Source organism: Ciconia boyciana, chromosome 1 (assembly GCF_034638445.1).
Source record: "Ciconia boyciana chromosome 1, ASM3463844v1, whole genome shotgun sequence".
Taxonomy (NCBI): Eukaryota; Metazoa; Chordata; class Aves; order Ciconiiformes; family Ciconiidae; genus Ciconia; species Ciconia boyciana.
Window position 1 is genome coordinate 111,055,261 of NC_132934.1, and position 72,089 is coordinate 111,127,349.

The window sequence follows — 72,089 nt, forward strand, 5'->3', positions numbered from 1 at the left end:
AGCAGCTGGCTGGGCTTCTGGCTGCTGGCCAAGGCTAACCCACTGCACCTCTGTGTGTTACTAGTCTCCCCTTCCATCTCCTAATGTATGTGTTTTTGCTAGATTCAGAAGCAGTGTGACTCACAGGTGTCCCTCGACATGTCCATGTGCCTTTATTGGGGATGTTGACAGGAAGTCATCCTTGAACCTTTACAAAGCTCTATTTCTAATAAGCACACAGAACTTTTATGCAAAGCAGCTTAACTAATGTATGTTTCCACATAGCTATGCATCCCACTCATTAAACCACAAATAATTACTTGGAGATATCAGTCAAATACATTCTTCAGTTGGATAAGAGACTTCTTTTCTCACAGTGTTTTTTAGGATTTATAAATGAAGATGTTTCATCAAAAAGGGACACCAAAATACAGATTTTAACAGTTTGAATCTCTCCATTCACATTTACTAAGATTTCATTTGATTAGTATTTCTAATATGTAATCCTACCTGTTGCCTATCTGGTCGCAAAGTTTTCAGGTATGATTTGTCTCCATTTCCTGATCTCAGTTCTTCTCTTCTATTAAATTGAACTGTATGTTCTGCTCTCCAAATCTCCTTTATATTATCATGAGAAAAAAGAAGCACGTGCTCAATTTTCTCTCTTCCCTTTGCTGATCTCTGCAGTTACATAGCATTTTCCTATGCTGCTTTGAATGTCAGAAGGGAGTTAAGAATAAAAAAAATGCAGCTGAGAAAACAGGTTCAATTTAACAGAATGAAACAGCCAATAAACTTTCAAAACAGACAGTCAAATAATTAGATTCTAGCAGAAAATCACAGAATTGCCACTGCTAGAAATATTCAGAGGCTACGCAGAATGGATATGAACATCCATCATAGATGATTTAGAAAAAATGAAATGAAACAGCTATGGACAGAAGATAGCCTAGGTAACAGAACAGAGGATTCTCTAGTTCAATAGTCATTTTTGTGACATTCTCTGGAAAATAAGCAACCCATTGTAGCTGGCAAAAAGTATGGCCTACGAAGTTTTCCTACAAACACTAAATTTAATTCTGTGTCACAAGTAGCGTGGATATTATCTCTTTTAGTTTTGTCAGCAACTCCCTTTTAGACTGAATGCATTAACTCAGATTCGCTCTTTCTTCTGTTAGATTGGGAACAGATGAGCCTGTGTCAACTACTGCCATCATGATACTAATCTCAGAACAGTGCCTCTAAATTCCATATGGAATTTTATAGCCACATGAAAACTACATTTACAGTAGATGCACAATTTTTAGATTAACCTTCTTTCTCAATTCGTATTCCACAGTATACTCTTTTCAGCTGAGGAGAATTCAAAAATAATGTAAAACTTAATAGCATACACATTCAACCGTCATTGATTAACGCTAGGATTTTAACAAGGAAGAAATATAATCTTTTGCAAAACAAGACATCAGGATACTTCTGCAAACATAATTTAATTTTAAATTTGATCATCATTCACTCTTGATTGCAATTAGAGTTTAACTTATTAAATACCATCTGTTTTCTAAACATCAAGGAGTAGTCTGAAAAGATCTCTCTGAAGAAAAAAAAAAAACCACAAAAAAACAACAAAACCTTGTACCAGCTTGTTTATCATTGCTTTGTATATGGGATTTTTAACCTTGTAACAAAGCAAAAAAAAAATTGACCAATAAGATAATAAATAAATATGTTAAAAGGATGAGAATGCAACAAATAATAAACTTTTTCAGAAACACCTGAGCTTACACATAATTCCCCTTTACCTACATTTAGCTCTAAGTAGACTGGGGAAATCTAGAGAAAAATACAGTTTAAAATAAATTTTTTTTTCAATCTCATTTCCTTTTTTTTTTTTTTTAATAAATCAATGGTATTATAAAATTTTTCTTACAAGAATACAATCTGTGGATCAAAGCCCACAGCTTTATGGTGCCATCAAGTCCCAGTATAGTCAGTGGAACTCCAGCAGTCACAGGTGTTACTCAAGCTGAACTGATTGCATTACAGGAGCCCAGGAGAGTACAGGAGTTCACGGAAGAAGCAGATGGAGTTCCCATTACAGAAACACATACCATTTCCATATAAAATTCATAGAATTTAAGGTTAGATGAGACCAGTAGATCATACAGTCTGATATCCTGTTTATTATTGCTACATTTTGTGGAATCACCCAATACTCAATCAACCCAATAACTTATGTTTAATTAATTTATACATTACATTTGATGAAAGTATATCTTCTGGAAAGGCACACTGTTGTGATCTGAAAACACTGAAGAGGTGGAAAACCTAATATGTGTCTTGGAAATTTGTTTCCAAAGTAACTATTTCCATTAATTTGTGTCTAGGAAACTGATAACATTCCATCTTTTATGCTGAAAATCTTATAGGCAAAAATGAGACATCTTAAACATAAAGCCAAGGATTTGTTGTTAGTGTAATTGCAATCTTAACAATCTAATCACAGAATTAGTTCAGATTTTCTGTCTAATTAGTATTACACAGAAAAAGAGGTAAGAAACAAAATATCACAATAATATAGTCAAAAGTACTGTACAAGAACTTCCTGGCACCTGCCCCTTCCTCAGATTTTACACTTACTCTTCCACTGCCCCCCTGGGTCCCAAAGTCAATGACTTCAGTCTATGGGTGTGGTGAGATGTCAGTGTCTTGAGTCTTCCCCTGGGAGGAATATGATGTTGAAGTTAATGCTTTCATATTCCAGAGTGAGGAAGAAGCTTTGGGTCATTTTTATGTTTGGTAACATGCTTTTCACTGTGATCTTTCTTCTGCGGTCTGCAATTCCATGTAACATCTGAACTTACTACATATGGAGTGTTTTTACTTATGTTAAACACTTTATTTTTGTTCTCTTTGTTCCCTAAAACTAGCTTTTCCCAGCTGCAGGTCTGTTCTTCTTTAACTGGTTATTGGAGGGCCGTTTATAGCCACGTGTCCTCCAGTGTCAGTCTCTGCCCCATCTCTTACCATCCCATGCCTATACTCCTTTACACTGCATCCTGTGTCTCCACTATTGAGGCCTGTCGTACCAAGCCTGTACTCCTCTACCCTATACCATTGTTAGAGATTTGCATGGCTTCGTTAAATGCATAATTCTTCAAAGAATAACTATATTCACTTGGCTTCTTGAATCAAGAGTTTTTGTTGGTGGTAAACATGCATATCTCCGTTAATTCTACTGCAGTTGTGAAGATTCACACAGCCTGTGGGTCTGTCTTGGGAGAAAGAGAAGTCTTTGCATGCATGTTAGAAACCTTTGTTTTGTACAGTTCTTTTCTCATTTTTCCTCTTCCTTTCCCTATGTTTGCTTTTCTTTATATGAACAGCAAGAGTTAATATCCATTTTGCATCTAAAACAAGTAAGTTATCTTTTCTCCGTTATTTGTGACCCTTAATCTACCTGATAATATTTTTAGTTTAGTGTGGAAACAGTTAGAATAGGCTGAAGCAGCACCTTTCTACCCTGTTCTACAACTTACTGGAAAAAAGCAATTTGTATGATTCTTCTCAAATATCTATCCAGTCAGAAGCTGGATAAGTGAGTTCTTACAAGTGTTTGAGTTATAGCAGAGATTTGATCAAGAAAAAAAAAAAAGGGCAATCCTGTGTATGTGTGGAACTAGGAAAATCCAAGTTTCCAAAATGATTGCATTTACTAGGCAGTAAACTTGAATCCCTAGTATTTCTGGCCATTGCATTCTAATCATGCTACCCTTACCCATTGTTCTTCCAGAGACTTGATGTTACACTATGGCATATATAACCAGGTTGTGTTCACCACCCCATCAGTGGGGCAAATGATGTGATATCTCTGCTGATGCACAAAGAATATGCATGTCTTTTACATTATTTGCTGTAGTTTAGTGAAAGAACCTATTATTTGCAATTCAGATAAATTAATATTTTGCCATTAACAATGCTGATGTTTATACATCAATCTGGCACTTCACAACATAAAATTATCAAAACTTGGTGAGGAGGTATATTTGGTAAACTAACAACAGAAAAGAAGTAATCACTTTAGTATTTTAATTAATTTATTTTAATTATTTAAGTATTTCAATTGTCTGATATATTAATTGCTTCAAAAATTCAACTAGACTGGAGCTTTCTGAAACTGTAATCCAAGGGGGAATATGCAAAGACAAAGGAAAAGAAGAATGAGGGCAGCATCTAAAGAAAAAGATAATGAAGGATGGTCAAGTTCCTACTGATTAGGAGACTCAGGCAGGATTTGGAAAAGAGACAGACAGTCAGGTGAAAGCAGAGAGTTATTTAAAACCCTAGTCACTTCAGGAAGCATGAAAAAAAATCATTGGTAGGTGATTTCTACAGAATGAAGAAAGCCACATGTTGAATTACTTTAAGAGACAAACCCATCTTTTTATTCCTTATTTGTACAGTACCTGACACAATGATGTCCTTGTCCTCTGGTAGGACTCAATGACATGGGTAACAAATCAAAAATATGGGACATGAAACCAGGAACTACGTTGCTTGTCGATCTTGTTTCATAGGCATAGAAATGTTAGGCTACAGTTTGACAACAGATCTGGCTCCAAGGCTCTTTCTTTAAAAAGCTGGCAGAGCACTTCCTTTCTATACAATCACCTCGCAGCTCAAAGATGTCAAGGGTATTTTGATGCCACTCTTTTACCATCAAGCACCATAAAAAACCAAAGTCATTTGGTCTTCTGCAAGAGGTGTACAACTGGGAAAAAAAACAACTGGAAATAAGCATAAACTCTGAAGTACACTCTGATGTCTTGAGGTTAACTGATAAAAATGGACTTGCACGTCTATGTCCAATTCCAATCGGATCTTTGGTACTGGGAGATCCTATGGCACACAGACGTGGTACTAATGATGGTGGGACCTATAGCCTGATTATGGGACAGAAACTGAATTCTGTTTCCAATTAAGTCTCTCCCTTTAAACCTCAAAGAACAATTCAAACTTTAGAAATCTGAATGCAACCCTGACAATGAGAGAACATCTGCTGATTAAAAAAAATAATTAAAAACCCCCACATTAACAAAACACCTCTTCTCAACATCTGAAAGAAATATAACCATTCCACCTGTGTTTCAGGTAAAGAACATTTTCAAAGAATATTTGCTCTTTGATTGTAAAGTAGTGCAATGTATATGTGAGTGTGCATGACTGTGTGAGTAGGTGAGTGTGATAGCACGTGTGTGAGAGGAAGAGAAGGGGATTATGAAACTTAAATTCGAATACAAAGTGTCAGAATATTGGACTATGAATTTTTTGGATTCTGGGGCTTGACATGAGACATTTGTGAGGCCATTATGCAGGAAAATTATACATGCAGTTAGCAGGACTTTTCTGGTGATAAGATTCTTTTATTTGAAGTTTATTTCTAAAAGGTCTTATTGTAGTATTTTTTCACAATGTTACTAATGACACTCCTTGCTTGAATCCTGATGATTAGGAGTTGAGAACTGACTGACAGCAAGCAAAGCAACTATGAAATATGTTTCAGTAAAAGGATATTGTGTAATTTTGATCCCAAATGCAAATTCTAAATGCAGCTAAGATACCTCTGTGAAATCAACATCTATGATTTCAGGCCAAGCTCTGCTCCCAGTTTCATCCATGAGTCCTCTCTTGTGATGAATGAGAAAATACATTAAAAATATGTAAGAGAGATGTACTTTAAAAGTGAGAGCAAAAAGAGATAACAGGAGGTTTCTATGCTTGCTCTTTATTTTTACAGTGCAACCTCCTTATTAAATGCATATGGTCATGCTAAATCAGGGAAGTTAAATGAGGAACATATGAGGATTCATTTTTGCGGGAATTAAAAAATACGTATAATCGTTTAGAATAACTTAGGTCACTTTTCTTAGTAGTCACCTGTTTTTCTTTCAGGTTCTGAATATTTACTTCCAAGATGAAGTTTTAGCGAAGCATAACCTCATGTCCTGAAATATACAGCAACATTTCAGTCTCCAGAATTTCACAACCAGAAGTGGCCTTTTGATCCTGTGAACAATGTCCAAGGCACCAGAAATGGCTTATGCTTTTCATTGGTCACCTGTGAGTGAGTGAGGGTGAGAAACAGTTTTAGAATTTTTCTTAAGAGGTGTCAGAAATATCCCCACTGGACTGACCCTGAGATATAAAAATTCATATCAAGTGCTGAGTGTTCCCAGTAGAACAAGAATCAGCTGGCTTCTTCAGCTTGGCCAAGAGGAAGAAAATCCTTTTAGGTATTGTGGTTTTTTATTATAAACTAGTGCCTAATAATTTAGTTAACACAGCTCTAAATTGGAGCAAAGGTATTACACGAGCACTTGGTCTACAAAATGCTCTTCAGTCCTTCTTCCATTCAGCATTGTAAAATGCATTAGTAGCAAATTTTTGTACCATACTGAAACAGATATCTGTGAACTAGCTAATGAATTAAAATGTGTCTAAAACTTCATGGAAGAAAGGTACTCTAGGCTTTGTATGTAGCCTGTCTCTTCAACATGACTAAGCTTAATTATTAGATACCATGACTAATAGCAGCATGGCTTGCTAAAACTATACTGAAGTTTTTCGCTGAGTGTGTATACTGACATTAGATGAAACTTTTAAACTGAAACACTGATATATTTTCAAAGCTAATTTAACTGGAGAGCCACATTTTCTCCACCCATCTTAAAAGCCTTGGAAGTCATATCTGGACATCTGTTTTCTCCGCTGTCCTTCTGTATACAACAGCAAGGCACTCTGGGAACAGTCTGGTTTGCACCCAGATTCACCGCTTCTTTGTTGTCATGTTACAGTTTTTCCCCCCTGTTTTCACAGTGCATCAGGTGGGGAACATGTCCTTTTTCTTTTTAGTGATTTAGGAGAGAAGAAAAAAAAAAAAGAATGAACAATGTCTTAAGGCCATCTGATATCAAGTAAAGAAAGAAAAAAGAAAATCCATAGGCATTGGAAACACTTGATTTCATTCATATCAAATGTAGGTTTTTACAATGACACTGATAAAATAAGAGGTATAAGAAAACCCTGTAAAAAACAGCAGTAATGCAATAATACAACAAAATTTTAAAACAGGTAAATAATTGTAATTTCTTAAAATATTTATTGTAATTTGCATAATATTAAAGTTATAAGCAATGCTGGCTTTAAAGAGTTGAGTCTGAATCATTAAATACAAATTTTTTTTTAATTAAACACCAGCCATATAATTTATTTATTATCTTGTCCTATTCCCTCTTCCCTTCATTAGCTGGTTTTGGCATGGAGTTCAGCTATTCTACTGAAAAAATTTTGTAAATATTTTCCATTGATGTGCTAGTGTATACTAGCCAAAAACCAAAGCTGTCAACCTGTTCTGTGCCTCCAGCATTAAAACTAGCTGTAAAGTACTTGTGATAAGAGGCAAATTTCCTAATTTTACAACTGTTTTGGAATAGTACTGATCTTATTAACAGAAAAATAATCGATGTTATATAAGAAGCAGTAGAATTGTCCTCTATTTATTTTCACACACAATTATTTGGACATTTGTCCAACACATCCAATAAAAAGCTACTATATATCTTTTATTCACACAAACAATGTGTATATTATATATGGAAACTCAGCATCCATATTTTGTTTGTTTTCTACAGCTCTCCTCAGATGATATTTTATTGTCCTATTTTATAATTTCATTCGAAGGGCAGTTAATAATTGCTGCGCCTGACAGATACTGATTAGATATTGGAGTCTTACCATTAACAATGGCAGATTAGCAGAAAGTCATCATATAACCCAATCATACATATGAAATGGATCAGCACTGAGAACCTGAAAATAAATGATCTGTTTTTATCATATGACAATGGCTAATGTTAGCTGTATATGATGTATTATACAGCTATACGTATATCACATTTTAATTTTATTTATAGTGTTTATATATATTTTTCCACTAATATGCAATTTGGAAATCTTATATGGGTTTAGTTATAAATTCCATTTTAAACTGCTTTCTCTTTATAGTAGATAGTAGGATATTTGGGGTTTTTTTCAGGCAAAGTTATTCTTTTCAAGAGCCTTCTCAAATTTCTTTCATGAAAACAAAAGCTAAAAAATTGAAGTTATATCAGTTTGTGTTGAAAAATATATGGAGACGACAGGAAATTTATTTTTTTTCCCTTCACTTTTTGAAGCTGTTTTTTCCCCCTGCTTTCTTCTAACAGTGTACAAAGACTGAAATAGCTTTTACCATTTCTTTTAGTACCTGCAGCTAGCCCTCAGGACACATGGCACCATCCCAGATCCAGTTCTTCACACTGGAATCAAACAAGTAGTGGAAGATTTGCTTAACAATTATGCAACATAGAAGTAAAAGCACTTCCCCCCCTCACCCCAGTTCTTCAGGATCTTGCTTGTTTTAAGTATATAAGAAAAGAATGGATTTGTTTTTTAAAATGAGTATCACCATTCTTCATTTTTTCATGGGAGGAGACGTGACACCAATTAGACTATACATTTAAATTAATCTTAAAAAAGTACCATACTGAGACCTTTAAATGGCTGAAACATTTAGGAAATGCAAAGATAAAACTTTTTACCTTTATTTTGGCAGCAGCTGTAAAATCTTTGCAGTTAAAAGTCTATAATGATTTATACTTCTGACATGTGCTGCAAAGATGACCAAAAGATGAACCATAGGAGAAAAATACAAAAGACATGAAAAAATATCATTTTTAGAGTATCTACATTATTACATCACTTAGAAACATTGAAGTGTTTTGTTAGATATGTATTTTTGTTGATATTTATTAAATCAATAGCACAAATATGAACTACTTTCTGAGATGAAGGAAAAAACCTAACAAATTTCAATGTCTTGTGGTATTTGGGGGTAAATTTTATTTCAATTTTTCTTTATGGCTTTCAATTATAACCAACTTGCAACATGACATTAGAAAGCATATTTTGTTGAGTTTGTAAGAAATTATTCAATGACTAACAGAACTGTACCTTTCTTTGCGGTGATGTAGATAAAGTTAACACAGGCCTTAGATTGGATGAATCCTGAATAGATAGGTTTTATTACTTATATCATAGTGAGACTATTACTGAAATGCAGCATCTTTTTCTGATGGACACAATACAAAACACATCAGTAGGGTGCTCAGACTTTAAAAGTAATTGTATAAGAGTGACTTGATTTTTTTAAAACCTGCCTGCAGTTAGAAACCTTAGCTCAGTCTATATTTAAAATATGCAAGAAAAGGTAATACGACTTGATCTTAGCCTACAACTATTTATACGTGAAAGAATATTAATAAGTGGATTTTTTACTTCAGCAGGTAAAGGCGTGCTAATGCTAGAAACTAGATGCACTAATAACAAGAACAATTCAGCTATTCCGCTAGCTACCAAGGAATAGACCCTTTCCCTGTTAAGTGTTGAAAGCAAGATTAGATGACTTCTGTAAGGCTCCGTAGCACAAGTTCCTGAAGCAGAGCAGAAGTTCAGGGTGGGCAGGTAGCATCTGTGCCACACAGGACAGCCCAGCTCTGTCCTTAAGCGCCACGTAATGTAAAAATAAAAAGTGAATGCTACAGAGAGCAAGAGAAAATGGTTTGACGCCAATAATTTTCCCCCGAGGCTGATGCCTGTCTTTCTGTCTGTTAGCCACCTCTCCCATGGGCGGGTGGGGGTGAAATCCCACCCCTGGAAACCGTGCAGACCAGCAGTGCCTGCCTCACCCTGTGCCTATCCTTCCCCACTCCTCCTCACACACTCTGCCACTGCTGGTTCTTCCCTGTGGACCACCTGCGGCAGCCTTTCCCCTTGGAGGCTGGCATCCCTGAAGCTGCAAGCTGCTATCCCCGCCCCGCCACCACTGGCAAGGGATATGGAAAGGCACCTGAGAGACAACACGGGTCCCTTAGCAGTGGCAGCCACTAGCAGGACTGTGACTGCTGCAGGAAAAGCAGGCTGGTGCCTGCAGCCAGAACAGCAAAACAGGACTGGTAAGTGGGAACGTGTCCGGTATCCAGCCCCTTCCCTGAGCACCAGCAGGAGAGGCAGGTACCTGGGAGCAGGATGCCAGACAGCATCCCGGGGACTTGGTGTGGCAGGAAGCCACGGAGGAAATAGGAGGAGCACAGACTCAAGGGCCAACTCCTTCAACCTTCTCTGAGGAGCACAGACTTAAGGGCCAACTCCTTCAACCCTTTCGCTAAGGTATCTTCTTACACTTCTTTGAAAAAGAATAAAGGGGTGTCAGAACCTTTATGCAAGTGAGGTAGCCCTAATTCCACATCCACAATATAAATTTAACCTTGATTAACCCTATTTAATCTTTACTTCTTTTTTGTGGTCTGTTTTTCCTTTTCATTTTACTCAGTTCCAAAAAGCTGCCTATTTCCCTTATTCTCCCATAAGATAAACAATAAAATGGACAAAAGATAAACAACAAAAAAGAACAAGTTGTGCAGTGCTGGCAAAATGTTCTCCTTAGGAAAAATTCCCACTGATTGCAAGAGACAAGAGTTTTCAATTAGAGCTTTGCCTGAAGAAATAACAGAGAATTAAACCCAAATAAAATAATCACATAATACAAGTTCTCACAAGTGGAGAAATTAAATTCTATTTCAATTCTCACATGGACAGCAAAGTCTTTGTACCACTGATGGGCAATAGAAGTTTTGCCATTGATTTTCAATGAAGCCATGATTTCACCTCGTGGCATTTTCTCTCATATCCTATTTATTATCTCTTTACTATAACACATCACATAAGTATCAGCTAATACTTATGGCCTAATGAATAATCAGGTACTCCAAGACCAGATATTACCATCCATTGTAGGCTTCTATATATAATGCAGTTTTTATTTCTAGAGGGATTATGATATTTTGAAGAAGGAAAAAAAAAACCCACAACCCAAGCTGAATTCTGGCATTGAAATTAAAGGTAACAAATATTGACTGTCAAATCCTTTCCAGGAAAAGAAATCACTGTATATGGTCATCTGCTGACTCTGTCATTTCCTAAGTTTTCCATTGTACTGCCTCTTGAGAGAGAATAAATATGCATCTAGTTGACAAATTAAGAGCTAAATTCATCCAAATAGTTTAATGCAGTATGGTATCCATCTCATGCAAGTGAAAATTACAGAGCTTTAGAAACATGTCACAATTGATGAACTGCAGTTTTAAAAGAAAGCATCATAGACTTCAGGGCTTATTATGGTAGTAACAAGTCACTACTTCCTTGCTGCATTTAAGAATACTGGTCAAAAAGCTATGCTTCTATTCAGCAACAATGTCTTGAAGAAGTTAGTAAAACTGAACATTTTGGAAAAAATACTGCTGGCTTCTCAGAGGAAAGCAATTTCTGAATAATTTGCAGTGTATTTTGCTGTACCACAGATGGCTGAAAAGCTGTTAGTAAGTTCTTATACTGTAAGTAGAGAGCAGCTGCAAACTTCTAGCTACAAGCTAAGATGAAATATTTTAAGATCTGCAGATGTATCCTGGGAAACTCAGTTTCCATAACAACAATTTTTGGTGCCATGATTATGAGGCTGTCTGCACCTCTTGATTTCTGTAGCCATTCATTTGTGGTTGCCAGTATAATACTCTTATTTTGGCGGGCACTAAATGCTTTACTTATACATTTGCGCAGCCAGAGTATTATTGGTGATTTTAGAAGACAAAAAGCATAGTCACTAATGTACCATAAAGCTTTAGTATAGTTATACGAGAAGGAGGATCCTGCTTTAATGTTTCACTGGTTAATGAAGTTGGAACACTTCTGTGCCACAGATATTATAGTAGAATAAATATTTATGTGCTTAAAATATCAAGCAACCAGGAACTAAATATGGAATTCAGAAGACAAAGGTTTTCTTCTAGGGTTATTACTCAAACCAAGCCTTAGAACTCAGCTATTGGAGGAACAGACTTAAAATACAGAAGTGAAATATATAATACAAAATTCTAAATTCTTCTGAGGACAAAGGAAAAAGCAACTCAGACTCAAAGCTTTCTCTTAGTGAGACAGATCCCAGGCAGTGCCTGTGAGCATTTTCCATTTGAATGCCAACTCCAGCAAGCACAGACCTGGTAATGTTTTAAGTGGAAAAAATAAGGTATTTATAGCTGCTTTTTTATAGCAATACATGATCCCATATGAGAGTATAATACCAGTCTCTCTACTAGAACACAGTGATTCCCTTGCACTGCTTCTCAGGGCAAAGTATGCCCTGCCCAAAGTGCAACTGTTAACTGATGATGTTATTTCACTTTGAGGGATTTAACCTAGTCTGGCTGCTTTCTTTGCCAGGCTTGCTGTTAAATGTGTTCCAGTGCAGCTACCTGACTAAATCTCCAACTGGTTTCTTCAACACCTGTTTTTTTACATGGATGTCATGTATTACTCCTTTTTTTCTTTCTTATTTTCTCCTTGTTGGTCCATCTTCTGCTGTTATCTTCTTCTTCTCCTAGTATGAGGTCATTTTGCATATGTTTATTTCTCCCCCATTACTTCTTTTCCACTTTCATCTTTAGTCGTTAATCAGTTTGCCATCTTGTCTTCTTATATATCACTCTCTTTTTCTAGTTCCTTATTCTGTTTAATGCCTCTCTCCCTTACCAGGATAAATAAATGAATAAACAGCACATTTTTTGGCAAGGTAGGTACTCAAGACTACATCAGGAGAATATTATTTGGGAGTTACTTCCTGCAACAGGTCTGTATGTCTGTGACTGAGCTAAAAGAGAGAACTGACCTTCAACAGCAAAAACTGGAGAACTAGTTGGCCAGAGCTCACGTTTAAAGAACCTCATCTTAGAGGTGAAGGAAATATAGCCAGCTTGCAGGGTAGTTGAATTTCTTGACAAACTTATTTGTTAGTCTTAAAGACTAAGTTTTTTAAAAAAGAAGGAGCTCCCTGGGGTATCCCCCACCTATGCAATATTAGATGAACTTCAGACTAGAAAAGCATACAGTTATCTGAGTATAATGCTTGTATACTCTATAAAATTGCTAGCAAGCTAAATGTATTTGTGGGAAAGATCTATTAAAATCAACCAATCAGAATGACGAAAGAAAACAAGAACTGGATTTTAATAGAAAATGGCCTTCAGGAATGTTAGTCACATCATTTAATTCACTCTTGGGGGCCCAGAGAGACTAACGTTGTGTATTTGATGCAAGACTTAAAAACAAAGTATGACAAAACTGAACAGAGAAAATGCAATTTTGCCAGCCTCAAACTGAGGGTAATGGAAAAGAAACATGCAATGGAACGGGGAGCAGTGATGGGTGTGAGATAAAGGTTAACCATTTCTGCCATTTTTCCATTTCTAACATTCTGCTACTCAAATGCAAATACTTTGCTTCTGCTTTGAGACCACATTGAAGAGAAAATGTGAACATCAATAAACAGCTGGGAAATTCAAAACAATATGAACAGAAGCAGGTAATGTAGCATTTCACATGGGAGACCATGTCACATCAAGATCTTCTCTCTTTCTGAATCCACATGCTCATCCTGGGAAATATAATCTGATGTATCCCTAAGGTCAAAGTTATGTTTCTGAAAAGAATGAGACACCAATGGGCTTTGTACATATTTCCTTGGCTGTGGAAGGCCTGTTTTGTGTTTACACGGAAGTAAAGAAAAAGTCCAAGATAATACCAAGTCCAAGATACCTTCGGTATCAATACAGGCAGGGGCATGAAGGGATTGAGAGCAGCCCTGTGGAGAAGGACTTGGGGGTACAGGTGCATGAAAAGCTGGACGTGAGCTGGCAATGTGTGCTTGCAGCCCAGAAAGCCAACCATATCCTGGGCTGCATCAAAAGAAGTGTGGCCAGCAGGTCAGGGGAGGTGATTCTACCCCTCTGCTCTGCTCTGGTGAGACCCCACCTGGAGTACTGTGTCCAGCCCTGGAGTCCTCAGTGCAGGAAAGACATGGACCTGTTGGAGCAGGTCCAGAGGAGGGCCACAAAAGTAATGAAAGGGATGGAACACCTCTCCTATGAGGACAAGCTGTGAGAGTTGGGGTTGCTTTGCCTGGAGAAGGCTCCAGGGGAACCTTATTGCAGCCTTTCAGTACTTAAAGGGGGCTTATAAGAAAGATGGGGACAAACTTTTTAGCAGGGCCTGTTGCAATAGGACAAAGGGTAATGGTTTTAAACTAAAAGAGGGTAGATTTAGGTTAGATATACGGAAGAAATTTTTTTACAATGGGGATGGTGAAACACTGGAACAGGTTGGCCAGAGAGATGGGAGATGCCCCATCCCTGGAAACATTCAAGGTCAGGTTGGATGGGGCTCTGAGCAACCTGATTTAGTTGAAGATGTTCCTACTCTTCGCAGGGGCGGGTTGGACTAGATGACCTTCAAAGGCCTCTTCCAACCCAAACTATTCTATGATTCTATGAATCTTTTAAAAATAAAGATTTTAGGTGAAAAATCACTTTGTATTAAAAAATGGAAGAACATTTTAAATTCTGAGTTTCAGCTCTTACAAAACTGAGGTCTGACAACTGAATTAAAAATGGAACAGAATGGACTTGGACAATGTTGGTGTCCTCAAGAGCACTGTTTCCACACTGGAGTATGTCTGGGAGCTGAACACACTTTATGTTCTCCATGATTAAAATAAAAAGCTATTTAGCATCTCCAGTGATACTGAATACAATAGAACCAATGACAAGTATATTTTTATGATTTGGGCAGCTACGTAAGAGGTAGATTTAGGCCAAAAGAACTAGATTTGGGCAAAATTATTATTCTTGCCTGTTTTCAGCTAATCATCCAAAGGCAAAAGTACTCTGCATCCCCTTCTCAAAACTTTGGGCCAGACAGTTCCCATTCAGATTCAATTTTAACAGTTAACAGACAAAAATTAATCTCATAATTATTTTCTCAATTATTAGAAATATTTTTTAAGGAACTATTAGTATATTAGATGCCTTCTTATTTCTGTCCCGTATATTTGATTATACTGTAGTAGGATATTACTTAGAAATTTTTTAAAAAATTTTCAGAAATAAAACCTACAGAAAGACGTAAATTCTCTTCAACAGTGGCTAGGATAAAAGGAGAGATGTTTTCAGAAGTCCTAGCTAGCAGTTTGCAAATGTGCAATTAAAATTCTGGCTCTTCTCTAATTATGGAACACTTAAGTTAAATGGTCTTAATAGACATATAATGATGGCTTTATAAACCTACAGTTACTTATAATCTAAAGTAATTTCTACTTCACTTTAAAAAGCATCCATTAAATGCCTATTATGATCTTTATGTAATTTAGCAAGACATTTAATGAATGCTTTATAAAACTAAACAGCAATTATTACCAAAGACAAGTGTTAACCATATAGATTAACATGCTATTAATGTGAATTAGCTTTTTCAGATTAAATAGTGAAACTTGTACTTAAAGTCTATTGGGATGAATGTAGATTAAAATGTTATACATGCTTGTAATGGAAACTTTAGGGATGCCTAAAAGGAGAAAAAGGTGCTTAATGCAATTTTTCATTAGGGTATCTATTTATTGAAACCCTGATCATGCTACAAACAAGTTAGAAAGCTAACTCTATTAAAAAAATCCTTATTTTTCTAAAAATAATTCTGTCATGTTTATGAACTTTGGTCCTCAACTCTATGAATCTTCTGGATGTTTCCAGATAATTATAGAATTCTAGGTTACTGAGATTTCATTGCATTATATTATAATTTGTAATGTTTTCAAGACTATGTACCTATTTTTAAGTTAGTGTAAATGTCCAGGTAAAGGGCACTTATACCACTTCATCTGAATCAATGTTAAGTATGTCAATGACTAAAGATTACAGAAATGAAAAAGCAGAATGTAGTATCCAGAATCCTGTCTTCACCATTTAAGTCCTGTGTCATGTGTGTCATCGTCCCCACCCCCTCCCCCCCCAAAAAAGTTTAAATAACTATGTTTCCTTTTAAAAATGTCTGGGAAGAACTAGGCTATTTTCTTCCAGCTACACCTAGAACCAGGATGGTTTAATTTAGAACATGTCAGCAAAATTTGAACTGCTGGAAATACTTGAGCATGAAATTTTCCCTTGGAAACCACATTTTGTAGTGAAATCAACTAAGAATACTATCAGCGTATCTAGTACATCATCCATGGAACACATGTTGAAACAGAATATTTTGACAATAATTTTGATCAGGTCATTTCATAATAATCTATGTATCATAGGGAAATGAAATTTTATTATTTTGATGTTTGCGTTGATATTATACATAAGTTGTTTTCCTTCTAAAAGTTCTGAAAATGCAACTATCTTCATTTATAGCAAATTTGAAAGTGTTTAAATTTACCATGAGATAGAAATTTTGTTTAACAAGTCCTGCTTGTACCACTCGGATTTATTTTTAATAATACAGCGTGAGAAAAGCCTGAAGCTACATAGTCCTTGCTTATTATCACCAAGCCCACCAGGTTACCTTCTGCTTTAGTAAAAAAAACCTTCTAAAACTCTGAATTCAATTTGAGCCTTCATCTTATGTTTTGGAGAAAGTCCTTTCTATACCCATCCTGATTTATAACAAAGAAAGAAAGAGCTTATACTTCATAACTTTTAAGAAGTTTTGACACATACATTTTAAAATAATATGGCCAAAACCCAGGGATGGATGATATTGTCTCACCTATTGTCAGATCAAATACCATGGATCAAGATTTATGTTTGTTTTACATCATAACCAAAGTTATGACAGGACTGGATCTGATGCCCTGACTTTGAAAGTTTTACTGCCATCTGTTTTGGAGAAACTGTGAAAAACAAGATGAAAACCAAATTATATGAAGAGTAGAGAATATTTGTGTGTTTGAGGGGAGAAAACAGAGATGAAGAAACTGGAAGTGACACATAAAAGGTAATGAACATTTAATATAAATAATATTTTCTATAGGATGCACTTTCTGCCTGTTGAGCTTCTACCCTAAGAAAGATCCTGACCACGATTTTTGATAGAAAAAAGTGACACTCTTGGCACTAAAACACTACATGATGCTACAAACAGTAATTCCAATTAAACCATATTATACCATTCAATAGCATACATAGCATCATTAATTAAACAAATGAGGCTACAGAAAAATCAATTTCTGTTAAGTGAACATTTTTGTAAGGAAAAAAGGAAAGAAAACCAAATCATATCCTTAAAACACAATCAGGTTTTTCCTTAGTTACAAGTATATATTTATTTTTTATATATATATTTTTTTATTGAACATTAAGAAAGGAATAAATTTTTCCTTTAAGAGGTAAAACCATTGATGACCTCAAAGCGATTGACAAAGGATATTTTGTGAACCTTCTAATGACAGTAAATTAGCTTAGACATGACTTACATGGAACTGCATTCTATCTGACTGCTCTATTCCAACTGGTAATTTGTTTGCTGTAATTTTTTTTAGCTAACAAAACCTAAATTGCTATGGGGAACTATACTAACAAGATGCCATTGCACACTTAAGGATAGCACAAACAACAAAGCACTTAATTATGAGGATGCCCACAGTTCCTAATGAACTTGTGCCAAGGCAGAATAATTAAGAGACTTTTGGTCTATAGGAAATGTAGATGACCAGGCTTCCAGGACAGTCTATCAATGTGCCTTTAATATAGTTGACAGTTCTGGTATCCTGAAGGAAGTCTTCAGGGCAATATTTTATCACTTACTTTTATTTGGAGCATTAGATTTTCCCTTCCTCCACATATTCTCAGTGTTGGTAGGAGAAAGGAAGGCAAAGACTGACCCACTTCTGACCTATCTTCTGGGTCCCATAACATCCTTGGCACCCCTTGACTAAAATGTCACTCTAACATTGACTCTTGAGTGAAGATGATTGGTTTTTAATTGATTTGGAGTATTTTTTTATCTTGTTCTAGGTAGAGGTGTACTATGGCTACTGTCTAACAATTTATCCGACAAGATTAGATTTGGACATTCAAAGAATCTCTCAAATTTCATCTATTTGGCACTATTTGAAAAAAGTGTTTTCAGTGTCCTCTTGCATGCTTTCTTTAATGAGGTAATTAAACAGACATGATTAGTGCAGGGCATTTTTTCTTGCTTTCTAGATAAATAAATGTGCATAGAGGGGTGCCTTTTGTTAGATAAGTGTTTTTTTCTCATTTGCACTATATATATCATAGAATGCTGAAACGGATCAGCTGCAGTATCTAAGCAAAAAAACAATGCATATCCTATTTTATGATGAAATATGTCCAACAAATCCCAGTAAGAAGATGTATTATATTTGGCAGAACAGGGAAGAATCAACACTCCCACTTAGCAGTTTGGAAAAACCTTACAATCACCAGTTAGATCTTCAAAATTGTTGACTAATGAAAAATAAACCTATATGTTACCTTTAAGCGAAATTGAATAGTCCCCCCAGAAATAATAAACTGAATAATTATTACTCATTTACAAACCAGCATTTCTGAAGCTGCTGGCCAAACCCATTAAGCATTTTGATTATCAAAATCTCCTGACTGAGCTTCATTTAATTTCATTATATATAACATTTTGATTTTACTATTGCCTTTTCAGTACTAATGACTCTATTTTATGATACTTCCCTGTAAAAACTAGATTTTATTGTAATCTGATGTATGCTAAGAATGGCTACTGTATTATTGAACTCAAATAAACTCTGACTATAGCTAACAGTTTTTTTGTGACAACTAAAAATTAGGGAATCATTATTCATTTATTAAAAGAAACTCAGTTTTGCATAATAATTATGTCTTGTTGGTAATGGTTTTTAAGATTTCTTTATAAGCCAATTTTATCATGTAATGAAGTATAATGAAATGTAAAAGCGTGACCAATCATATTATTGAGTTATATGCTAAGTACAATCTGATTAATAAAATTTACATAGCTGAGCTTCATAGGTTTTTAGCTGCAGTAAGAACCTGGTGTGGCTAAAATGTTTTTCAATACAATATTGGGTTTTGTTTTACTGGAATTTATAAAATATTATGCAGTTTTAACATAAACATCAAGCAATTAGTGAAATATTTAGAATAGTTATTGGTGGGTTTTTTAAAATTTTTCCAGCAAGATCATTTTTCCTTAAACCTGTGAAGGAACTAATATTCCACTTATCAACACATAACATTCTAAAACAAGCAGCTGATCTAAAGACAGAAAAGCAGAGGGACAAACAAAAAGAGAAAGTATGAGCACACTACTTATGCAAAAGTCCAATAGGCACTAAATATACTCAGTGGTTTCAGTATTTTAAAATGGTGTATATTACCAATACCTGTGCTTGGATGATGAATTTTTATTTATTAGTTTTATTTTTTAATTATTATTATTTCACTATTTCATTTTTATTTCACTTTATTTGACTAAAAATATTTGACTAGTTTGGGTGCCTAACTATTCATGCTTCAAGTAAGAAGGTAAATTTTTTAATGTCAGGAAATAATAATTATTTTAAATACCTTTTAAAATATTTTTTAAAATCTCCTTTCCTACTAGACAGCTTTTTTTTGCCCCTTTGAAAGACATGCTTCTATGAAATACCAAGAAAAAAAAAGTGAAACTTGGTGAGTTCGTATATAATGATATCTTGGGTCGGTTTGGATCATGACACATTTGTATTTACCTGTTGGCTTATTGTGCAAAAGATGATCTCTGCGGAACTATAGAGTAATTTCCTTGTTAGGCTTGAGGGAGATACATGACGAATTTGCAGAAGTCAATCCTTAATTAAGAGCCTACCGTGTACGCTTCTGACAGCTTATGTATGGAATTTAAAGTGGTTCTAGGAAATTAAAGTACCAAAAATACAAGACTTCTTGTCCATCCCTTGCATTTCTTAGTAAAATACCCACAGTCATCTGTTAACCTTAAGTTTACTCCAAAAGAAACATTTAATAACAAACTATTGCAATACTAATACAATAATCTTTCATAAACTTTGTTGTCTTAATCAACAATGAACACACCTGTGAACAGCTCTTATCAAGTACATAAGAGAAAAGCAAGAGATAAAAAAGAACAAAAAGGTGAATTAGGAAATTATTCACTCTACAAGCAGATAGTACTGCTGCTGGTTTAATTTGGATTACTACTGTACATATTATGGCCATTTCCAACACAGAACTCCTGAGGGAGGGGACAATTCCCCCTACCCCCCCGCCCCCTTTCATTTTTTGTGTAGAGGCCAGCTACTCAGTAAAGTCACAGCTTCCTCACTACCTTTTCTGTCTGTTCATACATTACTTTTTGAAACAGAAGAAGGTACACACTGAACTCTGGAGCCACGGTTCCCCCAAACCACCTAGCACATCTAGTTAAGTGCAGGGAAAAAACATGCCCATATCTGTTGTACAGTCTGTACAGCTCTAGGCTGTGGTATAAAGCTTGTGGGGAAGCCTCATTGTCCAAGATAACACAGGTTCTGCTAAGCTTAGCAGTAATTCTTTCCTTTTCTTTTCTTCTCTGATGTCAAACTTTAAAAGTGGAATGGAAAACAAACCAAACAGTTCAAAATACAGAGGTCTACTGCTCTTTTGTGTTCATTGATCATAAAATTGAAATACACGGAAGTAGGTCTAATAGGCAGACAAAAGGGGGAATGAGAAGGTTTGCTTCTTTTCAGCACTTAATTTGAGATTGATAAAAGTGGTCTAAAATTTAGACTTTCATATCACATTTACATCACTACTATCACATCTGCATCACTACTAGTAGAGCCTTGGGATCCACTGTAAGACTCTTGACCTTCATCATCATCCTGAGCTTGAGAGATACCCTAACAGGGATGAAAGAGCAAGAGATGCCCCTAGGTGCCAGGTTTTAAACCAAAAACCCTGGACATCCCTCAAAATAGTTGTAACTTCCATTTAAGGCTCTTCTCCTCATATATCTGTTTTTCAAGACTGACTGTCTTCTCTTTGCAATCTTTTCCTTCTGGTTTAATATGAACCTAGCATAGCTAATCAATACTGAAGTCTTTTAGAAAACTACTGCTAACGAAGGGAGGAAAAAAGCGTAAAGGCAATACCTTAGAGAATTGATAGCACAAGTTTACCAGCCATTTCCTGACTTTACTAAACTGTTTATTTTGGCTGTCTTTGGCAAAGAAATTGATGGAAAGCATCAGAACTCATGCTAGAATCCAGATTTTCCATATCAGTTGTTCATACTTTTTTCAAATCAAGGTATAGATTTTTAACACATTTGTTTATAGGAAGGGAAGATCAAACTCCAGCAGGAATAGTTACAACTGATATAATCCAAATTATCTTCCTTATTCTTTCCTCTCTTGCTTGGAGGGTTGTTACTGTTCTTTACTCAAATGTGCCTGTGTGCTCTGTATGACCTAGCCACAGGCATCTCATAGCTGGTAGAGGACATTGCAAATTTACTGAGGGACTGAGAAGAGTCGAATATTACTGGCCTTAAGATTAAAGCAGTTAAGACCTTCATATTCACAGAATCACAGAATCACAGGATCATATAGGTTGGAAAAGACCTTTAAGATTATTGAGTCCAACCGTAAGCCTAACACTACCAAGCCCACCACTACACCATATCCCTAGGCACCTCATCCAAATGTCTTTTAAATACCTCCAGGGATGGCGACTCGACCACTTCCGGATTGAAAACTCCGGATCCTGTTTTGAGAGTTTAATATTGTGATACACTAACCTTTCAGATCTTGACATTTATCTGATCTATTAATTCCAACTGAACAGAACTGGTGAACTGGGCAAATTTCTCCAAACAGTGCAGACTGCAATTTTACTGCTTCAAATTCCTTCCAAGTTGTCAAGGAGACCACCCAGTCCTAGGTGTTTTCTACAACATCCTTGTGTTTAGCAGGCTTCTTTCCTTCTGTCATATTTCTGAAGGAGCTTCTCAGAAAAAAGACCATACTGACACATAAATAAGAACATGAGAAGACCTCTATATCATTGATTTTAGTTGACCTAGTCTGCTAATGGCCAAATAGATGCCACCACAACAGCTGTCTCATGGATACCTGGAACAATTTTGCTGTCCTTGCATTTGAAAGTATGTTTCTCATGCAAACACTTGGAAGTGTTAGTACCTCTGGTAAGACGAGAAAGAGGAAAAGCAGCAAGACCAATCCAGAATGCACCAAGCTGTTAACTAGGTTTTGTAACCAGATGTAAAGGGGTTGAATATAATTCCACACAATCTACTGATTCTTTTGATTTTCTACTACAAGTTCTTAGACTACCATAAAACAGTTTTGAATATTTCCACAGACAAATTAAAATTACTCTTCCATTTATTTCCAAAGCAAGCTAATTTTAAGTTAGACAGTCTCTGCAGCACGTACAAAAATGAAAAAATAACAGTTTTGAACTTTGACAGTAGAGAACAACAAAGATATTCACCAGAAAGGTCTTGAATATATTGTGCTGTCATATACTAAATGTTTTTGGGGCTGCCTGCATTGCAGTGGAGCACAGACACCACCGTGTAGCCAGGAGAGACACATCTAAATGGCCTGAATCACCACCTTCCCTAGAACATGTCTGAGGAATCTTAAACTCCCCTATTCTGGCAAGGAAGACATTTCTAACAGTGCATTTACATTTAAAAGTGCATTTATGTATATTGCAAGAATGCATAAATGAATCCTTATGACACTGGAAGAGATATTGACTTGACCTCAGTGAAAGAATAAACATATTCTCCGCATTAAGGAGAGAAAAGCAACAAGGGTCCGCTTCATATCCAGAGGTTCTGGGGCGATAATTCATAGCTAAGGGAGCCCTGAATACATCAAGTACCAATCTTTTTGTTTTATGGAACTAAGGTGTTAAAATGGTTAGATCTATTGACAGTATAATGAGTGCTTAAAGTTGAAGATGCCTTCCCATTTACTTTCTCTATTGAGCTTGAGAAAAGATACAGCTTTTGTTTTATGTCTCATGCATATATTTTAGCTTCTTCATTTGGAAAAGTGCCACCTCTTTAAGGAGATCTTACCTAAACTATATTTTTTAAAAAATGTGAGATAGGAAGGAAGAGCTGCTGTAGAGCCACTGATTTATTAGAAGAGATGTGATATGCTGGAATGAACAAATGCTTGCAACATGCAAAACTGCTTGATCATCTTAGACACTGAGAGGAGAAAAAGAATGACCAATCAGTGCAATAGAAAGTGTAGGCAACAATAAAGTAAATAACCTTATATATGAAGTAAATAAATTCTGCACTCCTATCATTTGCACAATAGTATAGAAACAATCAGCTTTAAACTTTCCTTGACAGCAGGATGGATTTACACTACTTTTAATATCAATATTCATTATATTATATATTTAGTATTTTTAACAACAGCAATTTGAAACAACCCACACACAGTATGTTTCTGGGTCAAGAGTGACAAGATTAATTAGCAAAGCATTCAGATAGCTTCTTTCATGTCAAAAGATATAATGAAGGTAGCACAGAACAATATAATTTATCACTTGAGATATACCAAATTATTCTGATCTGCATAATTTAAATATAACATTAGGCAATATCTCATGCTGCTAATAATATGAGATTGTAGCTGGTATTACCTATTCATGTATTTTCATTAAAGGCTTATTCAAAATTTATAGTTCTGGTGGCTTGGGAAAATATTTACTAAATGAAAAATGTATTGTGGCCCCATAGTTAATGGTTAGGTTGATAGCATTAGGAAACTTCAACAATGGCTAAAAAAGTGTTTGTCTTAAACAATAGACTTACTGAAATAAAACACAGTTTATTTTTTTCAATTTTGTGGTTTTAGCACACTATTTCTTCTTTGTTCTCAGCAAAGCTAGCAGCAGTAACAGAGCTCTTGCTCTATTCAGCATTAGTCAGAAGAAGCCATCTCATTAAATTCTGGGAATTCGTGCTTTGAAAGCAGAGCCTGAAAAACACATGGCTTCCCAGAGGAAGGGAATGAAGCACTAAAATAGATACAGTTCCTCTCTTCCACATTCTGCTGTTCTTACCCTTATAGAACACAGGAAACATACTGATGACAGAAACACATCTCATATACCAACTCCAACACTACACGAAATTTTGACAATACAGATTCTCCAAGAGGAAATGTAAGCATCTTTAAAGAACTTTTGACCACATGGAAATTTAATTAAGGGTAGGGTTTGAATGTGTTTTCCATGAGTAGCACATGTGCCAGGGTTAGAGAAGTTGGCTTTTAATTATGCTGATTTCAAGAAGACTAATGCTCACTTCATTTCCAGCCGTGATTAGGTTTTATGCAAAAACGGCAGGGCTCCCAAGCTGACGTGGCTATGGAGCAGATTATACCTCTTACGATTCAATCTCTCAGCACTTTCCTAAATTTACCCACTATTGTAGGAGTAATGACCATGTTTAAGAACCGTGAAGTTAGCAAGCCTATCTTTCTCAGGATCACTAAACTCTTAATGCATCATGTAGAATGGATTTAGAGGTACATTTTCTCCCTTTGAAATTGTAGATTTTTGTCACTGTTTAACTATGGCAAGACTGCTGTGGAATTGTTTCTTTAAAAACTGCATTAAGCTACTAAATAAGAAACATCTTTAGCAATAAAAACCACTTATAAAACGTATTGACTATAATTGGACATGAGGAATACAGAAAAAATTATTTTCTGTAAAGATACTTAAAGGTAGTCAATAAATCATTTAATCTAACTTACTTTGAACAATAATGCCTGAGTAACAGGGATATGGTTAAGCTTTTTATTGGCAAGTCATAAGCCTTCTCATTAAACATACGTCATTGTATTGCAAATGTCACTCCCTCAAGCATTTCTTCAAATCAATATCCTTTACTCCCTGCGAGCCTGTCTGATAAGATACAGTTTGCATATGCAGTATTGACTCCCAATTCTATTAGAAGATAATAGCGCATGCCATTGAAATCCTTTAGGTATCTTCTGTATACTGAAAACTCTCAATGTGAATGAGCCACAAGGTTATTCTGACAAGTCAATGAATCATATAGAAAATGTGTAAATACCGTTTTGTGTGATTTTTCATTACCGTAATGAAGTGAGATTTCTTCCTAGCTATCCATTCCCACATGTACAAAAGGATACATTTGCATATACATAAAGTACAAAAAAGTTCTTTTCTCAAGATCTTCTCAGCTGACTTTTTAAAAACACATTTTTATTAGAGGCTTTATAGAGGAAATAAAGACACAACAGTGTTTCTTATTAAGCTTAGCAAAACACTACTTTGAGCAAGCCATTAAAAATAAACTATCAATTAGATGCTTTGTTTTCTTCTTTAAGCTCCCTAATAACTATCTAATTGCTTTCAGGAAAACGTTTCCAGCATGAAATACGTACTATACTGAGGAAATATTAAATATTCAATATTTATTTGAAACATATCATAATACATAAGTGATCTGCATGAATAAAACATTTTTCCTTTAAGCCTAGTTTAGTACAATAAATAAAAAGAGCCAACTGTTTAAAAATGGAGAGACATCTAACTTCATATATAGGCTTTTACTTTCATTTAGAAGTTTTAATAACTTTAAAAGTGAACGCATCGAAGTGAGAAGATAAGGTTCAGCTTGGAATCAGAGTTTCTTTGAAAACAAGAAGTTCTGTGGAGATTTGAGAAAGGGACTTTACGTAATGCATGTGACAGATACAGACGTGGTTTTAATTCTCAATTTTTGCTTACATTACTTTGCTTGGGCCTCCAGCAAAAGCCCCCTTCAAATCAGCCTGTGTTCCAGCACGGTGGGCGGATTCAGGCAAGTGATTAAAGATCAAATCTCCAAACACATAGCCATGGTGCCGGCTACTGCACGTAATCTCACGGAAGTAGCTCGGTGGGAATACACAGTAAAGCAGGTATTTATTATTTTCATTTCAGTAGCCCTGAGAGCCCCTAGCTAACAACAAGATAAGCACATATTGAGCAGAGAGATGATAAAGATCTTCAGGACAGTGGCTATCACACAAAAAGCACAGAAACAGAAGATACCTTCACTTCAGTATGGCACAAGCCATATTGATGTCCATATTCCCTCCATCCCGGTCTCATTTCTTATCCATCCTGGGGAACAGCTTGGAAGTGTTATTAGATCTCCTTCTGTAAATAGAGTCTAAGATCCTTGTGTTCTTGGGAATTGGTCAGAGTTGGGGGAAACATTTCAGAGAATGCTAGGATTTTTGAAGCTGTTGTTGAGATGGAAACTTTTTTGCACCCTTGATTACATGGCTCCCAGTTCTGGAGAGGTATCAAGGAAAAAATGGAGGAATTTGGCTGTACAGCTCCTCGAAGGTCTCCTGCCTGAATCATGACTTGTTTCTGATTGTGAGGAAGAGCATAAAAGGGACTAAGATCTGGCTCCTGAGCTGCCACTATCAATTCTATGCCAAGAGTCTAGACACTTACTATCACTCTGACAGCTCTCTACTTGGTTTTTAAAGTCTGGCATTTTCCTGCAGCTTCCTCACACCATTATTTTTTAATCATTCAACAGCTGGCCCTTCCCAGCTCCTCTCCAGTTTCCTTGCAACACACACTGGCAGCACAAAAATGGACGGATGAGAAATGCTACCAAGTTTACAGCTGCTGAAAGCAAACAAAATGCTTTAGTCAAGAGAATAACTTTTTCTAGCTGTTCAGCTGTAGGAAGATATGAGGTCTCCTTGAACTTGTTTATCAGTATAAACAGAAAAAAAGTGTAAGAGTCAAAAGAGGTCAAAACATGTATATGGTCAGGAGTTATTAGCACAAAATTAATAGTTGTAGATAGGCTATGTAGTAGAGACCAGGCATGCTCAAAGACTATGCCTCATGGGAATCACAACCGAAAGAAGTCAGATGTCAGCACAGCAGCAGAACTGATCCAAGAGGGTACAAAGGTCTGCAGCGTCAAAGTGTGCACTAAAAATCAAGGAGAATGCCGGGGGCGGGGGGGGAAGTGTTTTTCTGTCAGCAGAGTGTCAGTATTCTCTAGCCATGCTAGAGAGAGTACCTTTGCTAGGAGAAAAAATGAGCCACGGGTATGTATATGCTTATATTACTGAGAACAGACAGTGATTGCACAGTGTGTGTGTGGGAAACAACAAGAAACACTCAAAAAAAAAAAAAGAATTTTTCTGAGCATATTAAGAAACAGAAAACTGAGGTATAGTTATTAGAATGGTAGTAAAAAGACACCTCTACTACCTCAAAAAAACAAAAAAACCCCCATACAACCCTTTTCAATTCAATATGTTTTTCAGTCTCAGGGCTCTTAGACAGACAGTTAGCTGTATTAGCTTGCTCATTTCTTACACAGATTTTGAGACTGAAGTTTGGTCAGCTTAGTTCCTTGCTTTTTCTTCTTACACCACAAATGCAGAAAAAGTAAATGAGTTATGGAACAATCATGGGGTGTTTGTGCATAATTTTAGCACCTCTCTAATTTGTTCTACACGTTCCCTGTTAGCACCACTAAGTACCGATTCTCATGAGAGCTTGTGAGATACCTTGATGTAACTTTCTGTTACCCAGGTGGAAACAGAGGAATGAAGGCTATTCCTGTAGTGCTTTTGGAAGCTATGGCCAGGTTGGCCAGCAGCACCAGGATACTGTCTCAGGAGCCACCTCCAGCTTTTGTACCATGAAGCAGCAGCAGCTGGAGGTTGACTGATCCATAATGGTCTCATGTTTTAGCAACCTTTCCCCATGTCCCTGGGAATTCCGGTGTCTCCCACTGCTGTTCCACACAGCGTAGCATGGGAGCTGCCTGGGGAATAACTGCCCTGCAAGCTGGTGGCCACAGGGTGTTTGGTTTTGTTTTCTTTGTTTTTATTTTTGTTTCAGGAGATGAGGGAGCATGCCTCAAGTGATGCCACTTACACCTGCAATCAGCTGAAACATAACACATCTGGCCACTTACCAAGTTTTATACAACCTTTCAAGTAATTCGTTGCAGAGACAGATGGTTTGTAGGTACACATTTGAAAAGCAAGAAATTAGAATATTACTTGTTGATCTGTTTTATACAAATAATAGTTTGTATAAAATGGTATAAAATACCATTTGTAGCACAAATGGTAAGTGATAGTTATTCACACATTTATTCTAACAATATAAAATGGAAAGTCCTTACATTTTACTCTGTCAGTTGACTTTCTACTTTCTGAAGTAAAATGAAAAGTAGAAATCTAAACTAAAATACAAATTTCAGCCTCTGATAGCTAATATCTATTTTGCAGAGAGTATCTAAGTATATAATTCTGTTAAGCAGAAATCCATGAAAATGCATATTCCAGCTGAAACTCATTTGTAGCCCACTGTTGTCATTTTTACTGAATTTACTCAGTATCTTTCACAAGTCACACATAGACAAATGCCATGTTGGACTGGTATTTCTGCTATTATTGACACATCCTCCTTCCTTCCAGTAGTTACACATTCTGCAGAGATCCTGCCTAAAACTGATTTTCCTCAAGGTTTACAGGTGATTAGCTTTGGATCTGGTGCTCCCATGATATTTAAAACCCAATCTTGTCAACACAGAATTAAAGTAAACTGCCTATAAACTAAAAGCATTACTGTCCTGAGACCCAATTAGGTATTAATAAAGTAAAAAATAGATCCAGTCAATAGGACACAAAAAAGAGCCTGTTTGTGTCACTAGTTAATCGATATACATGGCTCTGCTATATTCACTGGCAGGAAAAGCAACATAACAACATTTATGTTAGATGTTCTGTGGGGTTAGTCAAGTACATTATCTTGCCATTTACAGGTAAAGACTTCACCTCTCCCCATTCCTTTAGTGTTCAAAGCATGAACAGATTTTTAAAAGTAGAGAGAAAAATGCATGATAAGATTAATGGGCAATCACTGCATATCGTGTTTAAGAGAAAAGCAAATTTCCAAAGGACTAAACAGTGTTCCTTTCCGAATAAATATCTCTGATCATTATTTGCTGTGGTAGAGCAGCTATAAAAAACATGATTAGGTCTGATGCTCTGTTGATGTATTGCAGGCTGAAGGAAAGTTAATGGTATAGTTAGCTTGAGCCTGGCTGCCTTTCTTTTCTCATTTTCTAAGCTGCAGTGTGGCATAGCCTTTAGCCAATATAGCAACTCCCGACTGAGAATGCATTAAACTGAACAGATGAATGGCAGCATTTTAAAGCAGATCTGATAACCTAGACATGCTTGTGGGTTTTAAAGAGTCCACATCAGATAAAAGGAACTACTGGACACTTGAGGGCTGACATATTCTTCTAAAGAGAGAGAATGTTAAGAACTCAATTGGGCCATAGAGAATATTCTAAAAAAAAGATCAAAAAAGGAAATGCAGTTTTTATATCACCAAAAAGAACAGAGATATACAAAATCATGCCACTCAAGAAATACACTCAACTGAAAACACACTTGCATACATTTATATGGTGCTACTTAATACAGAAGTAAATAATTCGTTACAGTCTTTCCATAATTAATAACTAATGACTTTTACATAGATCTTAGAGATGCAAAGGGAAATTAAGCTTCAGTCCTTTATGAGTAAAATTAGTGCATTGCAGATTTTCACTAAATTGAGGAAAACTAACTCAAATTTCATTTTCATATTGAATGCACACACTTTTACCCCAGACTTAGAGTCAAAGGAAGACTTTTTATTAATTTATTGTAAAGCATACTGTATTTTCATGTTGTGATTTCTAAGCTAAAAAAAGTAGTGTTGTGCTCTAGCCAGGCATTTTATCAAACATCCCTGTTCCTTGGATCCAGTGTGTCTGAACATTCTTCTTTTATACAATTAACTTAAAACCAGTGTTTAATGAAAATTTTGCAGAATGCACAACAATTTGTTTTTCTAAGGTCAAATATGCTGATAGCCATTTAACTGTTCCTACATTAGAGAAAAAAAATCAAGGCATTCAGAAAAATGATGTGGCCTTGAGTTTAGTGTTTGAGCCAGCTGCTACAGGCATGCACACACAAAATTTTGTTGAAAGATATTGAGCTGACATGAATGGCGTTATTCTACATTTGATTTGGGGGCATGAGCGTTAGACTGGATAATCCAGTTGTAAAATTAAAACACATCAAAGGGTTGCTGTAATATAAAAGGTACCAGCATCAACAGCAATGTCTTCCTATTGCAAGATGCATTCTCAAGGGTGAAAGTGCTTCTAGGCAAAGTCTGGTAGAAAAAAGAAACACAAATTGAAGTGCTTTCTGTATCCATAGGAATACCATAGCTCCACATGCCTCAGGTCAAAAACCCAGACCTTTCATGACTAAATCAACAGAGAGCTACTAGCAGCTCTGACTACTATAACTTATGGATGGATTTGTATTCCTTTTCCACATTTCTTAGTTTACAGTTAATTTCCTCTGGGTTCAGAGGACAAACAAGGCTGAGAACATGCTGTGCCCAAGGATGCTGGATAACTTCCTGTGAGACATGGGGGAACCCTGGCTGAAAGCCCATTAGCATCACTTAAGAGAAGGGAATCTCTCATCCAGGAGAAGTTTCTAGTGCTTTGCTTGTATAGCAAAAGGTTTCTAAAGTTCACATGTACCCTTTTGTTTTCCACATTCTACAGCACGGATGTAGTGTCCGTCTCTACAGGTGGGATCCTGTTATCTAACTACATCAATATTAAGAGATCTTAAACACAACTGCTTCATAGTGTATGTACTTTCATAACTGGTAATATTTCGATGAACTAATGATGGGAAAGGGAGAGAAAAAAATATAGAAAAGCCCCTTACAAATATGTCAGGTGTTAGCAATTTTTCTTGATACTGTCTCATCACTTTTAAAAAAATATTTAAGTCAGTTGTTGATGTTAGAAAGCATGAGCATAGCAAACCCAGAGAATGCAAGTATCAAGAAATTCAATAGAATCTTTTCCTATTTACTTTGATTCTTGTCAATAATTTTCTTAGCTGTTCCATAGTTATATATTCACAGACTCTTGTATCTATAAAGTTTGATGGTCATGATAAGTCATATTCGGAAGTTGTACATTGAGATGTTTGGGTGAACAAGAGAATATTTTATCTGTAACTGGTTTCCATACGAGCAGTAGTCCAGCCTTTGGGCTGGTACAGGTGATGAGAAAGCATGAAACTCTTCTCCTCTTTCTTCAATTGAAAATATTACTATCTAGAATTTCAGCAATTTAGATGATCTTTCTCTTAAAGCATCTGTTTCAATGTTCTTAAACATATTCCCATCAAGTATGAACAAAATTTTAGATATTGGATGTTTAAGAAGATGCATACTGCCACCTGATTTTAAGTAACCATCCTAGAAAATTTTTGAGACCTCATATGAGACCTCAATGAGACCTCATTGAGAACTAAAGCAATGACTCTTTTGCAAAGACTGATGGTTTAACAGCTGTTTTAAATGTTTGTAGGAGTGATGTTAGTATGCAATAAAACTGAGCATTACTAACTTTGAAATTCTGGGATATCTTTGAAGGGTTATTACCTGGGTAACACTCACATATGGTGACAAGTTATAGTCCCCAAATACCCATGAATAAGTACTTTCAAGGACTTTCACCTCCGTAGAGAAACGCATCATTTTTAATGCTATTTGCAGACTGCTATTCAACAGTTCTTAAAAACATTATGAAATATGACTTATGAGCCTAATAATGTGGGAATTGTTTTCAATGGAATTTCAACTTTTTTGTTCTTCTTTCCTGTCCCTGTTTTCTTTAACTGTCTATCTGCATTCATTTTTCTATTCCATTATAACAATAGTCTATTCAAAATGCTTTTAATAGATTTGCTCAATTAGTGAATTTTGTGTCTTGAAGTCTTTGGGCTTTCCATTAGAACAAAAGGAAAATAAAGCCTTCCATGCTGTGATAACAATACATTCTCATCTGTCTGTCTGTTTACTCTACTGAAGTCTTAAAGGGATACACTGTTTCTGCAGATGGGAAAGAAGAAGCATGGCTTAAAGAAGTTTAATGGTTGTAGAATCAGAGTTTGGTATCTAATGATATCTAATCACCACATCTTTATATACATTTCTTTTTACTAGAAAGATTATACAGTCAATATCAAGGTATCCTGACACTGGATGTTTAATCATCTCTTTCACAAAATGAAAGGAACAAAAATTCTTTGGGGTTAAAGAAGATTGATCTTTTGGAATAAAAAAAAAGTCATTTTCAGAACAAGAACTGTATTTCAACAGTTCTTGGAAAACTACTCTGTCTTATATCTTACTTGGCTGAAGACATGGCTGAGAGATCTAAGATCTAATAGCAGAGTTCCAAGATCCAGAAAACAAGCATCAGAAAATATCAGTTAGGCTTCTTATAGTAGCCCACCTATATATTATTCTTGTAGAGAAAAGCATAGTTACATACAAGATTCAATGGCTGTATGAGTTAAAAAGTAAATAAATGGGGAAATAAAAAAGCCAAAACAAAAAGAAAAAAACCCACAGCTCCACAAAGGTTCAGACATAACTGTTCAACACTAGAAAGGAAATTAAGTCTAAAAAAGTCAGTGAGGTAAGACAATCATTAGTGGCAACCTTATATATTTAAGAGTTATAAGATTTTTTTCTGAAAATCCTAAACTAATTGCCATTGCTTTCCCATTTAGTGTTGGGGTTTTTTTTATTTGTTGGTTTTGTTGTTGTTGTTGTTGTTGTTGTTTTTAAATCTTCATGGACTCAAACATTTTTGTGCTTGTGTCTGTATTTTTGTATGTCATAAATGCTATGATTCATGTATATATCACATATACATTTCAGTTTTTCATTCCTGAACTATAAGAAACTACTTTTGCCCCCTTTTCAGAGTCCTATTTTTGTTCAAGATATTAAGAAATTGTGCTATCAGTCACTTATGTTCTTAAAGAGAATTTTGCAATGTAATTGAACCATGGAAAAACTTAACCATATTAAGGTGAACAACAGTTTTCAAATAAACCTAGTGCAGACAGAAGTTTACAAAGCAAGTTTTCAGAGTTCTGCAAATGCTGCTTTAAGTATAACTTCAAAAACAAGAAGAAAGTGAAAATGAGTTTGTGCAGTTAGATAGTGCAGTTTCTCCAGTAAGATGACATAAGTGGAGACAAAAGGGGAAATTCGTATTTGCATAGGAAACTTCTTAATTTATAAAAAACCTTCTCATTGTAAGTATCAGTTTTATCCAAATACATATATGCAAACTAAAATTTTATCGAACTACAGAAAAAAAATACTTGAAGTCATCTTCATGAGAAGTGTAAAACAAAACTTCTTCTGAATGGAATTTCAACTTCAGGATCCATGTCAGATCTTCGTGTTCCTAAAGGGACAATGCCAACCAATCTTTTTCCATGGTACAATTCTTTGTATACTGGATACTAGAAAGTGAGAAAAAAACCCACAAACCAAAAACCCCAACAAAAACCAAACAAACCAAAAAAGTTGTTCCATTAATTTAAGATGTTCTCAATAGAAATCAGGAGGATACTGTAATTTTTTTTTTTTACTTATTAATAACACCTAAATGCTCATGAAATTATCAGCTTGGTCTGCAAACAAAATATTCAGTAACAAAAATGGACCAAAGTGTACTTCTAATGTACATATATATTCAAAATGGTGGAAGCATTTTTAGTAATGGCACTGAATAGCAAAGGGAGACATACTTCAACCACTTACAGTATTAAAACAAAGGTAGTCATCATGGTTTTAGCAGTTGAACAAGATTATAATTATTTTCAATTTCATGCAGATTAGTTCTTTCTACCAACAAGAATTAATCTTGCAATCTAATGAATCATCTCAGTGTGTTCCCACATATCAAATATTATGTCTGATGCTGACAAAGGGAAGTTTTATTCTACCTATCCACACTCTCCAAAAGTGCATGTTCTTTCAGATATGTTAATATCAAACCCTGGCTCCTGCATGGCAATTTTGCCTTTGAAATCAAATCCTCTCAGAAACCCAAGTAAGAGCAAACCCTTTTAAGTCACGCAGCTATAAGATTGCCCAGCTCCAAAACAGCTCCATAAAGCCAGTTCTTCACCTCAGCACTCATGCAATGTAATATTCCTCAGGATTGTTTTCTTCTATGAACACAGATGGGCAGACAGATCTATTCATGCCATTAGAGTCTGCGTTCTGCCCAGGTTTACCAACCTGGGCACAGACATAGGCTTACTCAAGCAGTTCCCAGACTAGATCTGGGTTTTACATATATTCTATTACATATATTGTACTGCAGGAACTGACTGCTCACATACCCTGCTGACTGTACTTAGTGTGCTGCAGCTAGAGCAAATACAAAGCTGTCTCATCCCAATTGTTCAGGTAAGTTCTGTGTAACAACAGCTCCTGGAGCTATCAACTATTATTATATACGAGCTCAGGTAACACATACATTAAGAAATCTCTTTCCCATATCCTTTAACACAATCCTCCCTCCTTTTAATGCAAAACTTAGGGGAAAAAAAAAAAAAAGGCCATTATTTTGGAGACTGCACTAAGTAAAGTCATATGAAAACTTAAGGCAAAGAGTTTACCAGTCTTCCAAACTTCTTATCAAAGTGGAGTTCCTGAATGCAACAAAGGGAAGTTCTGCATTATGGATTGTTGAGGTCGAAGTGAATACAATTCCTATAGACATTTTCCTTTAGATGTATTCATAGGTACGTTTAGAGCAAACCTTGGGCTATATTTAAATAGAAAAGACATTTTAAGATCTTCAGCAGCTGTTATGGTTAGATAGTTTTTCTGATCTATTGCTGCTTTTAGACTAGGGTAGTTTACTACTCTCCATTTTTCACTGACAGCTGGCATATTGCAAATTTTTTTTCATCTTCCTTATTACAAGCATCAGCTTAAATGATGCAAGTGTTGATGTGAGGAGCTGAGATTTTTCAGGTAATATCACTTCTTGAGACTGCACAATGTTGATACTAATAGCAGTACAATGAAATGATACAATACACTGTTCTTCATTTTATAGCGTAATGACAGAAGCCGTGGTGTTCTTGTAAAACTTCTTTACTTGGAAAGGTATAGAAGCTACAAGCTCTTCACTTAGCTGTTCTACACTGAGGTAGAATCTGTTCTAGCAGAATATGACACAAGGTAATAGTGTTACAGTTTATTTTGAAAGAGCATAGTCAAGATGAAACTAAAAATATATGTCTTCTTACATATTTAAGGTCCCTCAGCAACTTAAATCAATCAAAATTGAAAAGTATAAAAAGCTGTCACTTAAAAAATATGATATATGCATACACTCCATGCAGCTTAGACAATTAAGTTTTTCTATGATTCCAAACAGTTTTATTTGCAGGTTCTCTTAATTTCATAGAGTTAATTCTCAAAGTATGCTAATTTTAAGGTAACTTCCCTCCAGTGGAAGTTATATTGACCTTTTTGAGCTGCTGTGCCTTATAACTGTACTAAAAAAATCCCAACCACTTACCTCATTTCAACCACAAGTATAAGGTGCTGCTTCTTGTCTTTCTGGATTTAGGTTTTAAATACAGAAGAATCAAGGAGGAAAGGGGCTTAAAATAAGTACTTGTTAGAAGAAAGTGCCACCTCTGAGCAGAGGACACGTAAATGATTGCAAGTTCTTAGCTAGTGCTGTATCTGCATTGCCATTAGAAGGACACAATCACTTGACACTGAAAGAAGTGCACACACATTTACAGCCATGCATACACAGTAAAGTAGACCTTCATTGTAAAGTTAGTCACAAAACCATACTTTTTTATTTCAATTTTTGTGGTAGTTCCCAATAGCACTTTTAGTACAGTTTTATCCAAATACTTCATTCCACTGAATACTTCATTCCACTGATTTTGGTTGATGATGTGGATCATCAACCAAGTCCTAGCCTGAGAGCTTTAGAACTGACAAGAAACTGTAACCTCAGGTACTTGAGAACAGAACAGCACTTTCTGTAGAGATGCTAGGAAAATAGGCTGAATTTTTCCCTTTTGAATTTTGCACTCCTTCATTCCTTGTAAATTGTCGATCTACAGTTAGAAAAGTAATAACAGAAAGAAAGGGGGTAGCTTGGCTTTATCTGAGCAAAATAATGATTCAGTAATGATGAATAAAGTAAGTAAGTCACCAGAAATCATCTCCATACAACTTGGGGGAGCTGAGCTGATTTTTTGAAGTCTTTTACAAGAAGTTAGAAGCTAGTGCAACAGCACAGAAAATGTCAATGGGCAGGTTTTTTTTTAAAGATGAAACTAGTACCACACAATAATGCATACATCGATGTTAGCATAAAGCGCAGACCAATTGGGCCAGATCTATATAGCAACACATCTGATGCTGGGGGCTCAAAACTTAAACAGCTGGAGTCTAGGGGTGACACTTCAGACTAATTAGAGTCTGCTCCCATAATCTTAATGCCCCTTGGCAGCTGAAGTGCATTAGGTGCATCTTTCTGTCTGGTTTAGTCTGAAAGGTGTCCTGATCATGCACCTTGAGCATGCTACGCAAGACAAAGAAAAGCACTTGCGAACAGGGGGCAACTGGGATTTATAGACTCACCACAGGAGAACAGCATCTACAGGGTGTGCAGAACAGTTATATAGACCTCATATTTGAAAAGAAGGCTACAGAATTTTAAAATGGAAGTAATAAGGATCTAAATGAGAGAAGGTAGGGGAGAAAAGGAGGTAGAATTAAAAAAAAAAAAAAAAAAAAAAAAGCAGCCTTGGATAAGATTTCGAGTGTTTGGAACAGGGGAGAAAGGATTAAACCATTTCCACTGATTGGTGCAGCTTGTGTTCAGATTGTTAGATGGCATTGACATGGTGACTGCTGATAAATGTAAGAGAACTTAAAGCATTAATCCACACCACAGCTGCAGACTTTAATAAATTGTATGCCTATATGAATGGGTGCAGCCATACCGAAGAATTTCTTCATTCTTCCTCTATTAACTTTACTAACCAATATCAGTACTTCTACCTTGAAACAGAACTGAATGTTTCTAATTCTTTCTAAAACCAAAGTAGTCTGCATTTTGTTGGACTACTAAGAACAAAGTACTGTAGAGAAAACAGAGGATCTTAAAATGAAATATTATGTTTCTATCATAGAATCTCCAGTCATATCCAAGAGATGCCTGGCCATAGCATTTCTGGAGAGTATTTTCCTCTGTATCCCATAAGCAATCCTTTCGGTTCCTTTTGTTTTCAGAGTTCAGTCCTGAGCTGGAGGGCGACTAGGAAATGTAGATATAATCTACTGCCTCTCAATTGCCTCAACATTAATAGGCAGTTGAGTTGCTGAACAATAGAAATAATAATAAAAAATAATCCCTGTAAGCAGCATACTCCATCAGTAACATTATTATGGGGCAGTCCTAAACTTGTTCTTGTTTGCAGGCAGAAGAATTACTGGTTGTAGCCTAAAATAAAATGGAGATACAGACAGGTCGCTGGAGATGATCTTGTCTTCTGTCTCTGAAGCTATCACCACCCTACCTGAGCTGCTTGCTGAGAGCTGGTCTAACAGAAACTTTCTTTTGGATTTAAGGATAGCATAGGAAGGATGATAGTTATCTGAAGACACTGCTGCTGTGAAATCCAAAGTGTTTTGATGAGCTACTCAGAAGACCCTATCTGTGGTTGTATTTGTATGTAGCTACATGCCTCTGTTTTGGCATGTTTTACGTGCTTTCCTTATACAGATATATGCACCATATTTTGTAACTATTACCAGAAATGAAAAAGACATCACAGCTGAACTAATTAGGTTTCAAGAAGAATTTAATTATACTCTTGGGCTTAGCTTTGCCACAATTTAAGTGGAATTGGTACAGCAATAGAAAAAAGGGGAGAAAAAAAATTAAAGCAGCTTACTGAGTACATACAGTATATTAATGCACTTTTTATTATGGACATAACTCCTTATGGGAATAATCCTACATTAGCAGATCCATAAGTAAAGAGTGACAGAATGCAGCTGATATAAATCTAGAAGATAAAATTAAAATCTGTTTATAAATAGCTATTAATTTTGCTTTCCAGACTGCTTTCCATTCATCCAATTAATTTTGCTTTCCAGACTGCTTTCCATTCATCCAGTCATTCATTGATTTCAAATGAAGTTATAATAGAGAAAAATTACAGGATTTCACCTAAATCCTTAAAAATACCATTATTTTCTAAGAAGCTTTTTTAAAAAAAATTTTTTTAAAGGAAAGTTTGCATACATCTTTCCAGTTTCTGAGTTGCTCCTAATTGAGAGATTTCTGATTTAATGCACAAGGGGGACATTAGAGCAAGAAGGATACAACTCAGTGGCCTTGAACAGGACTGGCTAAACTCTAGCACGAGGAATATACAGAGGAAGTATTTAATAAGTGCAATGCTTCCTTTGCTTAAAGGTAGGAGAGCTGTAGCTCTGAAACCTGATAGTTTCCTGGCAGTTCATCCTTGGATAGAAGCAACTACCTCTATACAAGATGGAATATGCATTCGGTATTCAAACTCACTGTCTCCATCTTGTCTTTTACATACCACCCAAAATACATATGTGTACACAGATACACATAAAAAATATTTTATTATATCAATGTATTGGTATCAAGACCTCCTTATCCTTTAACCACTTTCCCAAAACAGCGTATGTAATCCAGTAAATATGATTTCACTGTTGCTAATAAGATGTTACAGGCTTTGAATTGCTCTGATCTGGGCTGCCCTTGGCCCGAGCGGGGCTGAGCTGGGTTTACCAGGTGCCCTGTGGCCAAATGCCCATTGCCCAGCCTGTCTGAGCTCCAGCTCTGTGAGTGCCACTGGGGAAGGGACTGACAGTCCCAGGCAGTCCCTGCCGGACAAACAGCCCCCAGGGATATCAGGGGCCTGCAGGGCAGCTTTCACTCCTTCCCTGGGAGCAGGGGGAAGGCAGCAGGCAGGGATGGGAAGAAGTAATAATAGCTCTAAGGAGACCCAAAATTCAGGAGGAAGAAAGCATCCACATCATGTTTCTCCTGCTACTCTCACCTTCAGCATCCTTCTTGTCCTCCTAGTGAAAACCTCAGGATGCCAAAGAGCTCATTTCAACTTCCCTCTCCCTGATTTTGCCCAGGGAAGACTGTGTTACCACCTTTAGAGCCTAGGGGAACATTAAAAGAGTGATAAGAACACCAGAATAAGGGGTAGATACTAGGTTGGTTTTTTTTTTATACAATGATTTTAAACATATAATTCATGAGGCTTTTCCATACCCATTATTCAATTTGGACTGTTAGAGTTGTTAAAGTTCATTGGACTAACAGTAAATTCTTAAACTCTACCCATGTTCCCAGTTGTGCATAGCCCAGTTCAGTGTAACAAGAATTCTAAAAAATAAAAATAGTAGTTTTATAATTATAAATCTGTTTTTCTTTCTTTCACAGAGCAAACTGCAACAGTGTTACCAGATTTAATGATGCTAAGGTGCCTACATGAAATGAGGCTCTATGTGCAGAGCTCCAGTGAAAGCTCTGAGGACTGCCTAGAGCACTGAAACTTTTGGAAGGATAGATGGTGTTACTCTGTGTACAAGTTCTCTTTGGCCCATTAAAATAGGTGTGAAAATTATAGTCAGAAAAAATGAAATAAAAATCAAAGCAGCGTTCCAGCTACAATTATTAGCCTAGTGCTTTGGTGCTGAAGAAACAAGGTTAGTGTTACTACAAATCAAAGGTACTTTGTTAGCTGCTACTTTTTATGAGGTTGCTGAGGCAAATTTTACAATACAGTTTTAAACATCATTAACTTTGTGACCTTACCATTAATGTGTTGATACACAGTTCAGATTGCATTAGTGAGCCAAGTAGCTCCTACTGTGGAAGTGTATCTTCTCTCCCCCTTCCCCCCAAGTCATTATAATAAGAGCACACGAAGGCAAATAGGGTTCATGCAAAACTAAGTTTACCTTTGATTTATACTACATTTTTAATGTTTCCTTTATGCCATAAAAAAACATTTGATACAAATTGGTTCAGGCTAGTGTTTCTGAAACATAACAGTACATTTAAAGAGGAGATAATGCAGCCATGGGGAATTCCCTTTCATTTATGAGCGTAAACCGTTAAGCATACAGGTACTATATTCAAGTGCTTCAAAGGACAGCATTTGGTAGCAGTGTGCACTTTGATTGCAATATTCTGGCAGAAATATTAGTTTTACAACGTAAATGACCTGCCAACAGCACTGCAAGGAAAAGATAATTATAAGAAAGAATTATCATAGTAATGATAGACCTGCACTTGTTATTTTACACTGCCAGCCAACCACAGTTTCATTAAAACAAAACAAAAGTAGCACCAGTGGAGAATGAGATGCAAGTAAAGGCAGTATGTTGATGGCTTGAGGCTTCGTGATCCATTTATAGGGTTACAGTTTTTTAGTTTATCGTGGAAGGGAATGGGTAATTTGGCTAATGCATGGAAGATTTCATCACGTCATTTACAACTGCTCATGTGCTTTGAATAACTATGTGTCAAACCAATGTTGGTTTTTAGTAATTTTTGGCCAAGTCTTATAGTTTGGATGATTGTTTTCCAATATTTTTAAAATTTATTCTGGCTTCAATACAGCACCTTTCTGTTAAGAAATGAATAGTACAAAGTTGGCAAATCAAAACCTTCTGTTCACCTTGACGAGATTTGGAAAGGTTAAAAAAAACAATAATCAAAAGAGCAGAAATACATAAACACACAATTTGAAGTCTGCCCTCATTATTTCAATATGTGAATTGGAAAGGAAGTCAGGTCATGTTCATGCAAATTAGTTTAATTTTTAATCTGTTAGGTTTGTTTTTGCAAGGCAGAGGACATTAAAAACTGTATTAAAGAGAAGGATGGGGACAACCTCATACAAGTAGAAGCTGTTTCCGTTTTGTAAAAATAAGACAAAATTAGCACATTTTTATTTGTCTTCACCTTACCTATATAATATTTTTCTCCTAATCCATTTTAGTGTATCATTAATCTTTAAAGACATTTGAAAAGTTGTTCTAGGATAGGATTTTTGTAATTAAAACAGAAATATTTTAAATACTACTGTGGTAAAAGTAGGAAAACCAGCACTGATGCAAATTGTAAACAAGTCTAAGCAAAGCCCAAGTAGTACAACAGAATGCACTACAGAAGATGAGACTTTCAGCTGCTCGGTAGCAGTTCTGATGCACTTTGGTGGGTTGTGATCTTTCCTCTGCTATATGACTACTCTCTCATTAGGAACCATTTCCAGAAGTAATAATTTCACTAGCTAAAAGGAAGGGGTTGTCATGTATATCACCAGAGATTAAATGCAATCACAGTGTTCATATCAGAGCCTACTAGAGTGGTCTTTAACCCTTTTTTAAAATCTCCTTTCAATGCACATTGGCTAAAGCTTAATGACATGATCCCCAATATGATGGCAACAGCTAAAAATCGTAATAGTATAATTTTTATGTTATATAATAGAGGGCAAAAAAGGATGAAGATCATTATAGAATAAAACACTGTTCTCCATGATCCACTGTTGAATGTTCACAAGCATACCAGTTCTCCACAGACCACTTGTTGGAAATCTGTGTTCAAGGAAAACCAGACAAACTCTGAGAAATGGTTAGATTAACAGGTGTGACTTGCTTCCCACTGAAGGAACAGTGTTATACACTACCCACATATCAACCTGAAATGGTTCTCAAACACAAAGTGACAACTCCACAGCCGTAGACTCAGTACACTAATGAGATTTCATGTCTTCAGTTATCGTACCTACTACTTGATTTGCTAATCTGAAACCAACCACTTAAGCTTATAACCAAGCATTCAGCTCTTCTGAGCACTCACCACCTGAGCCTTGATTGTGCTTCTGGCTGAGTCAAGCTATTTTTTCCACCCTGCTTCTCTGCCATCTGCCATCTTATCATAGGAAAGTTTCCATGGCAGCCAGCATAAGGTACAATTGAGCCTTGCCGTTATACTTGATGGGATTTTTCTTTAGAGCTTCAATCCAGACTGCAATGTCATTTGTCAGGAAACTAACCAAGAGATCAAAAACAGTTTGGGGCATTTAGAATAGCTTTTGTGCTTTAGCTGTCCTCCTCAAGCAAAAGGAGAAAACTTAAAAAAAAAACAAACAAAGGAACAAACCAAACAAACCACAAAGAAACAAATAAACAAAACAAAAAAAACCCAAACACCAAACTAAATGCTTGTTATATATGGCTATAAAATCCTTATTTAAAAACAAAACACCAGTTGTTTTTTTTTTTCTGGGCTTTGAGTGTTTGAGCTTATTATTCCATCCCAAGTCTTGGAAGTGATAAACTTAAGATGCTTAGCAATCTTCCCAAGTTCATAGGTGACTAAGAAGAAGGAAAAAAAAAAAAAAAGGCAAGAAAGAAAAAGTAATACCTCTAAAATATAACCCCTCTGGAAAATATTGAGAGGAGGTAGTTTCTGCTGCATTAAGCCCTTCCTCCCAAAAAAGCAAAACAGTCAGTACCCCCCCTCCAAACAAACCCCACACAAACCAATTCCTCACCCCCCAAAACCCAGCCCCAGCTAGTCAACGTCTCCTTGTGCATGGAGACAAAGATTTGCTTAGAATAATGAGGTCCCTGGCAAATAAATAATTCATTCTGTAAAAGTTTTACTACCTGGCTGGTTTTGTCATCCTGTTAATCTGCAGAATGTTATATATATCATTGGACATATATATAAGAACAGCCATAAGTTTCTTCCTCCCACACAGAAGCTGAACAACAGACTTTTCTTTAAAGCACATAAGAACAGCTTAAAAATCCAACAGCCCACAGCTTGATCTAAAAAGTTGGCAAGGCAGAGAAGACAGACATGAAAAACTGGACTCCATGAAAACAGCACTGGTAAAAAGACAAGACTTCCATCCTCATCTGCCTGTATTTTTTCCTCCTAGCCTCATGAGAGCAGTTTGTCTGTCCACAGATCACCCTCAACATTATTACCCATATGAAGAGTTTTCTTATTGATCATCTCAGCAATTCATTTGCTGGGATGAATATACCAAATTAAAATATAACAAGTGATGAGTCTTATGCTACAGGAATTGAATTTACTCAAGAAATATATTGCCCCGAAGCAATATCAGAACTCCTGTGGAATTAATCTGTGCACATTCTCTGCAAGTTACAAAGACTACACCAGTATTTGAGGTTTAGACCAGAGAAGAAAATTAAGCTGACACCATTGCCTTCAGCATTTTCCCTTGTTTGAATACCAATGAGTACACTCCTAGAGTCTCATTATTCCCTTGGCAGGGCTTCCACTACCATTTACACATGAGTAATTTCTTTTTATGGACCCAATATCGTTTTGTTCAAAACACATTTATCATTACAAAATGTGATACAGTAGGAGCAAACAGCAAGTGCTTCTCATCAGCATTGTCTTTGCGAAACAACTGCACATGAAAAACAGCTAGTATGTGAACCTGAAAATGCTTGTTTTACAATATCCTGCAGTTGCCAGGGGCTTGCCCATAATGAACTTACTTGCTCACACAGTTGAGTATTGCATGCACAGTCTTGTACAGCACATCCTGAAGGTTCAGGGTGAACTAAAATCTGTAACAGGTAATTTTATCACAATTATCTCTTTACTATGAGTAATACAACACTCAACACTTAATAGATCTTATTAACTCAGAGACAAAGTATTCTCTTTCACAAATCAGAACTTTTGGGGTGATATGTAAACTATTCCCTAATTGCATATGCACACTTTTGCAGACACATACATATTCATATTTTAGCACAACTTTTTGACAAGGCTGATCTGAACATGGACACAACCCTTCAACTGGAACTAAGTCTATCTTCAGCCTCACTTACACTGGTGCAATTCCTCCAGGCAGATAAAAGGAAAATAAATAAAAATGATAGGAAGGTCACAAAGGAAGTCACAGATATTTCACATACACCTATACACACCCCTGCATGCAACAGTATGTTCACTGTTTTCTGATGAAAACACCTATAAAAACGCTGTAGAAAGTTAGGTGAACAAGGTAACCACAGCCCCACTGCATACTGTGTCCTATAAGCACCTTTAGAAATGCTTTATCAGCCGGAAGAGCCGTTGTTATTCCTCCGCTGGCCTGTGGCATGTGAAAGCTCAATGGTTCTTTTGGCTTGGCCCCACTGTGAGTTCGGGAGCTGGGTTGGTGCCGTCTCGCTTGCTGGGAGCAGAAGGTGGCATTCTGCAGAAATGCTCCTCTGTGGCTTGGGCTAGGAGCAAACGCTGTGCCTGGCATTGCCAATAGGAGAGCTACAGGCTTCTCAGCTCCTCCCCAGCATGACTCTGGCTGTTGTTTAAATGCTGAACAAGAAATGGCGATTAGTTTATTCTTATATCAAAGTCCTTATGTGCCAGCAAGACTTGTTTCTCACTCTGCTTTTACTTCTTTATCAATTATCAACCAAGATGGAGTAAGCAGATATAGTAGGAAGCACAGAAACAGCAGAAGGGAGGAAAAAATAAGGAAGTAAAGTGACAAAGAAGCTACATGTGCAAAGGACCTATGAAGCACTCATTCTCAGGGTGCGATTGTCCTAGAACTCTGATTTCCTAGAAGACAACTGCTTATTGCTTGAATTTACTTGGTTATCAGGAATCATTAGTGGACAAAGGGTTTCAAAATTTTCTGGTTCTTGGCATCAGGTGTCAGCAGTCATACCCAGAGCTGCCATTACACTTCCTACATTGAGCTATCCTTTCTCCACAGCTGACAAAAGCTTCCAACCATGAGGCACTAATCATTGTAGAGTAACCATAGCACAAAGAAACCGTCACATCCAAAACCTGGTAAGCCTAAGTGCTGGTCTAGCAATGCCAAGAATAAGTAGTCTGTGTCTCAGAGAGAAAGAACTTGAGCAACTGCGATCCAGCCCAATACCTAAAGAAACCTGGGTGTTTAGGTTAGGCCCCTAGCATAAGCCAAAGGAACAGAGTGCCCAAGACCCCTGTAGTTTGTAAATCGTGACATTTATATACACTTATGGGAATGGTGTCTGTACAAAGAAAAATGGTAGTTTGGAGGGGAGAGAATAGGAGAACATTGCCAGTTTACATTAAGACCATTTCCTAAAAACCTGTTTTTCATTATTTCTGTTTGTATTCCCCCCCACCCCAATGTGTTCATCCCAACTTGAATTTCATTTAGTTCATGCCGTCAAAACCTTGTCTTCTTAAACAGCCATTTCTGCAGCATTCACACATACAAATGGATCTTTGCAAACAGCCTTTCAGGCAGTTCAAGTCTTTACTGAAATGTTAACACAGAGGCTCTCTGTGCCAGAGAGGGCTTTGTGGCAGGAGTCATACAGAAGTGAACACCCAGGTTATGAATCTTGTAAGAGTTCAGATTTACTTGAACTGGAGTGGGGCAGGAGGAGCAGCAGATCCCTGGGGTTGTTTGAATACAGCTATTCAAGTTCTGGATAATTAAAGTATCTATCTTATTTCAAAGGTTCAATAACGTATTCTCAATACCAATGTAATTTAATACACTACTTAGAAATCAAATCCAATTGCAATGTTGCAAAACAAGATGGAAAACAGCTCATAGAAATTCCATCCAAAAATCAGTTTGCAATGGCTGTCACAGTGATTCCTCCCTTCCCAGTAAGGCTAAAGCTGGGGACCCCCTACGCCTTAATTGCTGAGCAAAATTAAGTTATAGTCTTCCCCTCGCTAATAGGTGTTTACAACTAGGATTGAACATCTAGGCAGGTTATTTCAGCACATGCTCAACTATCCAGTTTCAATGTAGCAAACAGGCTTGTAAACTATTGATAAGCCTATAACAGAAACATACTTATATCACGTTTAAGTTTACAGCCACCTTCTTTCTAATCAGGAAAGGTTCAGAAGGGCAAGAAAGTCTGAAGAGCAGAACATCATCCTATATAGATTTGATTAGCCATGAGCACCATCAGGCACCTCGAAGAATTGAAACACTGATATTTAAAGGCCAAGGCAATACTGCCAGCTGAATAATCTTCCATTCTCTATTAAGAAAAAGCTGCCAAAATAGATCATTTCTGGGAACAACAGGCAGTTGACTTTAATCAAGAAAGACCAAATTATTAGAAACAAAATAAGAAACTTTCTAAGTTTTCTTGAAGAAGGATTTACTGAAAAAAAACAGAAAAAAATTGTTTCATGGGTTCTATCACCTACATGCAAGCTGCTTAAAATCTTACGTACACAAGAAATGAAGGACTGCCCACCAGAACGGTAATGAGAACACAGAAAGGCTGGAGGTGCTGGGCATCCACAGGAAAGCATTTCTGGTTTAAGCTCAGTACAGTCTTCATCACCTGCTGTAGCCCACTGTTGCCAGTAAATTGTATGCAAAGAATATGCATAAGTGCTCTTCCAAATAACAGACTTAGGCCTGCTTACTGGGGAAAAAGTGAAATTTTGATAGAGCCCAAATTATTCTTTCCTTACCCAGTGACAGGTATTTTCAGATCAAAATTATGAGAGATCAAAAACTTCCAATCCAATCTTTTCAAAACAAAGTATTGCTCTTAAAAAAGAAAAGTATTATAAAAAGGGAACCAACATTAAGAAAATTAGAACTACAATCTCCAAATAAGAAACATCATCTTATACTGATTGAATATTTTGGTTATTATTTTGGTTTCTCATTTGCTGAGAAAATCAGGAGATTTTGTTCCTAGTTCAGTCCACATAAATTAAAACTTATGTATATGTATTTCCATAACTACTGTGCCAGACTGGAAATGAGTCACTTGATATGATCTAGACTGAACCTTTATTTCTGTGTGCCCTGCTAATAGATTTTTAATGTAGAATTTTAGGAAAGTAAGTATGAGAATTCAGTCGTAATAGCTATATTTACTAATGCAAATTTGTGTTCATTGTGTTAATTACCTATTAAGTGGGGTTGAAGTTCTGTGCAACGTATCTCTATTTGTCTGCCCTTTATCAGCCTGTTGTTTCACAAAACCATTTTTACTGTAAGGCTCCAAATCTATTCATCATCTCAGCTATCTTGCAAAGTGGTGAACTATTGTTTACAATCTAATATTAGGTTAGTTCTTTAAGAATTTATAACAATATTTGCATAGAAACATGGTTTTGAAGCCCAGATCAGTGAGGAGAACCACAGCCTGGTGACTTCTGGAATTAAGTAGGATGCAAGATCTGCACACAAACTCAACCCACGATCTCTGTATCAACAAAGACTTATCTGGGGAGTCCATGCTACAGATTTTCACCTGAACTTTATGTGGGTTATCCAATTTTCCCCCAGACTTTTCTTTCTAGCTATCACTTGCCAATAGTGCAAGTGATCTTGCACTATTGGCAAGTGATCTTGCACTAGTGATCTTGCACTAGTGATCTTGCACTATTGACTTGCACTTGCAAGTGATTTCTAGCTAATCACTTGCCAAACCACTGATTTCCAGAACTGGAGGACTGACAGACTACTCCTCTTGTAGCCTGCAGTTCTTCAGTATTACCAAGTAATACAGAGTACTCTTGATTCAATAGGTATATTTTCCTATCAGCTATGCACATTGACTTATGATTCACAGGTAGTGCATACAGGAGACAAGATGAGTATTTTAATTAAGTTAATCTTTTCTGTTAAATCGATGGTATGATGGTAACTCAAAGAGGAACTGGAACCTCTGGAATATCCATAAAATATTCACTGATGTGCTAATGAACAACAGCGTATTGCAAAAAAAAATATGGATTATCTGACACATTTAGCTATTCTAAAATGATTTAATGAAAAAAAGGCCTACGTTGCATAGTATTTCCTCATGCTGAAGAAAGACCTTAATGCAAATAATTTAAAAGGTCAACAAAAATAGCACGTACTCAAAAAAAAATCGAGTTCCTCTTAGAAGGGTAATAAGTGAGGGGGAAAAAAATCACTATCGTATAATTATTCATGAAATGAAATGCTCATTTTTATTATTTTTGAAACTTTCTATTAAAGATAGATATCTGTAATAGACACCTCTTTCTGTTGAGAATGTTTACCGTAAGTCATCTTTCCTTTTAAACCTAGAAGTACAACGTTACTTATCAAACACTAAAGTGTTCAAAAATATTTCAGCTATCTGATGGAATGAACAAGTGTTACATGTTACTTTAATTACCTAGAAATCACAATTCTGAGCTGCAATAATATTATATGGTCAGCTAAATTAAATTACTTAGGAATTATAAACAAACATACTGAGCTGTTTATTAGATTAGGTTTTAATTGTTTCCCTAACGATCTAGCATTTAAGATGACATTTTTATTAGCTAATAATATGAACGTTAATGACATTCTGCAAGGAATACGTTAAGTTGTTTTAACTGAATTTAACACATTCTTGTCATTCTGATTGAGTAATTGCTCTTATCTTAGTTTTAAATACTTACCAATGTGATTACCCATTGTGTTATCTGGTAAACTTGTTGTTGTTGTTGTTTTTAACTTCAACGAAGAAGGAATAAACTTAAGGCACAAATAAGATTAAAATTAGAAAGGCAATATATCACTAAGATTTATTTCCTAGCTTTTTTATTATTATTATTATTTTAAAAAAAAAGCTTTGAGTAGGCAACTCAATGAAGCAACTAAACACATCACTGAATAAAGCAGTTCTTTCCTTACTCCTTCTTGTGGTTCTCTGTTCACAGAAAGGTGTACTTTCAGGATAATGCCATGTAACCAAAAGGATGTTAAAAAAACCCAAAACAAACTCAGAAAGAATCAGTTAAAAAGCACATTTTGCTTCTGGAATAAGTAAAAAAAAACCCATAAAACCAGATGTAGAATAAGTCATACATTTAGTCTTCCAGAAATTAAGTATTTTATATTACAGTGGAGTTAAAACAACAAAATATTAAACCCATACCTGTGCTGAATTTGTATCCAATTCTTCGGTGTTCAAACACAGCCATAGAACACACACGATAATATTTTTATAGTTCTGGAAATCACTGAGTGGAAATCAGAAGCAAAATAAATTACAGTATTTCTTCTGTGATCTTTTCAGTATGGCATTTAGAAAATGGAATGCATATATAAAAGATAAAAGAGAAACAGGGATGCCATGTGAATGGTGCCAAGTCATCTTTTTGTTCAACTATGCTCCAGGAACCACTTGTTTCTTATTTCAGTTTTTGTTGAAAAGTTACTACCACCAAATGTTGTTAATATCAGATTAGCAACAACATTAACAGTAAAAATATATGTTGCTTTTTAATAAGGAAAACATATTCTGATCATATAGGAACACTGATCACCTGTGGCTGATGGCACTTGTTTGCAGAAGTGCTGCTCCTGAGTACCAGCTTGCCAAGTCAGACTTCCAATCTGGACCCTTCACAAATACCTAAAGCCATGTCCATATTGGGCTATTGGCAAAATTAGAGCAAGTCTGCTATGACTGCTGAGATAATGCATTTAACTATTAACCTTAAAAAAAAATCAGGTCAGAACCACTTATGTCTAGTTTACTTCTGAATAAGAATATCACACTTCAAGTTGATCATGCTGTCATCTGTGCTAGCATTTCTGTATCCTTACCTGGTTCACCTGATCATTTTAATGCAGTTAAACCTATAGTCTTTTTAGACTGATTCCCCCTCCCCTTTTCAGCAGAAATGGTAATGGTTTCCTGCCCCATGAGGGTGCTATAAAGGACATACCTCAAAAACACAGTAGGTACCACCATACAGTCAGGTTAGATAGATGAGTGAATTCTACAGAAACTATCCTCTCTGTATCTGAAATAAATGTAGTTTTTGTACTTTGAGGTCACATGTTTTATGAAATTTTTAAAAAGAAGAAAACCTTGAAGGCTGCTTACTTAATATTACAGGTTATTAAGTTGGGAGTCATTATTTTTAAACTGCACAAACCATAAAATCGCTTTCCGATGTCTTTGTAATCTTATGTTCCATGATTAGGCAAATCAAACTGAAAATATGTAAGACTCCAGACATGCAAATTTAAATAGCATAGATCAACAGAAGGTTCAAAGTCAGTTATTTTCTTCTATTTTCAGTTTGTGGGGGAAAGGAAAAAAAAAAAAAGGGGGACAAGGAGAGTAGCCACAGACCTATTTAAAGCAGTAAATACCAGACAGTAGAAGGTCTGCCAATGGAACCCTGCAGGCTTTTTATAACTTTTGAGTGAGATGACAGAGCTTATTTCGCTCATATGTAAGTGCCCAAGATGCAGATTCTAAAACTTTACTGAGTCACTGAGAGGACGAAGAGTGAACTCGTGAGAGAGAGATTTGGCCAGGGACTGAGAAAAAGAGTCTAGACAGACCTCTTTTATTAAACATTATTATTGCAGTAGCACTTGAAGGCCAGAAACCAGCATGAACTCCCTTGTGTCATGTACTATAAATAACAAACTTTCTGAAAATAAAACAATTCTAAGAGAAAAGACTGAAGAAAATACCTGTGCATTTCCTTTTGTTTGTAAAGTCTTAGGGAAAAAAAAAAGGCAGCGACTCAAGAGCATCTTTAAGAATTTCTGTTACTACTTGAAATAGTGTTCTGTAACAGTTCTCTGTAAGACGTTATCTTATTTTAAAATGCATTAATTTTGCTGTATTTGGCTCTCCTCTTTTTCTATGACATTACTTGAAAAAGCTCAGACTAATTCAGATGGAAGATGCCACAGATTCAATGTAAGTAAATACTAGTTACTTCAGGCATACTGCTACCTAGTTTCTCTATTATTTCTCATGTTTTATCATGGGGAACTCAGTCCTTGAAAAACTGCTCTTGATGAGCGTAGGACATACTTAAGACAGTGAATAAAGGTCATTGAGAACTAGTTCCACTGATGTTACAGTTACAAACACTGATGAAATAAGATATAGCATTTCCAAAGTCTTGCCACAGGCCTATTTAGGCTAACATAGTCTTGCACCTTAGTATGAGCTCTTGCATAGACTTTATCATCACCAGCTATTGTGTTGATAGCTGCAGCTGTGGAGAATCTTTTGCTTATATGTAATTTCTATGATATAGAAACCCTCTATAAGTATACTATTAGGTTGTTGAAATAAAACTACTATTTATATGAAAAACAAAGAACTAGGATGAACCAGGAATTATATAGGTAGCAGAGCACTAACACTATAAAAGTCAGTGGCCCGCTGAAACAGCCAGAGAGAGACAGGCACACACACACAGAGAGCTGAACCACCCATCAAAATCCCCCACCCATGTTAGTATCCTGTGGTGCTTCTTCTTCGTTAACGAGGAACGTGAGCAAAGGAGCACAGTGGAAGGAAGGCAGTCGGGGCTTCCCAGCTGAACTTGCACTTCACACTGAGTGAACATGATCTGGACCAGAAAGACAAACACTCACACAGTCAATTGGAAATGGGAGGCTTACTGAGAAACAGCTGCCTCTTACTGCTAACCACCTCTCAGCAGAGTCCCATGTAGCACATACCAGAAGCCCAGACACAGACACGTTTGGTATGTTTGCAGGAAGCCAGGAATGAGCTCTGGATCAAAGAAGAAAAAAAACCTGCCTCCTAACCACATACATAAATGCTACAACTCCAGCCACTTGGGAATAAAAGGAGGCGGGGGGGAAGACTTTAATCAGTAAAGGAACAGGAATTATCGTGGTCAAGCACAATTATACCCTCAAAGAAAAGTGTGATTTTTCTCCTAAGTAGCAGCCCAAAGAGTTGAGATATTTCTCCTGAGCTAGAGGCACCTCTTTGTCTACTACTTTGTAACAATAACTACCATTTTACATGAACTATACATCTCCACTAAATTAATCTCAAGTGAAGAAGTAGTTGGCAGACACCAACAAACACAAGGCACTGGAATAAACCCTGGAGAAAAAGAATAGTTTTGCTTTGAAATGCTTGAGAAGAAAGGAATTCCATACAGTAGGAAATCCTAACATCATATAGCTGACTGATATCACCATCCACAGAAACTGCTGCTGAAGAATCATACAGAAAGACATCGATACATTTAAGAGAAGGTACGATTTCAGTCCATCAGAGCAACAATCCTTTTATACTCCTGAGGAAAGGGACAGAACAGATTCTGTCTCTTTTACTTGCTGGAATCTTAACTGAGCATTTCTTGACAGATTAATCATAGTCCTGATGGGCACTGGAAAAGAGACACATTTGTGGGAGACGAGAAATCTGAGTGTGAATAAAATATTATCTTGAAGAGGGTAAGAGGGTAGGGCAAGGGATCCAGCAAAAGTTAAATACCTTTTCCAGGAATGTCAGCACCTGGGCCCATGGAACAATAGACATGGGGCAAAGGGGTGGGGGTGAGGGGGAGAAGAGGTGAAAAAAGAAAAAAAAAAAAAAAAGAGACGCAAAAAAAAAAAAGGCAGTACACTATGTGACATACCACAAAGAAATATTTTCTTGTATTTGAAGGATTATTTCAAACATCACAGGATGACCTGAGTGGCCAACCTCCGTCACTACTTTCAAAACAAGAAAGCTATAACATCATTGTTCTGCTGAGTTACTAAAGTCATCCTTATTTATTATTAAAAAAAAAAAAAAAAGGAAAAGTGATAAAGAGGTTGGGAAAAATAAAAGTGCCTGAGTCTGTGCATTAAAGCACATTTTAGTGAATGATACAATACTACTGCTGGCAATGACAGCCGAAATCATTCACTGATCAATATCAAATAGTTGTCAGAGTCTTTCAATCAAACCTTTAAAGAGCTTGAGAAAAAAAAGTGTCAGCTTTTAGAGACAAATGATGCTGATATCACTATGGCAACCAAAGTCATCTTTCATGCATGATGCTGAGGCATGTTACTGACTATCACATGAAGGCTATTGTCACTGTATTAGATCACAGTTTTGGTCTTTATTTGACAAAGAATAGTCAAATGTACCAGAAAGATGCACCTAAACAGTACAATAAGGGTTAGAATGACAACAGTGAGCAATAGCTACTTACATCAGTACAGTGGCAGGTCATTTCCTAGTTGGACGTGTTAACAAGAAGTCAGTAATTCTACAGTAAATAATGCTGCCCAGTAACATTAACTGAATCAATGGCAATGCAGCATACCTGACAGCAGCAAACCTTTAAATACAAGGGGAGGAGTGTAGGGGGGGGGTGAAGGAAAGTTATTTCCAGCCTCACTGTTTACTGTGGTGAAATTTATCACAGGCATTATGAAGACCACCTTTTACTTCCTGTAAATTTTTTCAATAAAATTGTGACAAGAGACAAATACTCCTTGAAGTACACTGTCTGTCACCGCACACCTTTAAACAGCAAGGACAATTTCTCCTCCTCTAAAACTATTTTTTACCTGCAGTGTAATGAAATGGCTTATAGACAACGAACAGTACCTGGGCAGGTTGCAAATGGAAGCGGTAAGGACTATCTATTTGCAACAGAGTCTCTTTGGCTTTCAGCAGCCTGAAGTTTTAAGTATTAGAAGTTATCATTACCTTAAGGGAAATTATACTGGAAGTAGAAGTTAAGGGGGAGAAATGTCGACTGTGGCAAAATGTTTCCTGATATACTGAAACTTCTAACTAAATTTCTTGCCCAGTGTAAATTAAACAAGTCAGAGTCGTACCATAGAGAGAAGTGAAGAAGTTGTTTGGTTTGTTTGGTTTTGTTTTTTTTTTAAAGTTATTTGGGTAGTCACACTTGGTGTGTCTAAAATGCATATCTACTAAGAAACACCGGAAGCTATTGTAACCAGATGTAACCAAAATGATTAGTTTGTTCTTTTGTAACTAAGCAACATAGAGATAGGAGTGGGGTAGGCAATGCTTTAATGTTGTGTTTGTACATCTATGGCTATGGATATGCTACTATGCCCAAAGACAATTGGACGAGGAGTAGTACGGTCATGCTGCTATGTTCCCAGTACAGCCCCAGCCCATCTTGACAAGGAGTTGAGGGTAGTTAGAATGATTGGTTTGTGTTAAGAGTGCCAAATAATTGTTAGGGACCATGCACCATGAAGAAGAGAAGCAAGTTACATAAGCAAGGCGATATTGTGCATGTCCAGAAGAAGCGGTTGACTAAAGGACACACCTGTACGACCACCAAGGACCACCAGAGACCCCCACGGAAGCCCCTCGGAGTTCAAGGACACATGTGTAATGACCACACAAATATGATAATTAGTTCTGGGAAATAGAATGAATACGCATGATCATTCCGGGAAATTTGATGCGTATGTATGTAATCGGACAATATAAGTTTCAGTTGATGTAACCTGTGGTATGCACACTAGGTGGAATGATCTCCCATGCATCCGGCGCTGTAATAAAGAATGTCTGCTTGTATGCCTGTAATAAAGAATGCCTGTAATAAAGAATGCCTGCTTAATACTACATTGGTGTTAAGGAGTTTGATTCCTGATTTCGGTGACACTATCAGTTTAGAGGTAGCAGTTGTCACACTGCCTAGATGCCTCCGAGAGAGAGAAATGGCTGATTTTCAAGATTTCTACATTATTTTTGGTCCAAGCTGTAATATCACCAATATTATATAAACTGCTAGTAGTTTTGAGCCATAAAAACTACTTGCTTACATTTATTATATGAGACAACATGTTAGGTGAAATAAGCCATCACTTATAATTCCAACCTTGGACAGCTCAAATCTGTTTAAGTATTCAGTGCTTCCCTGAGCCATTCCTCCCACTTCCCATAAACAGCAAAAGCAAATCCTCTTGGTTCATTTGTCAGATTAAAAAAAAAAAAAGTTTAAAACCCAGGCTTCTTAGAGGCTAAATTATCACATGCTGTTGCATTAATTAAGGGACACACTTCAAATGCTTCTCCAGTTCTGGGTGACTTGGAAACACAAAAGGCCCTGCAGGCAGCTTCTCCAACAGTTATCTCACTTTCTCACCATGCCAGTATCTCCTCTATCACATAAATGCTCCTTTTCCTCTCTGTAGTGGATTAAAAACTCATCTCTGTTGAACAATGGTACAAGATCACTTAAACAGCCTAGCATCTCTTCCCGCTCCCCTCCCCCAGCCACAAAGACAGAAAAACATTTGTTGCTATGGATTTAGAGGGAATGGGGAGAGACTTAGCTGATCTTCATTTACTAACCCAGAAAATTAGTGTAAAGTTTGGGGTCTGAAGTAAACAAAAAAAAAAGCAAGTGCATAATGTAGCTGACACTGTGGACTTTTTTAGAGCTGGAGAGAGAAAAGGCAGTGCGAGATCCGTATGCAGTGCCAACAAGTGAGACAGAAAAGAAAATACTTTGCTTTAGACTTCCATTGTTATTGAGTTTCCAGTCAGAATCTCAAAGATGTGCCTGTGTTTTCTGTAAAGTTTGTATAACATGAAAAGTCAGGTTTCCTCCATACTTACCTTCAAAATCAACCTACTTTCTCACTATTTCAAGATTTTAAAATGGAACTATGGATTTTGAGCTATTTCTTAAGAATAACATTTCTTTTTCACAGTTATTTCATCTTCATAAGAGTCAATAGCTGCATTTTCACTAGCCAAAAGGACTCTCATTTGTGAGTGTCTTCCTTCACTCAGAGGAATAGAGTCCTACCTATTTTTAGGCTGCATTTTTTCCTTAGGTCTAAACACAGAGAGTTGTTTTGTGCATCTTGGGGAAATATTAGTTTATAAGCTTAGAAATCGTACAATACATCTTTAAAGAAAAAAAAGGTATCCTCTCAGCTTTGTGAGAAGACTGTTTTATAAAACAAAATACAGAGCTGTAAGACCTGAATGTTTTTTTCCTCAGTCACTTTAATAGAAAAGAGTTTCAAATCACATTTGGTCTAAGATAAAACGAGCCTTTGCATACCACAGGCATTTTAGGACTGACATGAAAAAGAAGCCTAATGTTATTTGCACTTTCCTAAGAAGGCATACAGAAGATCTATCTATCTTCTTTGCTTTCACATCAGGAAAAAAATATCATTTCCTAACTTAGATCCCATCACAAAGGGAATTCTAGTATTTTCAGTGACAACCAAGGTGTTTAGCATCTCATAGGAACAGACTCTTTACCTCTTTTTCCACTATTTACTTTATCATTATACTGTCTATGGAAAAGCAATAGGCAGAGACTTAATTCCATCAAACTAGAAGTAAACACTTATTCTGAAACTCTCTTCACTACAGCTCCTAAAGGACAGTCAGTATTAATCACCACATCTAGCAGTAAAGCATAGCTCTAATTCAAAACGCTTTCACTCTAAGAGATAAACCACAACTAGGATTAGCAAGCAAAGCTAAAAATCTAGTTGCTTGTACATGGAAGGATAATCTCAAAGTCAACTAGGGCTTAACACCCCCCATACAGGCATACTCCTCATACTTTGGTCTTTCTCCAGTTACACTATAAGCCAAAGTTGCAAACAGGCAGCAGGCACAGGCTTATCTGCCTCCTAAGGCAGAGTCTTATTAGCACACCAGGACTACTTAACCCTCAATTCCTCTGCACAGGGAGATACTCTCGACTACAGTTACATTCAGGGTAGGCTAACAAGCTGAACCTGCCAAAGCAGTCAGTGTGAATCAATTAACATCTGCCTCTAGATTTGCAGCACCTGCTAACAGGCTGGATTACTGGAGGAAGCCAGCTATGCTCTCCCAAGGTACTTAGAAGTGTCAGAGTACATTAGAGTTTTAAAGCTAGTTTCAGCAGTAGGTGCAGGTGGGGAAGTGGGTTGTGTAGCCCCTCCTGGCAAGCGTGTGGGAATGTACATTACTTTCTGTAATAAAATATCATGCCAGAAGAAAAAGGAGCTAATTAATGTGCTTCCTTTTTTCATCCAACAGCAGGATAACTGGCACTGCTCTCACCTCTCTGTCTATAAGCTTTTGGATGCTCCGTGCAAGCTGAACTATCTTCTGAGGTTTTACAAAGCCAGTCAGAGGCAGTGGACTTCCTCTATTTTTGCAAACGTATATATGCTAGCACAGGTGCTAAAGATGCTATGTGAGTTTCTGTTCAGCTACGGATCAACCTGCTAGTCAGTACCATAAAAGCAGACTGTTTTGCCAGACTTGTTATCATTTGGAGTGGGGATGAAAGGGGCACCTACACAATGGAACAGGCATATCAGACATGCTGTAGATTATCATGAAGATCAAGTGATCTACAAGCTGACCCTGTGCAAGTGGAGGACACAGCATTATTTCTTTATAAGCTTGTTGCATCTCCTTTCTGATAAATACAGCCCCAGATCATTTGACAGATACATATAAAATATTCTATGTCATTTCCTTCCTTACCAATTCATTCTTAAAAATGATTGTGCTTGTACAGTCTTCCCTTCTTCAAAGTTTTCCCTTTATTTTCAAGTTTCCTTTTCTTTTTTCCCCTCTTTTATGTCTAAGTTTCATGTGGCTGGTGTGCTGATATGAAACTACTGATCAGTCTAGGGTAATTCTATCAGGCTTTTCTTCTAGCTGTCACTGAAGTCTGATCACCTGCTGCTCTGGGGAAATTTTGTAGTTCCCCATACCCCAAAACTCAGACACACGCTGAAGTCACATCTGATATATTAGTTGTAAAATCTGGGGCTTGATGCCAGGCAGTACTTTTGGTAAGGTGGCTACTGACACATAGTGAAAGTGAAAATGGCTTAAAATTGCTGAGTATATTATGTAAGGTCAAATGCTCATGTTGAGGTAAATTAATTGGAAATATAAAAGTTTTTTTCTGATTTCCTGTGATCTTTCTTTGTCAATATCATCAGGAGTCATAAATCCTTCTGCACTGATGCCTTGGACAAGTATATTCCCTCAGACAAATAGTAAACATCTTCTTGGCATTTTTTATTATATATATTTGGGTGTGTGTATGCAATGTGAGAGCTATGAGAACAAATAAAATGAATTCTATTTATTTAAGAGATTCATTCCTAGTCTCATGCTCAGTTGGTGCTGCTTCTGAATTATACAGTCATGCCTACAGTTTTCCTATCTCTGAAATATATCTTTTCAAAGAAGGCACATAGAATTCAGAGGAAGAAAAATGGCCTAAAGTCATTAAATCAGTTATGGAATGTGTTTCTGTAACATTAAATTTATGAATTTATTAGGAAGGAGAAAAATAAAAATCTAAGTTAGTTGTGCTTCTTTGTCCTGATGTTGCTTTTTGAAAAGTTTATATGGGATATCACATCCTCAGAGGAAAGACTTGTGTCAATGGCTATAAGTCACAAGGTTTTTCAACTGTAAGGTGAAAATACCAGCTCTCACCTTTACTGACTCTCCATACCAATAGGAAAGCCCTGATGCAGTTTCCTCAGCTGTGGGAGTTATAATTTTTCTGCCATGGGTACAGATGACACATTGCCTTTTACTGCAAATCATGAAGTGTCCTATCAACTACACGGAAAATAAATGGTGTACTTGTGCTTGACATTGCAGTATAGGGCCAGCTGCTGCTTAGCCCTTACCTGGAAACCCAGCAGGAGAAGAAATGGAAGTCCTGTACCTGTGTCTGTGAGAGTGAAGAGAATACCCTGTCCCTACACACATTTGATTTTCCCCGTAGTTGTTTGTAGGGTTTGTCTGTCATCTACTGGAGCTGGCAACCTACACTGCATGAAGGGATGCAACAGCATGTATACTTACTGTGCCTTCTGAGACATAGTTTTAAATTATTTTTTTTAATGATTGTGGCTTTGTGTAATCCTAAAGGAAATAAATGAGATTAATACATAATATGGTTGCATTTTGTCTAACAAATCTAGGTGTTTCATTCAGAAGAAATTAACCATTTTAGTTATTATGGGTGTCAAACCTATCAGCAATGAATCATTTGTATGAATCCCAAACAAATCGAAGTACTACACTGAAATTAACTTTAGAAAATACATACATTAAGCACCTTGCTTAAAGAAAATAAGAATATCCATATTTTTAAAAATAGATTTAATGACAATGTTTAAAAGTAACTTTTATTTTAATTAATATTGAAACCATGCATTCCAAATTCTATTACTGTTTTTTTAAGACAGAAATCCAGCTATCATATAAGTGTACACCTACAGGCACACACAATAAAGAGGTGAGCTCTTGACTGTTTTTTTTTTTTCATTTGCACTTTGAAATCATGCATACGGAAAAGATAACAGGGCTGCAAAAATAGTTGTTAAATATATATGTACAAGGAAACAAAGGTTGGGAGAAAGAAAATGCTGACAACGATAAACAAAGCATGTGAAAATATGATACTGCTATGATTTTTGGGGCAGAAGCTTGCCAAATTCTCTCAAATTCTTGCTACCATCTTTTAATTAATTCCCTTCTTTCATTCAAGTCTTCACCAAATCCTCTATTTTTTTATACCAGTGTTGGCTACCTTTGAGACTATCTTCACATGTTCTGGATAATGTTGGTCATGAAGTTGAAAGGGTTATATGTGCCTTGGACTGTCTGCCCTTGGTCAGCTACTGACACACCTCTTCTGCTTCACATTAGTACTGCTATTATGCCACCAGAGAGCAAATACAACTTTTGAGTAAATTGCACTAGGAGTCATGCTAGGCTTTGCACACTAGAGACAAGGTTTGGCAGGCATGAAAGGTCTCATCCAAAGCTTACTGAAGTCAAAGGGATCTTTGCACTAACTAAAGGGCATTGGATGTAGGGTGGTTGAAACACACAAGTCTCTCAGGTCAGCCATATTTGCTACTTTTTTACAGAAAAGAAAAGAGTGATTCCAGACCTACACTGCTTAATGTTACTAACATTTGGTTATCTTTGTTCCCTAAATGCAATTTCTCTTTTCAAACCTATTCTGGTATTTTTTTATTCTAAGTGTATCCTAAACTCTCAGATTTGGCATTTCATCTCTGAATTCTTTCCAGAGCTTTATAAACATACAGTTGTTTCTCCATTCTGTGCCATTTTTGATGTCTGACACATGAAAATCATAAGATTTAGTTTTATTTCTGAAGACCTGTTTATGTTCAAGAGTTTTGGTTTTTATGTCAGATGTTTGTTACATGCTCTAGGCTGTGCATTCCTTCCAGGTTTTCTCTCCTGTGACTTAGAATATGTTAGAAAAAAAGGGGCTTAGATAAATAATGTCTGCCTGTATCTTAATCAGCCTTCTCAGGAGTGCCTTAGTACAAAAAAGGATCCTTGATCTCTCATCAGCCAGGTTTGGGACATGTTAGAGCTACTGTCCTTCCTATTCAGCCTACATACCTGTTTTCCTCTGAAAACTAGGTTTTGGGAGCAAATATCAGAACTGAGCATTACCCAGATCTTGCCCCTTATAAGGACTTGGAAGCATATCTTTGGACCCAAGCATTTGACATAATTAATGGATCTGGTAGCAGAAACGTAATTTTTATTCATTTTTAAAATTCAAGCTTCAGTGCTGATCATCCGTGCTAGCGATTGCAGAGCTTGATGTATTGGTATTAAGGGCCAAGTTCTACAATCACTACTGCTCTTTGCCCACACAACAGAAAGGTTTTACTGCAGTGGAACAAACAGCATCCCCTCTGTGCAGAGGAAGGCTGTTAGGTTGCAAGGCTGTATTAGGGTAGTCTTCCTTCATATCAAAATCAGTTGAGGTCAAGAGGGAAGAGAAAGAGCTATTAACAAAATCATTGCAGCTTCTTGTTTTTGTGTCATGTAGAAGCAATTTTTCTGTGTCCAAGTTTTCCTTGTTACTAGTGGGTTTGCTGCCCTCCCTCCTCGCAGGCATTGCAGTCCCCTGTACAACCCTTGATTGCTCAGACAAAGAATCCACTCTTTGGCTGCATATGCTTAAAGTCTTTGATATCAAGCCAGCCAAGAAAACTAATGCCTAACTGAATCAATCGCTCAGCTGCAAAATGAAAAGCGTACTAGATTAGAATGGAAAATAAGAGTAGAGGTGACTTTAGAGCCATGATTTTTTTTTCCTGCTTTTGTCAGTGGAAAAACTATAATTTCCCTTTATGTTCTCCAATGACAAAACATGATTTATGGCCAATTTTTTTAAAGTGTATTTATAGTTGTGCTCATGAAAGGTGCCACACTGACAGCTCGCTAAGCTCCACTATTGTATTAAAATACAGTAAGAGCAGAGGCAATGGTGAGAGCCCTTTTTTTCTTTTTTTCTTTTTTTTTTTTCTTTTTGCCTGCTTCCCCTCTCTGCTCCAATACCTGTTCAGTGCTGCACAACACCCCCTCACTCCAGGCTAGATAGATACTTAATAAGAGTCAAAGGATTTTCAGAAAGAGACTGTCATCATAATCCTGATGTCATTGCAAGTTTTCTCTGCATACTTGTTCATGCTTTATTATATAACCATATCAGCAACAGGGTAGAGGTAATGGTCTCTCATGGAAGAAAACTGCAAGATTATCTGTAGTGCAGGGAGAAATACTTAAATTCTGCAGCATTTACCGCTGTTACTGGAAGAGAAATTTCTGTGTTGCAAATATTCCTAACAGCCATTATGTTCAACCATTAGCGCTTAAAAATAGGAATCTTAGTGTATACATTGACTACAAAAGTGTGTCAAAGCCTGTAGAGGTACACATTTGGCCCCCATTCTTAAGATGAAACAGAACATCTTTCCCCCATTTTGTTATTCAGGGACTACATTTTCTCATGTTACATAGGCACTTAGAAGAAACAAAGCAAATGGCTGTAAGTTACCTGAGTGATTAGAACAAGTATGTGTCCTTAAACAAGTGTTTTCCACTCTATCTCTTGTAGTTCGTAGTTGCACAACTCTATAATATCTCTATTTGCATACTCGGTAGTGTTGATATCAAAGGAACAAACTACATTCAAAGAAATTCATTCCATAATTTTGAAGCTATGGGCACCAAAATATTTCTGCTGTTCTAACCTTGCAAAATTCTAGTATTTTCCTTTCTTTAAGCTAACTTTTGAAATGGTAGGAATAAACCAGACAGCCTGATTTGGTACTGCTATACCACTGGCAAAAAATATAAAATCTTTTGAAAGTATGTAACACTAAAATCGGGTGGGTTTAGAGAAAAGAGGAAGAAATCTCACAGCTTTAGAGCTTATTTGAATGGGTTTCAAGCTAAAATCCTACAAGTTTCATGTGCTATACCTGCCTCTCAAAGTAAGGACAATAGGATGCTATTTGTCGTTACTTGACTTCAGCCATGTGAAACGCATAGTAAGTGGCAGTTTTCAGAAGAATTAATTAATGTCAGGAATTTTATAAATAATGAACATTGATATGACTCATGAATGCCAATTTCTGTGTGAGAAGGTTGTAGGTGTGAAAAACAGAAATATCCTACATTGTTGGTTAGAAAGTGTCCTTCTCATTCAGTTTTCCCCAACCAGACTCGTTACTTAGTTTTCTTTTCTCTGAAAAAAGAACAAGACAACATGATAGAATTTATATGCTATAGGAAAAAAAAAAAGTAGAAATTGATATTTAGAAGAAATTTTTAAAAAATCATTATAATCTCTGAGATTATAGTAACTAAGATGGCATTTTGTCTGTGCTGTATAAAAATATGGATTTAACACTCCTAGATAGATAGTATTCTGTGAAGAACAGATTGCCCCCAAAAACCCACATTCATAAACACACAGAGACATGATTTCTGATACCCACAGTGCAAGCTGTTGCAAAGGTCTGAGGAGCTCTAGCTCTGGCAGAGCACACAGTGAAATACTCACACAGATTCTTTTACCTTCTGCTTCTGTAAGAGCAGAAGGGATAGTTAAGCTGTGCCTGAAGGAACTTGGTTCAGGTTAAACAACATGTGGGTATAATAGCTGTTAAATACAACTGTTTCCAAAGTTTTTGTATAATACAATATGCTGAAAACATTTGTGAAATATTCTATATCAAAAGTAGTATACTTAATGGAAGTACTGGAGTGGCTTAAAGTCACAGGTAATCAATTGAGAAAGACAGAGAGAGCAATTTTATACAAAATTAATTGCCATATATAAAGTGTAAGATATTTATGTATCTAGCTGACTTTTAATATTAATGATGATAGTTAACAAGAAGGATATCTTTGCAGCATTTGTGAGGAATGAGAAAAAGTGGTTTTAGTTACCACTGTTCCTTACCTAAAGATGACAGCCATTTTGCCTATAAGGAATAAAGTGTCAGCAGCACATTAAGCTAATAATGTAGCAACTATTTGGAAAATAATTCCAATCAATATATTTGCTACTTTATTGAAAAAAAGCTTAAAAAGCACAACAAAGCAGGAATAAGTGTAGTGATATAAAGATCATATATGTATCACTGAAGTTCCCATGCAGAGAAGGAACAACTTCATTGAAACATGTTCTTCTGTTGAACACTGGTACTGGTCTTACTTATATTGCTAAGTGTTAATTCAGCAGAATTCATCTCAATAACACTTAAATAATGAAGGTTAAGAAGACAGAACAGTTTCCCCTTTTGGTGCTGGCGTATGATCTGAACTGGAAGGGAACAAGGTCCATCTAATTAACTATAAGTGAAAATAAGATTTGCAGTAAGATTAGTGGATGGGATTCCAATATATCAGAAATGCATAAGTTGGCATATAAAGGCTGATACTGTTTGCGTGGTACTAGCCACTCTCAGCCATACACATGCTCTCTCAGGGGATATCACTGTAGATGTCAGTTATAGTGGAAAGCTGTAGAGAGTCTTGGGGTCTGTCTGGTTTTTGATTGTAACCTTTTTGACCATGCAAAAGCAGGAAAGAGTTAACATATGTGCAGCTGCCAAAAACAATTATTCTTAAAACTATGTTACAACTGACTCCCAGTTACAGCTTATCCTATAAAGGACAAAAGACTTATGGTACACAAGGCGCAGGGAATGAATCAAATAGAATAGTCTGTGTTTCTCTGGGTTTAACAGAAAAATTCTGCATCAGATGTGACATGCTGCAGCTTACAGAAGGAATAATGTGCTACCTACATTTTAGTGGGTCTGGTTATTATAGTTAATCCTTTGGCCTATCTGCAGTATGTTATTAAAAATATGGAGAACAAAGTCACCCAACCAAACAAATCTATTATTGTACAATCATTTTGTCCCTACAACACCACTCGAAATTAAAAGTCTCACATGAAGCCATGTTGTGGTTTAACCTGGCAGGCAGCTAAACACCACACAGCTGTTTGCTCACTCCCACCCAGTAAGATGGGGGAGAGAATCAGAAAAAAAAAAAGGTAAAACTCATGGGTTGAGATTAAGACTATTTAATATGACAGAAAAGAAAGGGAAAATAATAATAATGATAAAAGAATATACAAAACAAGTGATGCACAATGCAATTCCGCACCACCCACTGACCGATGCCCAGCCAGTTCCCAAGCAGTGGACCCCCAGCCAGCTTTTCCCCTAGTTTATATGCTGAGCATGACACCATATGGTATGGAATAGCCCTTTGGTCAGTTGGGGTCAGCTGTCCCAGCTGTGTCCCCTCCCAACTTGTGCACCCCCAGCCTCCTCGCTGGTGGGGTGGGGTGAGAAGCAGGAAAAGGCCTTGACTCTGTGTAAGCACTGCTCAGCAGTAACGAAAACATCCCTGTGTTATCAATATTATTCTCATCTTAAATCCAAGACACAGCACTATACCAGCTACTAGAAAGAAAATTAACTCTATCCCAGCCGAAACCAGGACAAGCCACAGCGGCAAAAGTAATGTTAGCAAAAAATGCTGAAAGAAGCATGCAGTCTCATAGCTATCAGGCTTTCTCTAAAGTTATATTTTCTGATTATGGATTCAGGTAGTGATCCTATTGGCCAATTCACAAAGAATTCCTGCTTTTGGTAGGATTTATTCATTGTCAACATAAAAAATAAGTACATCTTGCTTGTATAACACCTCATGATACTAAAAGATTCAAAAATATTTAGCCTATGTTTTGTCAGAGCTTAGTTATTAAAAATTCAACAGGCTTTATTCTTTTCTAAGGATGATAGCAAATATTGAGATAACTTCACTATCTGAAACAAAATAATTTATTAAATTCAATCTATATGGCAATAACATTATTAGGATCTTTCAAAAACTTTCCCTTTTATTTTGCACTCAAGAAGGAAGACTTCTGCTGCAAACTGAGGGCCTGACTCACATCACATAATTAATAACTGTGATTTTCAGCCATCATATGGTCAAAAGACCATTCAAACACTGCAACTATCCAATCAATGACACTGCTGATGAATACTGCAGTCAAATTCTGTCCTTTATTTAAGCTTTCCAGAAGATTTTATGTAACTAAACTAGCTGAATAACTAAAAAAATTTATCTGGACTCTCATGATTTCCTTTTATCCATCTTCATTATGTCTTTTATCATGATGCACCTGTGTTCAAACTTACAATTAACAGCAAAATTAAAAGGATGACAAACGCAGAAAAAGAAAAGGGATGTTAAAAAAATAACCTGGAAAAATAAGATGTGGGTAGGCCATGGTCAATAAAAATAAAGATAGTGCCAGTAACTGTATTGCTGTTTTATTCAAAAAGGGAACATAACTCGCCTACAATCAAGTAGCTCAGCCATCTGTATGAAACTGAATTTATATTAAATCTGTTCTCATTTCAAGGTCCTAATGCCACTGTTAGTAGTATAATCAAGCACCATATTTGCTTAAAATAAAATCTGGAAGAAGGAGGCCCAAAAGGCAAGCAGCCATGAGTGGATGATAAATTGTCCACGATATGAAAGAATTTGAGAATGACTTCCATGAATGATTTCTTAAAATGGTTTAGCAATAACAAAATGTTAGTTTGTTAAGGCTTTTTGTGTGGATATTCCTTGTGTTAGGAGGCTATACTGATCTCTGGCATACTTTACAAGTGACTGATCAGAATTCCCAGAAATTCAAAGATTAAAAAGACCAGAAGGCAATACCAGGATCATCCTAGTCCGATCTTCTGTGTGGTAGAGAAGGTAGAACTGCTCTGAATTTGTATGTTCCAAATCACATTTCTTTGTTACAAATTGTACCCCTAAATGTAAAGAGAATATGACTGGAGGCCGTGGGTGCTAGTGAAATAAAAGACATTTGAGAAGATGGTGCCAGGATAGCAAAAATTTCCTTAGTCTTTTCAGTGGAAGTTGAAAGCGTCATGTTGTTTCAACTCATAAAGACCAATCTCTTTCTTAGCAAGTAAGATATGGGCTTCACACAACAATGTAAACTCTACTCTGGTAACTGAATTCTTATTTTTAGGTTGTTCAGGAATTTCTGTTGGTCACTGTAGAAGACTGATCAGCTATCAAAAAAACAGAAGTGATTTTACTTCTTTTGACTATACCTAATACCTCACTCTATAATTCCAAGAGAAAGACTTGAGGATCCCATGGAAGAATTACTGCAGTCCTTGCTGAGAACACCTAAGATGTTGCAGTCCCGTGCCAAACTGATTGCTTCTGTTAAGGGAATAGCTCTCTCTTTGTCCCATATTAACAAGTACTTTGGTTTTTTATTAATTGCTTTTCACTCTCTTCATTTTCCATTGTTTGAACATTTACATATTACTGATAAACCTTTTTGCCCTAACTTGTATATTTAAAATATAAAGATAATAGTATTTTTTATCTTTTCAAGTCAAGAGTACTCGATGAGCCTGATTTGATTTGTATGGTTTTATCAGTTAGAGTAATCAGTATGAGTAGTCTCTTATCTATTAGACCACATGTTCTTTTTTGGTGTGGAGTACAATTTCTCTATGTTAGGACTGCAAGCTTGGGAAGGCATTTCTGCTTTTTGTCAAAGACAATTATGCTCATTGATTTCTTTATTTTATGTTGTTATCTATGCTATGGAAAATATTGTGTGATTTTATGTTTCAGGGAAAGGTCTTATCACCATAAAGACTCAGACCAGTCTAAAGGTGGCACTTTCAGGAATGCTTTGGCATTGCCAACAGATTTAGCAAGTAAGCTTTTGTCTTTTTTTTGGTCCTGATGGAAACTTGGGCTAATTTTGTCAGAAAACCAAGCTTGTTGGTAGTTCCTGCCATCACATATACTCATTTTGGTTTATCTATTCATAAAAATTAGACTAATGAATCCATATAGTTATTAATGCATAGCAGCTATTCCTGAGTAACTTCTTACATTGATACTTGTTTTGAAATAAGTCCCATGGATGGATTTAATGTAATCCAGCTGTATTAAATTTAGCTGTCGGATGATGTTCCCATTCTAACAAGAGTAGTTCATTAAGAATTATTAAACTTGTCTTACTTATAGATAGAAAAAAATGATTTCAAATGATCATAAATTCCCTAAGGAAACTTTTGGTTCTCTGGCTGGAAAAGTATATTTCTTTAAATGAGGTCACCAATATGAATATGCATGGCAATAATGTTGAATTTATATTTACCAATAATTTCACATTGTACTTTTTATGTCATACCTGTCAAAAAACTAATTCATAACAATGTTCATAAAAATGCATACAGCATGAATGTTGCTCACAGTAAATGCAATGCTTGAAAACAAATTTGTAAATTATTTTGCTAAATGCACAGGTAAGAGCACAAATATATGCTCCAATTACCCTTAAGGTAAGAAACAACATAAACACTTAACATGAATAACCTACAATTAAGATTTTAAAGTGAATATCTTATTATGATTTTTTTTTTAAGCTTCTGAAGATATAATTATGGAGTAAACTATTCTAACTGTTCAACAATGTGATGCACCATATATTTACAGTTCCACTTAAATTTCTAGGAAAATATGTGACTTCAAAAAGGCAATTTTTTAAAAGAAGAAAACAAAAATTGTGGTAGTTCAGTTATCTACTGTGGACCAACTGGGAAATTTATGCTTAGAGATAGGTTAGCAAAACTATTACATCAAAAGACAATTGCTGGCATTCAAACAAAAGCTTATTGTCAAAGGTTATTTTCTTTAGGCTAATATGAACATATACAAGAAGGACAAAGGTACAGTGATGTTTTATATTATATATGGATAAGAGTATAGAAAGTGTTCTGAGTTTGACTGATATCTCACAGACATTGAGAGTACTATACAGTTCCTAGATTTTTTCCTAATAGGAAGAATTGTCAATACTACATTTAAAATCTGTAATATCTGCAGCACCTCTTTCATTTGGGGGAAAAAAAATCCAATTATTCACAACAGAAACAAAATCACTAAATTACCTTCCTCAATAAGAATAAAAGATGTCTTGCAGTCCTCAGTGATAAAATGTCCTCCATTAATGATAATCCTTATGGTTATTTAGCTTCTCTAAAGTAAAAAAAAACATGTAGTGGAGCTGTTGTCACCCTCACAGCAAAGGCCCTGTTGTACAACAGCAACAATTTATTTTGCAAAGAGAGTAAAGAACTAAAATAAGAGGAAATGTTTAATAACTGTAATGCAAATTTTAATTACTACTCTGATAATACATTCTAAAGGTGCAGTGTATTCTGGGATTCAGATTTTGATATTTTACTTTGAATGAGAAATCAAATATTGATGAACTTGGAAAAGAGAGAAGGGCTTGTATATAAGACACATGATGTATGGACTTAAAACAACAGAGGCTGATTACAGAGCTAATAAACAAGCTTTTTTTTTTTTAAGAAGTTCTGCAGCTCTGCAATGATAAAAGAAATAAGGACATAAGCAGTGCTGTAGGGCAGACCAATTTTCCATCATCATGCACAAGCTCTCTCTGACATTGGCAGGAGAAGAGGTTAATTCAGGAGATCACAGGAGCCTGGCCAATATGGAGTTAGGGATGTTAGCTAGCATATCCCTACCAAGACTTAGTTTCCACACGTGTTAGTGTGAAGCTGCTGCCTATGAATGTGCCTAAGCCCTTTCTGACCCTGCTGCTACAGCTTCCTCCACAGCCTCCTGTATCAGCAAGTCCCAAGAGTTTGCAACCTGCTGCGTAAGGTAGTTTCTTTTATGAAACGCGACTGCTTTCATATAGGTAGAGTATCCCTGCAACACAGGAGTCTACTGTATTAGTAAAGTCCTTTTCTTTAGAGACATTGGCCAAACACAGCATTAAAAGGGAAAAAATACTCTTAATGTTCCCTGGAGGAAAAAAAAGAAGCTGGGAAATTTCCAAGAAGCATCAGACAAATACATGCTTAAATATATGCCACTGGACTACAGCTCCTGCTTTCACAGGGCACGTTTTTCTCAGAATTTGCTCTTTGTTCTCGGCAATGGGGGGACGTTGCTGATAATGATAAAGCCTTAGCAAACACCAGCAAATCTAAGGTAATGGACATTAGAAGAAATGCCTGTGCTAATTCTCACCTCAGCTGGTACATCTCTCTATTTGTGGGGAGCCATACAGAAATGTTACCTTGTGTCCTAGGGCAGAAAAGCTGAATTAGCACACTGATATGCATGTACTAAGTAGGTTCACCTCTCAACAGGACTTATTTCAAGCACAGCACTACTATACATAACACAGTTATCCTGCTTTTTGTTCCAGAGCTAGCCCGGCTTCTGCTAGAGCTCAGCCCACCTCTTGCCAATTCACGTGCAGCCCTACCAATTTCGGAGGGGCTGAGGTTTCACCCAGGTTGACAATGAAGCACAGATCATTGCACTGAGTGTTTACATTGGTACTCTGACTATCAGCAAATAAGTACATACAGAGGATTTGAATCAGTTTGTATGGAGCATCAAATACTGATGCTATATGATGCATATGTTATATGATAAAATAATTTATTATAATACAGATAGGATTTCCAAATTTGCTGGCATGAAAATTACAGCATTTATTTCTATTTCTTTATTCCAGCTATTTCATAGAGCCTCTCTCCTACTGCCTTATTTTTTTCCCAGAAATTTGGGTTCCTCTTTTTCCATTCCTCTTTCCTTCTCTCTTCTGGTTGTTGTTGTTGTTTTTTGGTTTGGTTTGGTTTGGTTTTCTCCTAGCATATGTTTTATCCAAGGCCATTTAATTTTCCTTTTATTGCTCTCTGCCATTCCCAGCCCATTCACTATCTATTGATGAAACAGAGAATAAACAATCACAGAGATGGGTTGGAAGGATAAAGAAGCAGCAGGGAACAGGGCACATGGTAAACAGGCAGACAGAAAGAGGGACACCAAAGGGAAGTAAGCTTATGTTTCTGGGAGTGCTCAGAGGGACTGTGACCCAGGCTTTTAATGGAAAAGTTCTGCCCCCAGCTCGGTCACATGCTGTTCTGAAATCTGTCTGTCTGTGTCTCTCTCATTTAAATCAGAAATTTCCACATTTAGGATAACAGTGCTGATCAAAATTTAGTTGAAGCTCTCAGTGAAAGTGTCAAGTTTTGTTGAACTTTCTGCAATGAAAGCTGTTAGCCAAAAATTCCTCAGCAGCTTGACTGCAAATGTACAAATTGTTGCACTTCATGTTTGATAAAGAACGTAGCAAATTATTTAGGAGAAGGGATGGAGGACAAAAAGGTTAATGACAGACTTGCTTTTGAAGATGAACTATGAATTAATGGATTCAGTTCAGATACTGTTGGTCACGGTCCAATGGTAATTCATTTATAAAGACAGTTACCTCATCATCAGCTTTAAACATAAGATCAGGAGATGGCTTCTTTAAATTAAAACTTGGGAACATTGCATTAAGATTAAATTATTGTTTAAAAGGCATCATAAACTTAATACAAGTATGACAGGAGACATCGTAATTTATGCAAATGCAGACTATCACAAGCAAAGACTATAGCATGCTTTCCGATGCTTTCATTTTTTGCATTCTGCATTAGTCATAGAAGCCATTTTTACATCATCATGTTCAAGAAGCCTAATCATAGAGGGGGGAAAGGACAGCTTATCAGCAGTAGATAAGAAAACCCAACCAAACCCCAAACAGCAGCTTTGTGCTATACTTAGCTTTACTAGGTTAGTGTGTTGAATGTGTATGTCCTTATCCAAACTACTACTCACAGTAGGTTTCTCATCCATGTCTCTATTTTATTGTATTATGGTAAAATAAAAAGGAAGAGAGATAAAGGGGGGGGGGGGGAGGGAGGGAGAGAAAAGGACAGAATCCATGAAAGACACTGTGTGTCAAAGGCAAATATGATAATTTTCTGAAATTCAGAGTGATGAAGTCTCATGTACACAGCAAAGGAAAAAAATATATATAGTGAAAAATCAGCTTCAATAAACCCAATCTGTAACATCTTAATATCTTTTTTTGTGTGTTTTATTTGCCTTGTCGACCATAAGAAGTCCATCCCGTTCCCGATAACTCACTTCTACTGGAGGGTTTCTCATGATGAGATATCCCCCCATGCTGCATGCCATGGCCCTGCCCTCCCTCCTAGCAATATTCTTTTTGTGGTAGGGTAGTCCTTGGGAAGAAGGACACGTGCTGTTTCGAGTATGGTTCCTGATGAGAAGTTATTTCCACTGCCGGTCCCTCCTCCTCACGGCGAGGGGGAAACCATTTGCGGACGGGAGAACTATATGTGAGGAGCCGGGCTCCTCATCCTCAGCTGCCTCTTTTAAGCCTTTACACAAACTCCAGCTGGGCCTGTTGCACAGCTGACATGTTCACCAAGTAAGACATAAATTTGGCAGAAATACTAATATTTCTCTGATTCTGTAATTAAAGTGCACGTGCTAATGATTACACAGGAAATTCAGCTTTTTAAAAATTTTGCATACTAGGCTTTGTAAATGAAATAACGGTCTTTCACTTGGAGTTCTGTAATTTGATTTACAGGTCTAATTGCAATAACATATCCGGTTTGTTGTCCTGGGGAACGAGGGAAAGGTTGCCATCATGCCATGAAGGCCGGCAACTCCCCATGGGCTGGGGCCTCCCCATGGGGGTGGCAGGGCAGGGCCTGTCAGCCAGGGCCTGTCCCAGCACCCCACCCAGGAGGCACTGGGAGCAGCTAGGAGGCACTGGGGCAGCCCCAGCCCCTGGCATCGGGAACCAGGCTGGGATGTGGGCCTGTGGGTGGGTCCAGTTTGCTGGGGCCCATCATCAAGCAGGGCCGAGCTGTGGAGCTGGAGGCTGGCCCTGCTGTGGTGTTGCTGGGGCCGGGGCTGATG